General features: G+C 37.9%; 3 protein-coding genes across 5 annotated transcripts in view; 2 read left to right on the top strand and 1 right to left on the bottom strand.

Annotated features, from left to right (window-relative positions):
* Positions 1-32808, bottom strand: part of LOC145998812 (trehalose transporter 1-like protein) — a 48457-nt gene extending 15649 nt beyond the window's left edge. The window contains exons 1-2 of one of the 3 annotated variants that reach the window (XM_083135451.1): positions 32725-32808; positions 12383-12506 (exon numbers count right to left, since the gene is read on the bottom strand). In XM_083135451.1, the coding sequence (XP_082991577.1) occupies positions 12383-12484 (102 nt within the window). In that variant the 5' untranslated portion in view covers positions 12485-12506; positions 32725-32808. Of the gene's footprint in view, positions 1-12382; positions 12507-13206; positions 13328-22270; positions 22386-32724 lie in introns of those variants that run through there. The other 2 variants (XM_083135450.1, XM_083135449.1) reach the window with 2 other exon arrangements.
* A 5837-nt stretch (positions 32809-38645) lies between these two features.
* LOC145998492 (60S ribosome subunit biogenesis protein NIP7 homolog) lies at positions 38646-68154 on the top strand. The gene is made up of 4 exons (XM_083134911.1): positions 38646-38801; positions 57026-57251; positions 62614-62754; positions 67490-68154. Exons 1-4 carry the CDS (start codon positions 38746-38748, stop codon positions 67607-67609), a joined length of 543 nt encoding a protein of 180 aa, XP_082991037.1. The 5' UTR covers positions 38646-38745; the 3' UTR covers positions 67610-68154.
* Positions 67682-68101, top strand: LOC145998339 (transmembrane protein 107-like). The gene has a single exon (XM_083134743.1). It carries the CDS (start codon positions 67682-67684, stop codon positions 68099-68101), a length of 420 nt encoding a protein of 139 aa, XP_082990869.1.
* Positions 68155-72089: the final 3935 nt, after the last annotated feature.

The raw sequence follows: 72089 nt of genomic DNA, 5'->3' as shown, positions 1-72089 counted from the left end.
TGCAGATTCCATACGAATACATATTGGAAATTATTCTTCAACTATTCAAGGGCCAGGCTGAGCATTGGTTTCGGGCAAACCCGTTAGAGTTCAAGTCCTATTCTGATTTCTGCAAACAATATGCTTCAGAAGAGGCCAATGAGAGGCAGCTGACAGCAGTGAGATATCGCCGATACTCAAAGCAGTCCAGTATGAGCATTGAAGAATATGCATGGTCTATTTACTCAGCCTACCGCAATCTGTCTGCCCGATATATAGCACCTGAGATTGTGAATTTAATCATCTCCCAGCTTCCATATAGAGCTCGGAGTCTAAGTCTAGCTAATTCTCCTCAAACTGTACGACAGCTAGCCGATTTTCTAAAAAGGTTCGAGGTGCTTGAGGAGCAGGACACTTGGAAGCCAGTGTGGAATAGAGAATGTGCTGACCAGGGAAATGCTCCTACACAAAATAGAATTGGAAACCAACAACCCAGGGTCAGACAAGTTTTGCAGAATCATAGAAATGGATATCCCAATTATGACAGGCGACGTAATCCTCCGAGAAGGGATGGCAGGAACAACTACGCACGTAGGCCGCGTCGTTACAGATCTGATCCAGAAAGCCATTCTGGCGCCTCCGTTTGAACCTTCTGCTTCACGTTTGACGAACGAGCAACGGCAAAGCGTCGACATAACAAGAGACTTTTGTTGGGCACCATCGACTAGTGTTAATCCAAGTGGTATGAAGTCGGATTTAGCCAGTCACCCAACGTGAATTCTTCGTTCCCGATCGGGCTAAAATCTTGGATTTCTCTGGGAACAGATGACAGCGTTATGAATAGTGAAGGTAATCATCTTTTTGTTGTGTTGACTCTCAATAAAGAAGAACAAAGTTTAGATAGAGCACTACAACAGACAGATAGAAAGGAAAATTTACCCAGGGCTCCGTTAATTAAAGCCACTGTAACAGGCGTCGATTTTATTTGTAATCTCATGAGCTACGCCATTTGGAAGAAGATTAAAGAGAAGCTACCGTTACAACCATGTGCAGATGTTAGGCTGACTGATTTCATTGGGAGAAACAAAACCAGAGTTGTGGGATGTAGCCAAGTATATCTGGATATTGCTGTAAGAAATTTATTGGAGGACATGTTTGTCTTGAAAGGTCTCGAAGCTAACTTTATTTTGGGCTACCCATTCCTCAGGAAATATGAAGCAGGGATTAACCTACAGCGCGAGAAGTTATCCCTCACCGTAGACGGAGTTCCGGTAGAGCAGGACCTCGTGAATAATGGATCTTCGACAGGGACGTGTATAAGAAAAGTCCGTGAAGATTACCATGTCGATCAGTGGACGGCTAGTCCTGACGACATTCTTCAGAAGGTCAATGCGAATGAGATTTTATGCGAAAGGGGTAGAAGCCAATTGAAGGAAGTCTTACTGAAGCAAAAAGATGTATTTTCCGAGAGATCACGTACTATTAAAAACTTCCAGTGTGAGATTGAACTCACCACCACAGAACCTGTGTATCGATCTCCATATCCCATACCGATCGCAAAAAGGAAACTGAACTGATAAAGTGGAAACAATGAGATGTTTCTGTGCCTTGATATTCATCTTGTATGAGCACCTTAATTTTTGATAAGCCTGTTGGTACCATATGCCTCCAGTCGTTTTGCTGATTAATTATTCTATTTCTGGGACTACTGGATATTCGCCTGCTGAACAATTCTTCAATCATCCTATACCCAGAGAGATCCTAACACATTTCAATTGGGCCGAACGGGAAGAAACTCAACCGGATTGAAGTCCAAATTATTCTTAGCCCAAGTCAGGGAGAAGAAGAAGCTGTCGAAGAATATAAAACAGAAGGGAAACGCAAAGACAATGACAGTTGGAGACTTCGTGATGGTTAAAAACCATTCCTTAAGCTCCTCACTAGATAAGACTATTCAAAAGTTGTTTATGTTGTGGGTAGGACCTTATCTAGTAGACAAAGTGCAAAATAATGTTGTGACATTCCTAATTCCAAGGACTAAAGAATTACGCGTATATGGTAAGGTTAACTTGGATAACCTAAAATTGGTGCGTTTTTCGGAGGATAAAAAGAAAGAACTCAACTCAACTAAGATTTATTGGACTTACAGCTTACAGGTGGCTGTTTATGCCCAGCATACATTATAAGTACATAAGATACATTTTTAATATAAATTTTACACACAAAGTTCATAAACGCTCTTAAATACAATTTTATATAACTACATTAACTCATTCAGTAACAAAAATATATTATAATTTTATATCAGCTTTTCTCAAAAAAGCAAGTATAACATATCCAATTCTAATATCTGGAGCATACAACATTGAAGTCTTATTAATAGGGAATGGAACATTAATTTTTGACAATGTTTTGTATAAAGTCTTTCTTCTCTCTGAGTGAATTGGACATTCCAAAATAATATGATGAGCATCACCCCTTAAATCACCACAGTCACAATTCGGAGATTTTAAAATGTGTATTTTAAATAAATGATGATATGTTCTCGCGTGACCACTTCTTAGTCTATTTATTAAAACAATTGCATTTCTTGAACCTTTACAATTATAAAACCAAGGTCTTTTCCTAGTGTAATCAACATAAGGACGATAACTTTCACCAACGCTTTCTAATGCATTATTACACCATAAATTCCATTCTTCAAAAATTTTCTTCTTAACCCTCGGCAGAAGATCTGTGTAATGCAATGGTAACTGGATTGTTTCATTCATCTGAGCAGCTTGTTTTGCATATCTGTCTGCTTGTTCATTTCCGTAAATATTAATGTGTGATTTTACCCACACATAATGAACTACCTTTCCATTGCTAATTAAGCTATTAGTTGCACGAATACAATTGATGACATATGGTGAAATTTTAAATACATTTTTATAATTAGATTGTATTGCTTGTAAAACACTTTGCGAATCAACCAGTATTAGAAATTTCTGTTCAGGAACTGTACCAATATAAATCAAAGCTTGATATACCGCATATATTTCTGCTGTAAATATGGATGCCTCCTCTGGTAACCTAAACATTTTTGATATATTTCTTTCAGTATCATAAAGAGCTGCTCCTACTCCACTTTCAGTTTTAGACCCATCTGTATATATATGATAAAAGTCTTCCCAAGATTCTCTAAACTCAGCTGAATGGTTATATTTCGGGAAATATATATTTTGAATTGGTTGTGTGGGAAATTCTAACGAGTATACTGGCAATGTTCTTGCTATGAGTACTTGACTACATTCATGATGATATTTACTAAATAGTTGTACCCAAAGCGTAGCTGATTTATCATTGGTTATTCCTGAATCATGCAGCTCTAAAAGATTTAATAAAACATCATTGAAAGAATGCCATGGTGAATGTTGAATTTTAAATAACATTTTTATAGCAATTAACTTTATCCTCACAGAAACCGAACATTCTACTGACTCCATATATACCACTACATTAGGAGTACTGTTCATTAATCCCAAACATCTTTTTAGAATTTTTCGTTGCTGGACTTCTAGTGGAGAAAGTTTTGTTACTGGAAGATTACACAAGACCATTAATCCATAATCTAATACTGCTCGATAATAATTCTTATAAAACATAAGCATGCTGGTAGGATGTGCTCCCCATTTGGTATTCGCCATAGCTTTAAATAAATGAAATATTTTATCGGATCTATTTTTCATCATATTTATTTGATACTGCCATGATAATGAAGCATCAAAGTATACACTTAGATATTTTACTTGTGAAACAATTGGAATTTGTAATCTCCTAGGAATAATGTTGAAAATATTTTGAAGACCCTTATGCTTAAATACTACTATTTTGGACTTTTCTAAAGATATTGATAATTTTTTCTGCTTTAACCATTCGTTAAATTCTATTAATTTATATTCAAACATTGAAAAATCTTTTAAGTGATTGTTTGAGTCTAAATATATACATACATCATCAGCATATTGTAGAAACTGAAATGGGGAATCTATTATTGTTTTAATATCTGATAAATAAACATTAAATAATAATGGGCTAAGAGGACTTCCCTGTGGTAGTCCTTGTCCAATATATATTGGACCTACCATTTCTGAACCAAAATGAAAATAAAGTTGTATTTTAGATAACAATTTCCATGTCATTATGAGTATACAATGTGGCACTTTTAGTAATTGTAGTTGTCTCAATAGAACAGTAATATCTACGTTGTCATATGCACTTTGAATATCAATAAAGGCTGAAAGTACTGATTGGTTTCTTTTAATAACGCTATAAATATGGGAAGATAATGTTACTAATGCATCCTGGGTTCCATAACCTTTACGAAATCCCATTTGTCTGGGAGAAAATACCTTTTGACCTTCCATAAACCACTCTAATCTTTTTAATAAAAGCTTCTCGAAAATTTTTGCCAGTACGGAACTTAGAGCTATTGGGCGATATGACTGACCCAACGAAGGGTTTTTCCCTGGTTTTAGAATTGGTATAATAATTTGAGAGGTCCATGCAACGGGAATTTTGCCCGATAGGAATATTTGATTGAAAATTTTACATAACATGCTTAGTGCATTCTGTGGAAGATTTCGTACCATAGAATACGTAATTCCATCAATGCCAGGAGCAGAATCTTTAGACCCTTGAAGAATTTCATGAATTTCATTTACAGTGATAGAGGATGTGAACCCCTTTGAGTATTTTGATGTAGATGAGAACGTGTAGAATATATTAGGAGGTTCACAGGCTGATGTAAAGGGTTTAGGAATGACTTTATTAATAAAATCGGTTTTCCATTCAGTGGACAAAGGTAAAGTCCGACTTACATGTGCTTTTCTAAGTGATCTGAACTTGCGCCATATGACGTCTAATTTTGTGTTAGGGTTTATTTCTTCGCAATATTTTTGCCATGAAAATCTCTTAGCCTTTATATATACTACTTTTCTAGATTTTGCAGTAGCTCGTTTCAAATTTATCAAAGTTGCAGGTGAAGGAGCACTTACAAATTGTTTCAATGCTTGTATTCGCTTCCTTTTTGCTTGGAAACATTCTTCATTCCACCAATCTATTTTAGGAAAATTTCGATCATATTGCGGTTTTAGTCGGGGACAGGCATAATCCATAACTTGAGTTATTATATCCACAAATTTTTCATATTGTACAGTATATTGGTTTTGATATTCTTTAGCTGAAAATTTTAAGTCTAAAACTGAATTATATTTCATCCAATCTGCCCTCTTTACGCTCCACTTACGAATTGTTTTTTGTTGTATTAATTTTGGAAATTTTTGAGATAATGTTAGCGTGATGAAACATGGAAAATGATCACTAGTTCGTAAATCAAAGTCTATTTCCCACACAAAATCAAAACACTGATTATCAGATATTAAAGTTAGATCAATAGAGGACATATTATTTCCATTTGGTGGAACATGTGTTGGAGATCCATCATTTATAACTGTCAAGTTATTATAATCCATCCAATCTTCAACTGTCTTTCCCAAAGTATCAATTCTATGATCACCCCACAATGTATTATGACAATTAAAATCTCCTGTTATGATAAAGGGATGTTGAAAGCCAGATATAAGAGAATTTAGATGAGAGCTCTGTATTTGTTGCGAAGTATAATGAGATGGAATATACAAGCTAATAATATTATAAAGTAAGTTGTTTAACTGAATTTGTATACCGACCACTTCTACATTATATTTGGAAAATAAATCATGTGTTGAATTAAACTGAATTTGTTGAAATGGTACACTTTCATGAACAAAGATTCCCACACTCTTATTTCGCACATTATAATCATTTAATATACTATGATAGTGAGCAATATGAATATTTTCTGATTTTAAACCCCATACCTCACTAACGCAAATAATTAACGGGTGACACTCATCTATTAATTTAATTAATTGAAGTTTCCTTGCAGAGAAGGATCTTAAATTCCATTGTATTATTAATGGCAAGAATTTTCTTTGCTGGTAACACATTGTTGTTTTAAATTAAGGGGTGTCCCCGAAATCTTGTAAGTCTTGAATTAGTTTTAAAATTTGTACAGAAATTTCATTACATTTTAAGATTATTTTCCTAATATATAATAAATCATCACTCACTGAAATTGTTGTGGTAAGTTCAGCTATTAGATGTAGCAGATTTACTAGCGATTCTTTCTGAGAAGGACTCTCCGCTGTTGTCCGGCGTCCAATCGAATCAGATTTTCTATCCTGTTCCTTAGAGGAACACGTCGTGCTCACAGGTTCACTTGTATTAGCCACTGCTGATGATGTTGACGCAATTTGTGGATCCTTGTGTTTATTTTTGTCCTTTATCAAAACAGGTTTAATTGTTTTCCTCAATTCTGAAGCAGAATGCAGTCTAAAATTTTCCCCGTGTTGTTTTTTAAAACTTTCATAAGACCGGTCAGATTCTGGTGGCACTTTCTTCCAACAGAGGTTACTCAGATATGTGTCATTTCTTCTATTTTCCCAATCTGTAACAGAATTTAATCTGATCGTAGTAGGACTTTCTGATGTGCAAGGGCTTTCCTTGTTTATTGATTCCTTTCTTATCTCTAGCAATTTAGGAAAGTCTTTAGCAGAGGTCGCATATGTTCGCTGTTCATTTCGTGGATCAATTCCAAAAAGTACTTGTTTCCTTGCATCTTGATAGGAGATGTTGTTATAAGCAATCAGCCTTTGTATTTCTCTCTCTTGCTCCCATCTTACACATGACTTATCGGTAGATAAGTGGTTTCCTTTGCAATTAATACATTTAGGACTGGCATTGCAGATTCCATGTTCCGCTTGACCGCATCTATAACACACGGGAGAGGATTTACACTGTGTTTGTGTGTGTGAGAAACGGAAACATTTCTTGCATAAAATCACAGATCTTACTTTTGGCTTCACTTCAAATATTTGTCTCCACAACTTCACTTCTTTTGGTAACTGTTGAGATTGAAATGTTACACTAATCAGTTTAGTAGGTTCTTGCCTTACTTCCCCCTCTTCATTGAAAAAGGTTTTCTTCATCCTTATTACATCTATTATTGGAACTTCAGCTCTAATGTCTTCGATTATCTCGTCTACTGGGATGTCGGTAGGTACACCATATATTAATCCTTCTCTCACTAACAGACCTTTAGGAATTCTGGCTTCTAAATGGTATTTTTCCTTGATGAATTCATTTTTAGCAAATTTATTTGCATCATATGCTGTGCGAAATGTCAATTTTGCCTGCTTCAAACCACTTTGTTTAACGAATTCAACATCAACCTTCTCCTTACACAAATTATAACCTAATTTTACCATATTCAGACTCTGTGATCCAGGTAATGTACTGTCCACCAACACGATATATGGGCCTTGATGTCCCTCATAATATAAAGACATATCATATGCCTCATTTCTATATTTAGCAACACCAACCTTTGTACTTGCACTTACTTTCGGATTTTTTTGGTTTTTCTCCACTTCAGGTTCCGTGCATTCTTCATTAGATCGACCTCTTTTGAAAGAAGTCTTATCACTAACTTCCATTTCCGCTAACTGTTCAGGTACAATCACATTCATATCACTCTGGATTGCTTGCATTAAATTTTCCTCATTAATCTTCACATCCTGAGCCATCTTGGGAAATCCAAGCGTTTTTATTTCGCTTTTCTCTTTCACATATCAAATGTAAAATGTATAGAGAGATTTAATCTTGTAACTCTAGAACTATTATTCTCAAATCAAACTTCAATTAATTAGATCTCAAACTAAAAAACAAACAATTCAACACGCTATTCACACAGAATCCAAACGATACCACCATGAAAAATCGCTCAAGCTTGGAAAAAAAAAAAAAAAGAGTTTGTACTTTAAAACTAAGTTTCCTCCAGGTAGATAACTTCCTTCCTGAAACTTAGTTTCCGAAAGGAAGGGGCAGATGATACCGGGTGTTTCAACAGAAACGCCGTGATTTCAAATAGCATTTTAAAATATTTATGATAACTACTAAAAAAAATAATTACATAATCTGATAGAGAAAACGCAAAAGTTTAATGGAAAACATGTTCGAAATGTCCACCTTGACGATTTATCACTTCTTGTACCTGGTTGCACATGTTGTCAAATATCTGACCAAGGGTTGCACGACTAACTTGTGCAGTACAGTGTTCGATGTTTGCTTTCAAATCATCTAGTAATCGCAGTCCTCGTTTGAAAACTCCCTGCTTTAGGAAACTCCACAAGAAAGAATCTTACGGGTTTAAATCAGGGCTAGTTGGAGGCCACTCTAAACCATTTTGAAATAAATGTGTGTAGCGATTGTCAGGACAGGTTCAGTTGTATGCGGCCTAGTTCCGTCTTGCTGGAACCATTGCTGACGAATTGGACAACGTTTCCGTCGAAGACCAGGAATGAAGTACAGTATTCCTGCAGCACTTGCAAATAATTTTCTGATGTGACATAGCCATCAAAAAAGAAACGTCCAATCAAGCCACGTTTCGATACACCACCATACCAAAACCTTTTGTGCGTACAGAGGTGTCTCCTTTGTTCATGTGGATTATAGGTTGCCAAAAATTAAATTTTAGACTTTTCTCAATCATAACATATACAAATTATTACTGTGAATATACTAAATATTTTATTAGGGTCATTTGAAATCACGGCGTTTCTGCTGAAACACCCGGTACGATCCATATTTTTATGTGACGTCACCGGTAGAAAATATGTCACTAATATATTCATTTTTGTGGTAAAAAAAACATAATTTCCTTGTTATTATATGTAATATTGCACCTTGTTTGTAATATATATATATTTTGTTTAATATTTATTGTATTTTATGCTCTATTATGAGTAGTTTCATGTATCTTCATGTTTGGGAGAGTGCACTATACGAATTTGTATTTCTAAACATGTATAGATGTCAGTTTTGTTGGTAGCATATTTTTGTAAATAGTGAGTGATTCATCTGTACTTGAATCTGTGTTCTCGAAATAGCATAAAAGCGAGGCTATCGCGTAAGAAATATCACACTTTCGTCACGGATCGACGAAGCTTTTAAACCTAAAGAGAACTCCTCGGTGTTGTGCATACATCTTGGTACGGTAGTTCGGGGCGCAAGCTAGGCCTATGCGATTGATCATAGGTATGTCGATGGCCATGCATTGATGCTATGCACAATACTGCAACCATTATTCGTTAAGAAATAAAGCTAACCTAATGATTAATGTGGACTAAAAGGCTAAAAAGCAAATATTGGCTCGGTTATTATTGCATATATCTTGGTGTGGTAGTTCGGGGCGCAAGCTAGGTCTATGTGACCATAGGCATGCCGATAGCCACGCATTGAGTTCATGCGTTTTAGTTGAGTCAATTCATCGACAAAGCGAAATCCTCGCCTTGGTCTCAAGTATATTCGCATTATAATTGTCATAAATAAAGAATAAAACTTTTTAGTTTATCTATTGCAGTAATGTGGTTTCATTTCTCTGTGCTGTGAATATTGTCTTTGCGTAACACTATCCCTGTACCTGAGAGGAGTCTGTGTACTTCACCGAGTCTCATCGTTCACCGCTGAGTATTATTAAGTCATTATTAATAAATATACGTTTACGTTTAATAGTATAATAATACAGGCTTGAACATTTCACCACTATGCCATAGGTAAAGCCCTAAGAATCAGTATTTGCCACTTAATTTATCTCAGATTTGAGCTAAAATGTTAGTAATTAAAGATACTCATTTGAAATAGTGATTTTACATTTTGTTCTTTATATTATTATTAATTCTCTTTCGTTTATTACGTCAATTTTCTTCATTGTGATTTATCGCGACGGTGAGGATGAAGGAGATGCTGGGAGAATATAATGATGGGTTCATACTTCGACCAGGATTCGAACATGAGTGGGTCACGTTAACCACTCGCCAGAGACATGATATTATTATTATTATTATTATTATTATTATTATTATTATTATTATTATTATTATTATTATTATTATTACAGTGATATAGCTGCATAAGCTAAAAGATCCCCTGTAAACTTTAGTTCCAGTCCCAATTATCCGATATACCAGTTTAAGAAATCTTGCAAAAAGGCAAGAATTATGTTATGTCGACAACAGGAAACAACTAATCGTGATCAACGATTCCACAAGGATGAGATGGTGGGAGACGTATCAAGACAAAAATGCCTTGACAATCTTCATGTGTAAGATGTGAAAGATTACTGAGAAACAAGAGGAGAGGAAGAAGAATCGTATCCCCTATCCCCTTCCAGTCTCCATTGAGCATGATCTCTGATTTCCGCGGTTATAACTCACCAAAAAAAATCCGATATGCTATTTTTATCCAAGGATAATGTACATATTATCCGAAGGTAAAATGTCAATATTTATAAAATAACTTAGAAAGGAAGCTGGAAAGAGTACATCCAGCAGCCGTTTGCCCACTGTTTCTTACACATTCCACAAGGCGGGCCTCCCCCATGGCGCAGTGGTAGCGTCGTCGCCTTGTAGTCAAGAGGCTCGATACCCGGTGGAGGCACATAGTGGTTCGGATCCCACTTTAAACTGTAGGTCCAGTCCAAATTAGCCTTACTGTGCATAAAATGGACTTGAAACACCAACTCAAACCAAACCTATTTCTACATTTGGAAGGTATCCTCCCTTCCGAGAACATATTTCCTACCATAGTAATGTATTATTATTATTCACATTTTAAGTTGATTTAATTTTAACGAGAGACAGCGATAGTTATACTACTGACATGATAAGTCTTTGTGGAAAATAATTGAATTCCTGTAACTTAATGATGATATCGAGATGAAGCTTGGCAGTGTCTCGGTCTCGTCTGGACTTCTGAGTATGTCTCGTTCTCGTCAAGGTCTCGAAGGTCAAATCTAGGTCTCGTCTCGAAATTATAATGTAAACAGCATTATGCACGTACAGTGTGTCACAGCACAAACTTTCAAGATGTTCTTCATTAACATCATTTATTCATTGTTCATCCTCATTGTCACGATTAGTCAAAATTATGAGAAAAGCGATGCAAAGATAAGAAGAAATGCAAATTAATTAAAATACACACACACACACAAAACAAAAACCATCCTAAATTGTGCTGAATATATTCCCAGTGAAAATTGATATTTTTGCTCATCAAAGTTCCCTCGCAGTGAATGTTCTAGGTACTAATTAAATACATACTTTTTCTATTGTAGTGATGAAACTTTTTATCACAACATTTCCACACGATATCACATGTATCTTTTTTTAAAGAGCTCCTTACTTTTTGGAGGTTTATAATCATTTATCACTAATCAATCTATACATAAACTTAAAAAATCGAATCTGAGTTTCTTCAGTGACTAATTTATGATTTCCATACACAATTTAAAAAGAATTACAATTTGTTACATCCTTCGAGAACAATTCTCTTATATTTTTACTTCACATCTTCTGGCGAGGCTATATTATACCCCTGTTGTACCCTTCGTCGTATAGAAATGGAAGGAAGGTAAAGATGTTATGAAGTGGACTTTGTTTCTTACCAAATCTCGATAATTTATTTCTCGTTAAATTTCTAATAAAGGACAATAATAGCAGATGCAATATTATTTGATATTGTGCACAGCACAGTGGGATATTTTTTTAAAATCATAATCTTGCCAAATGGTTATTCAAACGAACATGTTCAGTTCGAATTCTTAAGAATACTAAACTTATAGTTTATCTTGGCAATCATAGACTCTGCCGTCAGGATTCACAGCAAGTAATAATCCATTACCAGGCTCGTGTTGTATCGTCCATATATGCTTGTGATTGTCCCTTCATTCGCTTCTTTATGCAGCACTTTCTACAAGGTGCAGTTCGACCTACTTTATTCAATTATTTGAAGTAAATTGTTTCTACTTCGTGAAACTATTCTTTATTTCTTCTTACAGAAAGTGAAAATATTCTAATTAATTTTTAAAACCCTAACAACAATTGCGTTGCACAAATTAGAAAGTACCGCTAAAGTCGTTGACTGCACCATTTGTAAGTTGTGGATTTACTTAAATTTCGTACACATCAATCATTCAATTCCTTTTAAATTTGTATTTCACCCTTAAAGGCAGTCGAAAAAAGTAAGAAGAGACTAAACTATTAACTACTAATAATCACATTTTTAAAATTTCAATTAGCAATAAACGGTCAAGAACTTTTACGTTGTCACATTTGAATTTACATTTAAATCACCGAAAACTAAAATCACATTTAATATCATCTTTTGTGGGATGAAGTGCTATGAATGTGATTACGTGGAAACTCTGCAAGGATTTAAATTACTACAAACTATCCCGAGGAAAAATAAAAGAACAGCCTCTCACCTGGTGTAGGATGCCCCTCCTGGTGGCTGGCGATGGTAACGCGTCTACATGCTCTTCGCTCGCTGCTTTGCTCGCAAGGTTGAGAGTCGTCAGGTGGCCCATGGTTTCCTTGTCTGTTCCTTTGCTGGAAATAAACAGTGTCTTTAGTCAGTTGACTTAACGGAATTCTAGGAACTCGAACATGTATCGAATGTAGAATGCAGAAAATTAATTCTCAGGTTTCTCTTGTCACATTTGGCAAGGATTGTTACTCTTGGAAAACGTCAAGTTCGAGTAGTACCCTTATTTTCAGAAAACTATCCACTAAATCGTGGAGTCCTGTTCGGTTTGTGTTTAAAAGAACAACAATTATTTTATTTGGTTTATTTTACTTAGCTTTTCCGGAACTTTGGACTAATCGCGACGATGGAGATTAATAGTGATGAGATGGATGAATGAAAAATCACAAGACATGTGACGGCACACACGCAATCCTCGGGGATTTTTCCTGGCCGTAGGTCTAGAGACGCCAGAGCTTCGTCAGCCTGCAAACATTCAGTCCAGGGTACACTACGTGGAAGAGAGGTCACCGCTTACACACCTAATGTTAATGTAGGTTAGGGTATACTCGCGGCTTGGTGTGGTACCATACAGAAAATGGCGCCTCCCAATTGTGATCTTTATATGCATCAGTGTAAAATAACAATATAAATAAACGTATTATTAATTTTCTTGTACGGCTACGGTTCAATGCTTTGAAAGGATTGTACCCACAGACTTGAAAGAGATAAGGGAAATTGCATTCCCTACATCTTCCTTGGTGTACGTCAAATTGTAAGGCTTACCTTTCTCCCAGCTGTGCTTCCCCTACCATGTCTTCGGCGACCACAACGCCTGGCATGGTCACCCGGAATGCCTACACTTTCCTTCCCAGATAAAAATGGTTCCGCGCGTCACTATTTCTACATTGCCACTGCAGACGATTGATAATTTGCCCATAAAGATCCTTGTTGTTTCGCGCGTTGTAAGTCGTTACGCAGAGTCAATTTCGTAATATGTGCGTTTTAAAGACAAAATTGACTTCATTTTAAACGAACTAAGGCCATTTGACGTTGCCCGCGCTGCTTTGGCATGATAACACTACAAGGATGTTCCGATTTGAACCAATTCGCACTTTCCTCTTTTTTTACCCGCTACATAAAATTGCGCGATAAAAAAGAAAATAACTGGATGTTGCGTTCTTGTGTGGGCCTGTTGTTATATATTGAGCGAAACATCTTTTCTGCGTCTAGAGTTCGGTTTTGAGTTAAATGAGTGGTTATAGTGACGAACTCGTGCTCGGAACGTCGCTGTGAATTTATATATCTTCGGTATTTTCCTCAGTCACTTGAGAGAAATGCTGGGACAGTGCCTTTAATGTAGCCACGGATCATTTCCTTTGATACACTCGTGGTTGACCTATTGGCGTTTTTCCAGTACCGACCACCCATTGGTCTTCCAATACCAACCAAAAGGAATGGAGTACAAGATATGAAATGGTAGCTACGTTTAGGCCCATTCTATCTCTTTTCAGGTTTTGTTGACGATATTTCTTCTACACAAGAAAGCTCTAGAGATTTTGACAAACACGAGGAAGCAACAAACTGAGTGTAAAGTTTGAGCACAAACCGATTCACATATCAGGACAAGCATTGGTTGGGAACTCTGTCTAAACATGGCTACATACAAATCAACGTCTAAAAGTTTTAAATCTCTCCTTTGCTTGAATAAACATCTTACCACTAAGTTATCAATCATTTAACACGTTCAATCTCATAAAGAAGCGACTCGTCGGTACTAGGCAACAATTTTCTATACCCTGGAAATTGGAGGTCTTATCAATAACTTTATGAGATATCATAACCTGTCGGTAATAAAGCATAAATCCTTGCTGTAGATTACGGTTTTCACATTTGCGTTTTGTTCACACTAAGCGCATTAATGGCAACACAATTTACGGTTGGTACTGTACGACCTCCCCTTTCTACCTATTTCTTTGTTGTTACCATGTGCACGATCAGTAATATAGTGATGATCATAACTAATTTGAGTTTTGTTTTAAGTTCACTTTATGAACAGGTTAATCGTGAGTGGACCTATAGTTTGAATTGGGATCTGATCCGATGTGACTCCATCGTGATCTTGGGATACCTCGATTACAAAGCGTCGACATTACTACTACGTCATCATGAAGGCCTGATCGTAACTAATGTTACATGTTGTGCATATATATATATATATATATATATATATATATATATATATATATATATGTATATATACACTCCTTTTTTTGTTCTTGTTTTCTTTTCTCATTCGTGTCTTCTTTCTAATTATTCGACTTCAATATTCGCATAAAATTTATTTCTGCAAACATCAAGCAATAAGAAAACACTGCTATTTTTTGCTAATTGTAATTTCATTTCCCGGACTTTGACTTAAAGCAACCACTTACTTTGGCTGCCTCTGCTTATTGTGTTCAAAGTCTTGCTTCGCGACAGATAACATTGTAGCCCCAAGCACATGATAATATACGCCTTATCAGTTCCTGCATATTAAATAATGCAACATTTCACGTGCGAGTCACTGGGTATTTTCTGCATAAGTAACGTCTAGCGCTTGAAAGAGAAAAGCACAGACTGTAAATCAGAATGGGTTCGCACTTTTCAAGGTAACAACATCTTACCTAATGTTGGTATCTGTGATGTTGCTTTTTAATGTTCCCCTTAATATTCCCGACGCTTAATATGGATGTTGAATTGATATAAGGGACGAGAGAGCGTTATCCTGGGATTCGAACCTACTGCCCACGGTTGCCTACAATAAATTTTCCAAGAAAAGGAGGCAGAGGGTAAAATTTGAATTTGTGTTCTTGCTTGGGATATTTTGGCATCGGTCAAAAACAGCAAGCAACACGTATCGCATGTCACTTGAAGACTGTACCAATCAGTGGCGTGCTTAGGAATTTTGAAAGGCGCGGGTTACGATATTTTTATTTAGTAGTCAGTCCTCATTTTGCCATCTTTTCCTACCTTTAACGTTATTTTCTCTTAGGAATGCTGGGTGGAAGAACCCATCAACCCACTCTTGGGCACGCCGTTGGCACCAATCGAATGCAGGCCTGTGCGTCTTGACACGACGGTACGGCGTGAACCGTTGCTGCTGATTGGTTCGTTCCTAATTGACAAGTGTTACGTGTCGCTTGCCACTTCGCCATGAAATCTCAAGTTGGAAACTCAGGGAGATAGAAAGAACTATGAAAGAAACGGTAGAGAGTGAGATAACATAAGAGAATTAAATATAAAGAAAAATATAAAAGAAAAGAAAAAGAAGAAAATTAAGAATCAAGAGGAAAGAAAGGTAAATGAACAAGCAAGACTGAGAGGGGGAGAATTGAAATTAAGAGAAATTAATATGAGAGAGAGAGAGAAAAGAAATAGTTAAACAACAGAGAGAGAGGGAAAGAAAGAAATAAAGAAGCAGCAGAGAGAGAATGAAAGATAAAGAAGCAAAAGAGGGAGAGAGAGAGAGTAAAGAAAAATAATATAGAAGCAAGACAGCCAGAGAGAGAGAGAGAGAGAGAGAGAGAGAGAGAGAGAGAGAGAAAGAAGAAAGAGAAATAACAGGGAGAGAAAGAATACGAAGAAATTGAGACTGAATATGAACAAGAGAAAATGACCACGAACTAAATGACACTAAACCTGAGAAAAGATGATCGACAAAAAAAAGAATAAGAGAAAAGTAAGACGAGAAAAAATGTTGACAAATTTTCCTTATTCGTGAGGGTCAAGTGATCCCTTAGAGCAGTGGCGGCTCGTGGTGAACCAAAGTGGAGGGGCGACAGCTCATAAATTTGCTCTACTTGTAATGTGAGTTTAATTGATTAATTTCGTATATAACAGCCAACATGATAAGAAATTGATATATTCGTCTTTACTGGATATCATGCTTTGCACGTTTGCACATATTATGATAAATTAATAATTATTTAACAGTGATGCGAAGATTACGAAAGATGGAAGAAGAAATAGAGTTCTAACAGATTTAGTTGTTTGTTTTTTAACTTAACAGAGGGGAAAATTGATAAGCACAATGACGAATATTTACGTGCATTGAACGTGAAAATTTCTAGTAAAAGTGCTACACAAAAAACGTTTCCTGTCCAACATAACTAATTGATATATGAAATAGGGCAGCGAAGTAAATATCTCACTGGAAAGGTGATATCTGCGTTACCAGAAGCTCAAGCTCTACAGTAAAAACTTCAAACTTACCAGAAATCTTCTTCAGACATGCTTGTTCTAGATTCAAATTCGGTCTAGGCCGGCCTAGGTTTTTTATGTTTATTTTATTCATCTAGACTTCTGGGAGAAAAACTTCGCACCAACAAGTTCTCCACATAGCTCATCGCAACAAACGCACAACTACAGCACACTACCGAAAAAGCTTCACTTTTCCATGGAAAACGAAGAAACAACAAGCAAAGAGAATCGAGTATTCTCTTTGCAACAAGTGTCAATGCTATCGTCTTCCCATGCAGTCATTTTATTGCCTCGGGGTTGCCAGACAATTTTGCCAAATTTTCAGAAATTCGTAATACACAGGTTCCTGTAGCGGCTCTTGGTGAGTTTAGATGACTAGTTTCTAATTTATTTAACAGCCGGCTTGAAAAGAAATTGTGAAACTTTGTCACACTATCAGGGTTTTTTCAAAACGTGCTCATCAAAACATGTAATTAAATCTAATTTTGTGAGTAACACGAAGCTGTAGCCGACTTCCGTGGCTATAAAAAGCCATGGATCCTGGGTTCGAATCCCGGCCTGGACATGGGTGTTCTTTGTGAGTGCCCTTCCATAATTGAAGTATCACTTATCCTCATCGTCGTGATTACCGAAAAGTAGCAGAAAGCGACGGTAAATAACAAATATCAAGCACCTGTCTGTACTTTTTCAGTTACCGATATTTTCTTTCCTCATTGGAAATTGCATTATTTATTGCTCTATGGAATACAGAATGATTTCTTTCGACGGTTGGTAATTTTCTTTCTTACGTTAACTTCATTGCTTCTGGCAACTCTTCATTGTTTACCGTTCTCCGGAGAGAGGGCCAGTTTCGCCTAGGGGGTTGGTTTCGGACGACAAACCCTCCGTCCTCCCAGCCCATTCCCAGCCACAGATCCCGCGCGTGTTATTCCGCCAGTTCCCTCGCCTCTTACCCCTCGCGGCAGCGCCTGAAAATGCTCTACGTCTCGTAAGGTGGGAGGACGCCGCCCTGCCAGATTTCTCTCGAAGTTCCGTATTCCCCCGCACGGTGGCCTGCAAACTTCGCAATTGTCGCGGAAGAATGAATACAGAACCGACTAACCAACGATCTATAAGCAACGGAATATTTGTAATTCAGACAATGTAAAATATAATATATAAATGTTAAAGTAATGTTTGTTTACTTGTGATTACACACGGCAGTGCGGCGTCCGTATCGTCCTTATGAGCGGCCGCCCCTGCCTTAGAGATTACCTAAGGGCATCACTGACATCTTCTTTACATGCGTCAACTCTAGGATTGGCGAATCTCTGTGTTGTTTCGCTGTGTAGAAACGGATATCTCCCCCTGGGTTGAATAAGAAATCGATATTCCTTTGTACTTGTTCCTTCATCTACTTCATTAAATTCTACAATTCATTAACGTAGTGACTGAAAGAAGCTCAAATAGAAATAAATATATACACTCAGGGACACACACTCAGGATTTTCTACAAGGGTTCAAAATCGATGTTACGCCCTGAGATAAGATACATTGAAGTCAGCATGCCACCTACAGTAAGGAGGCTAATGAAATGATTGAAACAAAGTTACAATATCACATTGTTTGGAATTTCCTGCACCAAATCATGGTAAACTCAAAAGCCTTTAAAATATACAAACAATAACATCATCTAATTTCTCTATGGCACGACTACAAAAAAATAGAGATAAATAACAAAAAGAAAAATATGTGTTGAGGAAAGCGAACAGAAAAGGAAAGAATATGCAAGAAACTATAAGGAAAGGGGTTAATGAACTGAAGAGGAGAAAATATATGAGGAAACTACAAAGAAGAAAGTGATTGAAGAAGAAATGCAAGGGTGTAAGGTAGAAAGACTGCGTTGGAAAGGAAAACAGACGACCTCCGTGGCGGAATGATTAGCACGCTAGGAATTCCGGGTTCGAATCCCAGCCTGGGCATGGATCTTCTTTGTGAGCATCGCTTCATCGATTTCATCATATCATCACTCATCCCCATCGTCACAATTAGCCAAAAGTGGCAGAAAAGCGATGGTAAATAACACAAAGGAAGAAAGGAAAAACCGAGTAGAGGAACAACATAACAGAATAAAAATAAAAGGAAGATTACAAGAAAAAGAAAATAATGTAAGTACAGATAAAAACATGAGAGGAAAAAATATAATTACTAATCTTTTGTTAGAAATGAGGTATTACGATGTTCCTTTTGCACACATGAGTTACCCACAGCAGATTGGGCACAGAAACCCAAGCACCGGAGTTCGAACAACCAAAAAAGAATAAAGAAAAATTAAGTAAATATTAACCTATTGCGTTAAGACAATACTGAACACATTACTGCACTAACAAATCATAACGGTGAGGATGGGCTCCTGCAATTCATTGCTTGTAGTGATTTGTTGTTCCACGTTCCTGCCTGCAAAACTTATGAAAGTGTATCGTACATTGGGAGATGTATGTCTCTCTCCATAGTCATATCATTGAATCTCTTAACCCAGTTGACATCCTGCTTTCGTCACGTTCGTTTTGCTTTCGTTCCTTCTCTGCATCGAACCTTGAAAGCAAGTGACAAACGACTCTACTTCGTCAGCCAAGTTTGTTGGTTGTTTATTTTAGATTCCTGTATCTGTTACTGCACTCGAATATCAGACATTCTTTCATGTTCTCCGTATCCGGCTGTGGCTTGTTAGTGAAAGTCACGCGACGAAACACGTGCACGTACTGTTACAGTCACGGACACTTCTCAGTTGCAACTGTCCCATTGAAACTCAATGAGATTGTTGCAACACAGAAGTGTCCGTGACTGTACGTAGTGCATTCAGAGAAAAGGACTCACATTAAAAGTAATTGTACGGTAGTTATGTTGCTGTGTATAGCAGAGTCGGACTGGCCCACCAGTAAGTCGGTAGTCTTCTAAAAACAAACATTTGTCCCTTCTTATTCCCAGGGCTGTGGTCGAGGGTATACGGTGGTATACTCCGTAAATCCTCCGATTAACCTTAAGCAATAGGATATAACTTCTGCTACAATGAGCTTACTTTCTACTTTCCTTTCGCTTATTACTTCTGTATGTAATTCGGATATTACTTCAGTGAGCTTACTACCACAGAAAAACGTATTTGAGTTTATCTGCGTTATTACTGTGAAATTCTTCTCGTTTCACGTGATCGAGAAGGTTTAGGCCAAGCATGGGTATATGATCATCATTAGTATTCTATCATCAATGGCATTTATTTTTGCGCAAGTTAAATGATTTCGTCCGTATATTTAATGGAAACATTTGTGTTTGTATTTTTGTTCTTTAGCTTCTCTTTTCAGGAACGATCCGGGACCCATGGTGTAAACACACATAAATTCTGGCTTTCTACCCACTTGATCTTCATATCAGATTAGAAACTTTCCTTGAAGTACACATAGCACTTTTATATTAACTGTAAAAAATTACAGATCATTTCCAGTCAAACTTTGCAAGAATAGAAGTCTTTGACCTAAAGACGGGAAGTTAACCTCTTTCGAAACTGTAAACTAATTCTTTGACCTTGAGATTAGATTTAGTGTCGCAAGAAGGTTATAAGATACCATAGTAACATCCCGTTTAAAAATATTGCGAAATGTTTTTGTTCTTTTTCACCTATCGGTTTCCACAGGCCAAGTAGCATGTGATATAGAATATATTTCTCAAGTAACTCGGATTTTGTGTTTATTTTTATAAGAAGTTAATTTTAACCGTGCTGGTGAATTTATGCCTTATTAACATTGATCCACATATACGCACAATACTCCCATGGACTTCGTTCTGCCGGTATACGAGTGTAACTTCCTGATGTTTAAATTTTTAAAGTAAATAAGACACTTCTTAACTGCATTGTATGCAAACAGGTATACAGTTACAAACCTTTAGGTTCGAACGCAATAAATTTAAATTAACGAGGCGTCAACCCTTCAAGGGTCAAGAACTTCCAAGGGCTTTTTTTTCTGGTCTCTCTGTTATGTAGCTTTGAATAGCAGTAGCGTCCCGATTCCTCGTTGACACAGAAAATCTGTATTTTAACCGGGAACCAAGTCCGGAAGGCGCTGTCACCAAGAATGAGAGCCTAACCATTACGCACATTCGAAACTTTTAGAATATACGCGACATCATATTTGAGGGAAATCACAAAAGTTGCAGCCGCGGTCCAGTCGGTAGGGTTCGAGTCCAGGGGTGATTTCATGTGGAAAAATTTCTCTTCATGTCACTGCATGTCTGGGGTTCACGCTGCTTCTCATGACCGAGAACGAGTATGCGTGCAGCCCTGCCTCCAAATCTCAATACGTTCCTTGATGGCAATGGGGAAAGTTTTGCCCTTTTTGCAACCCGTAAAAAGAGAAAAACAAAGAAATGAATGAAAGAAAAATATGTTGTACTGTACAATTAGCACAAACATGTATGAACTTCCAACTTTGAGTCAATCATTATAGAGTTTCTTGAGCCCTGGCGTCGGTAGCTGGGGGTGGGGAGGGGGTAGGTCATCACCCAATAATCCAGAAAAAATTATGCACACATACAATGATGCGTGTGTCTTTGAGCGTGAATGCTCAACCGCTGTGTATTCTATAGGTATTAATTAATAACCCACGATGAGAATGGAAGATGAATAGATAAAACTAATGAAGAGACGCTCACACCTGAGCCAGAACTCGAACCTGGAAACCTTCAGTGGCAATATTGCGAGTAGACTACACAACGCACTCGGCAATCGAGGCGCAAATAACTCACTTGAAAATGGGCACAAAGACATAAAAAAAAATTTCCATGCACCTTGAAAACAAAATTCTTGTCAGCCGCACAGAAAGGTGGACCTACGTACTTTTATTTGTATTGTATCTATCCGTTACTGTTCGTGAGATAGCGACAAATTATGGTTGTTAAGTATTGATCAGCATTAAGAAAGGTATGGTGTAAGGAGTGACCGTAAAGAAGATATCCAAATGTCAACCTCTCTTCCACGAGTACACTCTGGACTGCATTTTGCAGACTAACGAGGCTCTGGCGTCCGGACTCACAGCTAGTATAATCCTCTGTGGGGCTCATGTTGTGTTGTTCATGTGTGTTTTTGATTGTTCCTTCATCCATTTCATCTTATCACCATTTATCTTCATCTCCGCGATTAGCTAATAGTGGCAGAAAAAGTGAAGTAAAATAAAACAAATCAATCTATCACAAGGAAAGGTAAGAATGATTGCCATGAACGGACGAGCTCCCTCCATTGTCAATGTCGACTAAACATCTCCCTACCAATGGTCCTGGGTTCGAGTTTCGGCCTCAGAATGGGTGTTCATCTGTATCTTCATCAATTTAATCTATTCATCATTCATTCTGCCTTAACAGGCAGAAACCCGACATAAAAAAAATCGGAACATTGACATTGTACTTTCTCCGGCTATCTTGATCAGCGCCCTAAAATACACAATACGGACCAAAAATTAACATTTTTTTACAGCATGCTTCCACATTTTCCTCTTTCTGAACTTGACTAAAGCATGACATTGCTAGCCCCAAAGCGCGGCGTTGACAGCCGGTTGAGGCATGACAAAGAGTCGCAACATACCTGGCGTCTGCAGCCATCTTCCTCCCGTTGTTGGGACGGGAGAGTGTTGCCAGGAAGCTCCTGTGCCCAGAGACCCAGCATCCGAGCCGCGACCAGTCAAAGTGCCAAAGATTCTGGTAGGACGCCAAGATAAGCGGCTGCAACGAACACGCGACAGGGCCCAAGGCTACGGCGATGTATGGGTGATAAGAGATGATGCACGTGCTTTGTTCTTCAGGAATCTTTGTCTCTCATTCAAGCTCCACTCTCCATGTTGTGCATTCGCTTTCAGTTCGTTTTAGCTTTCCGCAAAGACTCAATCGCATCCCCCCCTCTTTTGAAAACTGGCAAAGTTTACGTTTTTAGTTCACTTTGTCAGCATACCATGGCCGTCGGGAGAGGGGGGTCGTAGACCCCTCCTGGAAATTAGCATAGTTTATTTCAAGTTCCAAAAAAAGGAGACAAATTCTTAATTCTTATTATTGATAATAGAAATAAAGTTAAATTAGTTTGTATTCTAGGAGAATGACCAAATTAAAACATAACCAGGCTATGTTTTTGGTTTTAATCAAAAGAATAAGCGGTTCCACAATTTCCAAAATTCCAAAAATTAGAGTTTTATGTGAGAGATCAAACAACATAAACTTTATGACTAAAATTTGCCTCTAACTTTTAAAGCTTTTCCTTCAACGAAATATTTAAAGTTATTAAAACAAACATAATAACTATTCGGCATTTCACCAACTGTATGCAATGTAAAACGATAATGAAAAATAGTTGAGTTTGATATTCACTCATCTAGTGGATCGACTAGAAAAGTTTCTCCTAAGATATAATAATAATAATAAATTTGGAATGAAATTGGTTTATTTTTATTAGATTGTTACTACTGTTTAAATATTATTATTAAATTATACGTTAAATAGTAGACTAATTATTGGACAATAATAACCATAACCATGATAATAATAATAATTATTATGATTAAAATTTTACAAATGCCCCCCCCCCCCACACGCACACACAAATTTTCTGGCCACACCCATGGCGCATACAGTCTAGACTGAACTGGATCTACAATTGCCTTCAACGGTTTCATCGTTCGAGCCCTGGCCTGGACATAGGTGTTTCCTTGTCCCTGTCCATCATATAATTACCATGCCATCCTCATCGTAATGATTATCCAAAAAACAGGAAAAAATCGACGTAAAATAGGAATAGTTAAATGCATGAGTTAACTGTATATTTTAATGAAGTTTTAAAAAGTTGTGTAAAGTAAAATATGACCGCAAGGGTCATACCTTGTTCTACAATAGCAAGTACTATATTTGCCCCTCGTGTAGCATTATGGTATCAGAAGCAGCGGCGTATACTGAGTCCGAGATCTGGGCTATCTCACCATGTCACGTGGTAGGCTATGCATAGAAGTAAGTTTACAAACTCCTAAGAAATGAGTTTGCCAACTCATAAGAAACCAGGTTGCCAACTCATAAGAAAACAGATTGCCAACTCATAGAAAATCAGGTTGCCAACTCATAGGAAATCAGGTTACCAACTCATAATAAATCAGGTTGCCAACTCCATAATCACAATCATCATCTCACTGATATGAATAATTGTATTTACAATTTCTGATCGATTTCTCTCCTGTATTTTATTCTCTAGACTTCAGGCTTCGCGGATAGCCTAGCTAGCCTAGAATATACGCTCCTGATCAGAATGGGATAATGTAGTTACTGCTTTTTTGGGGAGGCAGTGCATTTTGCATAACAAAAAAATATTTATTTCCAAATTTAATGAATTCTTGCATTGGGAAATTAAAGTGTGGTCTGTGAGGTGTTTGTGCAAGTCCAGGTAAGTAAAATAAAAGAAGCCATAGACAAACACCTAGAGCAAAGAGAAGATGAGAAATGTTTGAGTGAGAGAGAAACAGAGAGCGTAAAAGGAATAAAGAAGAAGACGGCCAGAGCAATAGAGAGGGAGAGAGAGAGAGAGTAATAAATAAGGCAGACAGAGAGTGAGGAATAAAGAAGACATGCATAGAGAGAGAGAGATAAAAAAGAAACAGGTAGAGAGAGAGAGAGGAAGAAATAGGAATAAAGAAGACAGAGAGAAGGTGTAAGAGGGAAAGGGAAAGATGGAAAATAAAGATGCAGAAAACGCACAGAGAGAGGTGTGAAAAAGGAATTGTATCGGTAACAGTAAATGTGTAACTATAACTGAGTTACTTTTCGAGCGACGTAACAACAATTGTACAGTCACCGGCAATACAAGTGGGACAGTTAGATCCTGAAATATTCACTTCCCTGCAAAGTGTTATGTGTGTTGCCTAACTCTACGGCAATGAGTGGATTTCAATAGCAAATTTTCAATGGCATCTTCTACTAACGCCGTAGTTAGGCAACACACACAACGTTTTGCGGAGAAGTGAATATTTCAGGCTCTAGGTGTTCCCTTTTTATTGTACTGTACTGTAACTTGGATACTTTCAAAGAACTCCAGTTTAGCCGAATGGTTAACTCTCTTGCCTTTGGTGTGAGCGGTTTCGAATTCTATCCGCTGCGAGAGCTGCAAAATTTCGGTGTCGACCCAACATTGGCTATACTTGAATGCAACAGTAAGCGTCTCTGGTAACAAAAACCAGAAAACAGCGACGATGGGACTCAGACTGACCACGTGCGCAATGAAAAGCAGCTTGACAGGCTACAAAGAGCTGTTGGGCCAGAGAGATTAGATTATTTTAGACTTTCCAAAGAACCAGTGAGGTGATCGAAGGGGGCTGGTGGGGAAACCTCACTTTGACCAGTAGTTCTAAAAAAAACAACGTCGAAGTCAGAAAAAGATGGCAAAATTAGGACTGGCTACTAAAAAAGTATATGTAACCCCTTCTCTTTTCGAAAATTCTGGGCACACCACTGGTCACAGCTAAACGAGGATTGTTGGGTCACCTTAACACTGGCCTCTCTATAGAATAAAAATAGACTGACGGTGTGGTGTGTCTTCTTGAACGTAACGTAACAAGAAGAGTGGCATTCCTGTCTTCCTCAATACCAAAATCAATGAACACGTAGGTCGTGTTCCACTTGGGCCTCCGAAAATCAATGTTACTTTCTACACGGTGTTCGTGTCTTCGGTGAAACACGTGGCTTCTTCCCAACATTCAGGTAGAGCGGTAAACCAGGCAGTAAATCGCCATGGGATGGAGTTCGTGTGGAATCGCCAAGTTCGCAATGGTGCTTTGAAAATTTTAGTAAGTAAAAGATGCAACGGCGACAGGTTCTCGAAAACCGGGACAAAAGTTGAAAAGAACGCCCTCTAAGTTTGAACCTGGACCTCAAACACTTCCGATTAATGTTATCTTATACCCCTATCAAGATTTGATTGGTTATTCCAAAATGAAGGAAGACCTCCCCGATCGTCGCCTTGCAATCAAGGGGTCCCGAGTTCGATTCCCGGTGGAGGCACATAGTGGTTCGGATCCCACTTTAAACTATAGGTCCAGTCCCGATTAGCCTTATTGTGCATAAAGTGGACTTAAAACAACAACTCAATCAATCAATCCAAAATGAAATGCTTATCCTCTAATGGGTATACATACGCTACATCTGGATGGGTGTTCGCCGTGGCGCAGGAACATTTTTGATTTGAGAGGGTGCAAAATTAACTTTAAAAAAGAAATCTCGTATGAGCTTTCAGGGCTAATCAGGGTTGGATCTACAGTTTTTTATTGATTCATTTGGCTTATTTTACTTCGTTATTTTGCTACTTTATTGATAATCGCGAAGATGAGGATGAATGATGATAAGATGAAACGGGTGAAGGGACAATCAAAACATAGATGGACAGCTCACAACATAAATGTTCCAGCTGTGAGTACAGACGCCAGATGCTCGTTGGCTTGCAAGACTGCAGTTACCGGGGTGGGGTGTGCTACGGGGTGACATTTAAGTGCCTTCAGAAGGTCATCCCTTTTATTTCTGTACCTACAGTTTAAATTGGCATCCGGACCATGTGCCTCCACCGGATGTCGAAACCTACTTTACCACTACGCCATCGAGAAGTAATTTAGAAAAATCTCGTGTATGTGAGAGACGGTGAGAAGGAAGAAAAATTACACGGTATTTTAATCAAATTTCCGAAATCTGTGTACTTTAACTACTCGTAAACTGTGCATTTGTAGTTAATGTGGGCGAAAACATCTTTCATATTACTAATTCTAGTTCTACGAAAAACAACTAATTGCACTTCTCAAATAAATGTACAAGGAGTAGTATATGTATTGTATCCCCTCCTAATCTTTGTTCCTGGGCCACTGGGCGTATGTGTGTGTTATACGTACAGTCTGTCAAGATGGCCTCGCTTCTTTTTTTAGATGACACGCGGACTAACATCTGAAACTATTAAGGTGTGTCAATCTTCACCCTGATAAGATGCATGAACGTGGAGGATAGTTGCGGTAAAATCAGGAACGTCGTTAGGGAGGTAGGGGACATAGGCCCCTTCGAAACTTCCGCGTACCGCACAAAATTTTATAAAACTTACTTTAATATTACAATATCCTATAAATTATTTGTTTAGAAAACTTTACTTGTAGATCACAATGTGTTTTACCTTTGTAATGAATGAATTTATTTTACTTCGCCTGTCTTTACCCTTTTAACTATTTTACCACACACACACACACACACATATATATATATATACAGGGCTCGAAAAATCCCGGTCGCCAGGTCGCCATGGCGACTGTGATCTTATGCTGTAATATGTACGAAATTTTGATGATTCTAAGTTCAAATTGCAGTAGAGCGTAAGTTAGCAAATTATTATTTTTTATCAACGTTGTGAACATTCCATAGAGTCAGTAACAATTGCTTTCCCTTTGTCCCCCAACACCCCATTTCCTGCTTTCTCAAATAATTTAGCGACGTTTTGAATACCGTGATGCTCAGCATCTTATACAGAGTGTTTCAAAAATCGCACAACCCAAACTTTGGAAATGTATATCGTGAAAACCCGAAGTTATATTTACACCGGGTTTTCTGCATTATAAAGCCTCATCCATTGAGATATTTTTCAACGCTTAAAATTATCAGTTCACTCCATACAGAAAATTATATAAATTAATAACTGACGGAAAGCAACATTCTAATTTTTCCAGAAATGAACAGTGCGTGTGCATTGCTGAAGATTATTTTACTACTCATTCTTACACTCATGTGCAAGAGGTTTTCCAATAAAAATGCCCTGCTTCTGCTGTACCTCACAAAGCAATTGTTCTAAAACCAGTCAAACACCAACATATGATCCCACAATTTTTTAAGAGTTGGTATTTTTTTGTTGAAAATCAGTTCTCATATGTTTCCAGCAAATTAACAATGTTTTTTTTTAAATAATGTAATTGCCTTTATTTAGTTAAAGGTTAACATACATTTATGAACCCAGTGATAGCCTACAAAATTAGTTTAGTGCAGAAAACGCTGTGTAAATATCTCTTACGATTTTCATGATATACATTTTCAAAGTTTGGATTGCGCGACTTTTGAAACATACTGTAGTATGCACAATTGGTAATAGGTGGTTTCCTGGCGCCTAATATTCAGAGCTGGCGCCTAAGCTTTGAAGAAAATTTTTTACAGTGTGTGTATATATATATATATAATATATATATACAGTGTGTACAAAAAGAATATCCTAGTTTTAAATTGTTATAACTTCTTGTAGAATACGTGAACAGTGTTCATTCAGTGTTCATTCATGACTTGAATGTTTGAAATTTTGTTGGTGTTTATTAGTTCTCCGTTTTCCAGGTTGGCGGCGCTGGCGTAGCAAAGGAATAGAATAGGCGAGATGGCGAGCCCAGAGCAGAAGCCCTTCTGTGTTCTGAAACTTTGCGAAATATGAATCAGTGATATCTGTGCAGCGTGCTTTCCGTGCGAAGTTCCATGTTGAAGCTCCACTTGCGAAGAACATAAGACGTTGGTATAAGACGAATACGAACAGTTGTAACCTCAATCACTACAGACATGCTTGTTAGAGTGTGGGAAGAGCTGTCTTATCGTTTGGATGTATACCGGGTCACAAAAGGGTCACACATTGAACATTTGTTAACCAAAAAAACTGTGAGTGTTACTCTTTCGTTTAATATATATATATATATATATATATATATATATATATATATATATATCATTGTTGTACGCCAAATATGTATGAAATAACAAAGGTTCAAAACTAGGACATTCTTTTTTGTACACCCGGTGTATATATATACGTACATATACATTTAAATGGCACATACATTATGTATGTATTATGTAAAGAATATTATGAATACATAGAAAACAGTATATAATTTATAACATACATAAGATTTGATTTGTTTGTTTTAAGATACAGATAAGCTAATGGAGACTGGAACCACAGTTCAAAGTGGAATCAGACCCACTATATGTCTCAACGAGGTATCGAACTCGGGACTCCTTGATTATAAAGCGACAACGTTACCACTTCGTCATCGGTGTGTACAAACACACACATAGTGCTAATTTTCTAGTGGTACGAAACGGTACGCCATAGCGCCACCTTTTCAAAGATGAATTTAAATTGATATATCACTTTAACGAAAGGAGTGTGTGTATGTGTCAACATCCCCCTTCCCCCCCATCCCAGCCTCAAATACATAATCCTAGCTACGTCCCTGGTGAAGCCATAAGCGTTTCGAGACTAGCAAGGGGGTCAGGCTTGATCCGGTATACGTTAAGTCGCTGCTGTACTTGTGCATGCGTCACTCGTACTTGTCGTAATTTTCTCGTGCATCATAAGGACCCCCGAATGCAACAGAAGACGTCACGGTCGCTCGTTCGGATTCGTCGGGCGCCTCGGATTTCCAATTGAAGTGGCGGAAATGTCAGTCAGGGAAGGAGGCCCTTAATCATATCTCCTGAAAAGATTGAGATTCTCTTGAAGGAACACGTGGACGGATATCCATTCGCTTTATCAGTACTGCACGTGTGTCGAAATTGGGTTACTTATACCTTACCGGTGAATTTACAGCCTTTGTTAAGTTACTTTGCTCAAGTTGCAGTTACTCTTTCTGAAATTTAATTTGGTTACAGTTAACAATAAGTTATCTTTCTTTATTCTATATTACCTCTAATTTGAGTTTGAGTTCGTTTTAAGTCCACTTTATACACATGTAGGCTAATCGGGACTGGACCTATCGAAGCTGGGCCCTCTTGATTACAAGGGGATGACGTTACCTGTATGCTGTCGGCGGGAAACGTGTTGCATGTATGAACTGCAAGAGTTGGATACCCGGTGGAGGCACATGGCACAGTGGTTCAGATCCCCCTTTAAACTATAGGTCCAGCCTTCCTGTGCATAAAGTGGACTTAAAACAACAAATCAATCAATCAATCTGTTAAATTTCCTGTTTTCACAAACTACTTATTCCACCCAATCGCGGTTCCTTTCTAGAGGATGCCAAGGAGCCTTCAATTAAAAAAATACATACTTCTTTAAAATTAGACATTTTCACATTAACATTTAACAATCGATACTGAGCTCATTTTCTGAAGACACTAATGTCAACGCAACGTTGTTATAACTACATCAATCAATGCATATTAACAAAAGCCTGTCGACTGGAGTCCGAGTAGTTACCGTACTGGTTACCTTTATCGTACTGTAATTACAGAGTACTGGGTTCGATACCGAGTGGTGGCACATACCGGTGGATAATAAAGCATTATAAACTCTAAGCCTATACGCTATAATACGCATAAATCGGGGTTAAAAAACTTTCCCTAATTTTGTAATTATATCTGTGGTGAAACCTCCCATAATAAAGTTCCAATTTACATGAGGCTATAGGCATGGCAATTTGCTTTAGTTCAAGGGTTTTAGTAGTGTGTGGTGAGCCTTATTTCTGTTATGAGTTTACGCCACTCAACAATTTTCAGCGACTTGTTAGAGTTCGTATCGCTAAAGAAAATCGCCTTTTGAGGACAGTTTTCCTCACCCTTGTAAAGGATGTGTTTTCTTCACCCTAACGAAGGGTGTGCTTTTCCTCCCTTTTGAGATAGAGGTACGAGTATCCTCACCCTACTTTGAGGAGTTCTATACCAATCGTGTTGATGTACCAGTGGAATTTTAAAAGACGGTGTATCTTTCATAATTCAAATGTTGCAAGAGTCACAACTTGTCAATCAGCAGAACACTTGCATACACAGCCTTGGTTACTGGGCAATTGTATCAAGCGGAATTCTTGTTTACTTCATGTGACATTACATTTTATCAGAGTGACGTTTTTTGTGTCATTAGAATGTATTTGCATCATAGCGGAGAAAGATTATCGTTTCTTTTAGGAAGATGTGCGCAACAACAACTAAATAGAACTGTTGCCTAACATAACGTTAGTGCCAAGTTAATTACTGCAGATTCAGTGCCCTCTGCTCTCATATGTTTCAAGTAGATATTGCCTAGATTTGGGATGAAACCCTGGTATAATTAGACTACTGCCATGGGAACTGATCAAAAAATTGAAGCTTCTTTTCAATCATGCACCTAGTATGTTGGGTTAAGGCAAAAATAAGAACAAACTTATTATAGCATTAGGGGCGTTCGGATTGATGCTTTTTGTTATGTAAATTGTTTATCCCAATTTCTTCATTTCTATATTCATTCCCGACTTGAGGTAGAAAAGTCGCCCCACTCATTTTTATTTTTGTTATTTAACGCCGCATTTCTGTCACTTTGGGTATTCGCAACGATGAGGATGGGTGATGCTAAGATTAAATTAATGTAGGGACACTCATCCATGTCCACGCCGAGACTCGACCCTGGGAACTTAAGAGTCGACTTAAAGAGCTGGGTCACCGAGCCGACCAATTCTGCATAATTCTGCAAAGGGTACACTTGTTCTCTACCATCGTTATTGCCTTTTCATTATCAAGCATTTGCATGTGAGAGCGATATTAGGTACTAGCAGCTATAACTGCGAGGGTTTTTTTTTGCCAAGAAATGAGCTAAAACTGCTATTATTTTTGCAAAGGAAAATTTGAATTTACTTCTATCAAATTTATTTTAAAAATATTGAAATGCAAGTAATAGTAATAATAATAAAGCTCTGGTAGAATGGATTCCGAAATGACTAGAGGAATTCCTCAGGCTCTGTCATTTTGCTTTATACAATGCGATGTTCAAAAGTTGAAACAAAACAGCAAAACATTTAACAACTTCTGCACCATCATTGTAATCCTATTTCTTAAAAGTAAATTGTAAGCGAAAATGCATGAAAAAGTGTTGAACAATTTGCCTGGGCACGGCTTCTCGTTAATGTAGTATCTAACGCTGCGGTAAAAAGGAAGTTCCGTGTTCGATTCCCGGCAGAGCCACATAGCACAGTGAAGTTCCGGTCAACCTTAAACTGAACTACATCCAGTTCCGATTAACCTTTATGAGCATAATAAGTGGAGTTTTTAAAAAAATGTTTGCTCAAGTGTATGCATTCCTCTCTTCTACATTCGCGAAAATAATTTAAATGGATGGGTGTCTTTCATTAGACTTAGGAAATAACTGGGCCCATACTTTGTAAAACCGTGCTCGTCACAGATACAAAATATTTTGTTTAAAATTATTTATCCATAGTAAACGTGAATTACGAATGCAAGCTATCGAATAGTGCCTTTTTCGACTGCACTTTGCTCGACCAAGTTTCATATTCCGAGTACCACTCCCCCACAGAGGCGACACACTAAATAACGTGAACTCTGATATTACAGAAGCACATTAAACCATAGTAAAGTTAATCGTAATCATGGATGTCCGAAAGGGGGAGCAAGGGAGGCAAGCTCCCCACTGGAAAATGAATGTCAAACTAAAATTACATATTTCACATATATAATTTGATTTCAGTCATCAATTGGGCGTTGTAGGAACATGATAACTTCAAAATGAATGAGTGTTTATGGAGGAGGCAACATTATTATGGTAGAAAATATACCTCATCCCCCTGGAAAAATTGCCTTGCTCGCCGCTCCCTGGAAAAAAAAAACCTGCTTTGTAATGAGTTTAATAGCATGTGAGTGTGTCTCACTGAATATGTGAGTGAAGAGTGTCCAACTCCGATAGTATTGTCATACTCCCCGCTTGAATTATTGTGAGAAATCTTAACCGATCTCCGTGTCAGAGTGGTTAGCACAGCGCGCGTTTACGTGTTCGATTCCCGGCCTAGGCACGGGCGTTCTTTGTAAGTGTCCCTTCATCAATTTCATCATATCATCCTCGTCGTCGCAATTAGCGAAAAGTGGTATAAAAGCGACGCTAAATAAAAAAAATCAAACATTGTGAAAAATTTTGTGCATCATAAAAGTATACACGTCTCGCTCGAAAGAGCGCGGTAAAAGGATCAGGCTTGTGAAATAAATGTTATTTAAAAAGCGGTTGCTAACGTCTGATAAGCTCTAGTACCTTACCCCTGTCCTAGTTTATCGATGCGGCCCGAGTATGCGAGTGAAGAGTGTCCAACGTCGTCCACTAGGTGTCGCGTCCGCTGCCCACAGCCCTCATCACAATACTGCCGAACTTGAGCGCTGGAATAAAGTTACCCTGAGTAAGATCGATAAAATAAAACTGGGTCATCTCGAAGTTAACCGAGTCAATCACCTAAGCAGTGACATGAAAAAAATACAATAACCTTGCACCTAGTGAACCGTGTTCGATTTTGGCTATCTTTAGACGCGTGAAAGAAAATGTGTCTGTCGGGCTTTCCGGTTTTATGGCTTAATTTTCTTACAGATGAGAAAGGTTAGGTTTCAGACTCATAATCATGGGCACTCCGATTCTAAGGAGAGGGGCCTGAGGGGTTGCTCCCCCCTACCCCGTTCACAGTTTTAGATACACAATTATTTTAAATATTACCATTTCCGCATTCTGTATTAAGAACTGAATTTCCGAGAAACAATTGCACAGCAATTTTTCTAAACCTTTATTTGGAATTGTAAGGAAACTTTCGGACATGAAGATAAAAATATTATTATGTTATTTTAGGTTTGAACAGACTGTAAATATCAATTTCTCCCCATTCGTCCAACTAAATACAAAAGTTGACTGTCGGTACCGACTTGCTTCTTACTTCTATGTTTGACCCCCCCTTGCTTTCCGTCCAATGTTGGGGGGGGGGGCGTTGCTCCAGTGATTCACGTTCCAGTGAGTTCAGAAGCAGCATAACTTGAAAGGGTGAGATTCAAATTGCCACTTTAGCGTTGTTTTTCATAATTGATAATGAACAAAAAAGAAAACTACACAATAATGGAAAAACCGGCCTCCATGGCGGAGTGGTTAGCACAGTGCGTTACGACGCCATGGGTTCCGGGTTCGAATTCAGGCCTGGACATGGGTGTTTGTGAGTGTCCCTTCATCTATTTCATTGTATTATCGCTCATCCTCATCTTCGCGATTAACCAAAAGTGGAAGAAAAGCAAAGTAAAATAAACCAAATAAATACATCAATCAACAATGGAAAAACTGAACGTAAACGACGCATTTGCAGTCATGCTTGCGAATATGATAGAAAATCTGCACGTTTCCTTCGATCCTTTATTTTTTTTTCATATAATGTTATTTACCGTCGTTTTTCTTCCTCTTTTAACTAATCGCGATTATCCCTTGCCCGAGATTCTATCTTTTTGTTGCAGAAACGAGAATATTTATTTATTCACAATTGTTTGGCTAAGCAATCTGTATTAGACCACGTTTTATTGCAATTTGGTAATCTTGTGTCGTTTCTCTGCTTCTCACTTGAGAGCGTAATTGACAATTGGGCCTTCCCGATGTTGTAGCGGTATCGTCGTCGCCATTTAATGAAAGTGTTCCGGGTTCGATACCCGGTGGAAGCACATCGTGGTTGAAATCCCACTTTAAAATGTAGGTCCAGCCTACATGTGCATAAAAGTGGACTTAAAACAACAAAAACTCAAAGTAATTGACAATCATATTATATTCATTAGGGCATAGAAAAAGGATAAAATTTCGAAAAGGAAGGGGTCTTAATTGTTTCATTTAGATCAGGCTATGTCACCACAAAAAGCATTTTGCACTCAGATAATATGTATCTTCTGTTGACGTAAACTGGAATTAACCGGAAATAGGAAAAAAATCGACGATTTTCAGAGTTTTGTGTCATGCAGACGTGGCCTTCGAGGGTTTAGGCTCTAGGGTCACCATATTTTGTGTGTCCTAGTGAATAAGGAAAGCCCTCTGGTACCGTTCATCCAAAGAAACGAAGCCGTAGGGCCAAAAATCGCCCCAAAAAATGGAGAAATATGATGTTTCGAGTGTTGTGGGTTGCTTACATTAATTCATTACGCTGTTTATCCCCCAAACAGCTGCCGCACACATCCAAAGGGCCAGTGACACGTGTGGAGGGCATGAATATCCCAAACCAATCTTTGGTCTCACTTTGGCGATACTCTGAACCAGTGCTGCGAAAGGAGGAGTGTTCTTTTAGACCGAACGCCTGGATTATAAACATTTCCCTTCTCAATCCCGGCCCAACCAACCAAAAGTTTTCCGTTCCACCAAAGGTTCCACACACCCTAATTGCACACGACAAATGATATCAATTTTGTGGAACAAATTTCAACATTATAAATTTATATTTAAAATATCTTGAGTTTAATGACAGTGTTCAGTTCACTTATCATCTCTTGCTTCTTCTTGCCAATGTTGCAATTGATAAAAACCCAAGTCTGTAAAGTTACCTACTTTTTTTCCCATTTTACATCGCTTTTCTATCTCTTTCGATTAATCACGGCAATGAGGATGAACAAAATGAAGTTAAATTGATATTGTCCTCACCAGGGGCTCTATTATTCTTAAAGTTTCTGATTATTTGGTTAATTTCTCATACTGTGGGTTCATTAATAAACTGTTGGGGGCCAGAATATTGCTTACATTCTATGTCATTTCTACTTGCAGGTCTATTCAATAGTACTTTGAAATACCCTCTCCAGCGTTTCTTCTCCGTGCACCAAGTTCCCAGTTTTACCTCGACGTGCTACCATTCTAGGCTGATAACAACCCCTTTTTTTCTCTCCTTATTCCTTCATAAAATTTCCTACTATCATTTCTGAGATACATTCTCTTCAAATATATTTTTCTTCATTCGTAAAATCCAGTGACGTGCACTGAGGAGTAGCTAGCCTAGCAGAGATAGATCAATCAATCTCACATCTCTAATTATTTTCAAATCACAATATTTATTGTCTTGTTATAGCCACAGTTCATATGCAACACTTTTTTTCACGCGCTTTTCATCCCAATGTGCGATCCGCTCTTCCTCCGCCTCATCAGATCCAGGTAGAAACGCCAACCCGAAGGAAAAGGGAAGATTTCTGCCTTACCTCCCTTGCCCCTCGCACACCGCTGCAATGGTTGAAAGCCCGTGCTTTCAAATCCCCCAGTCTATCTCCTATAGGACAGATTGGGGATCGGTTTCCCTTCGATTCCTTTGTAAATCCTCTAAAGAACTTAGCGGGAAATTTTCTGCAGTACTTATGTTCTCTGTATTTACACCACAACTTTTTACACGTTGCACAATATGTATGCATAATATGGGATGTGGTTTTATTATTTATGAAATGGGAACGTGTTATGTGCAGACAATACTGTTATGCTTTCTTTCTTTTCTTTTTCAAATATGGAATATAATGATTAAATTTACTACAAATATTTGCTCAGGCTCTCTCTCGCTCTCGTTTTAGTAGTGTTTTTATTTAAATACACTAATCTCTTGTCTTCTAACGGATGTATTTATTTGGGCAAATGAACGCGCATTTCATATTGTTGTTGGTTTGATTTATTTCACTTCGATTTTCTGCCACATTTGGTTATCGCGAAAATGAGGATGAGTGATGATATGATGAAATTGATGAAGGGACCTCGAACAATCCAGGCCGGAATTCGAACCCATGATGAGCGCGCATTCTTGTTCCTATGTGCTGTACTCTGCAGTGAATAATGAAATAATTTAGAATGAAAAATGTATCTCAGAACTCAAAAAGCCAAATGAATATTATTAAAGAAACTACAAAAAAATGTCCTTTGTTACCTGTTTTGTTTATGTGCATAAAGTTGACTTAAAACACCAAATCAACCAACCGTGGGGAGTGGTTATCAGAGCTACGACACCAGGGGTTCCGGGTTCGAACCCCGACCTGGGCATGAGTGTTCTTTCTGTTTGTCAATTCATTAATAACCAAATATGACAAAAAAGCGACGCTAAATAACAAAAATCAAATCAAATCATTGATTGATTGCTTGATTTCGTTCATTTTACTTCGCTTTTCAGCCACTTTTAGCTAATCGTGAAGATGATATGATAAAATTGATGAAGGGACACACACAAAGAATACTCATGGCTAAGCCGAGATTCTAACCCAGGATCTCTGGCTTAGTAGTCAAATCAAATCGTTTTTTTTTATTTTCGAATATGGGGTGGGGTGTATTTTTCTTAGTACTCATTCATGATTATGCAATCTTATCCTTTTATTGACATTCTATTTTTTTAGGAATACTGGGCCCTAAAGGGTTGAAGGGTATGACCCACACAAATCCCCCTTTGAGCTACTGATTGCTACCCCAAGTGTCGACTTCACCGCACGTCACTGGTAAAATCTTACAGATTCTTTTCAGAGCTAGTTAATTGTATTTACAATTTTTGAAAGGTTTTTTCTCAAATGTATCCCTACTACTGAAAATACTCCCCCCCACAAAACGGGAAAGTCTCTGTTTATGCCTCCCCCCAATTTCGGAAGAAATCGGCGCCGCCACTGGTTCTCGTTATTTGTTGGATATTGTTATCGTTTATTGCTGTAGCTTACAGACTGTAAATCACAGAAAACAATATTGCTTGTAATAAAGTATCGACATAATTTCACCATTCGAATTACATGAATTGTTTCCAGATATATCGGGGGGAGGGTAAAGTATTGATTAATTTAGTTTATATGTTTTGGAAACTTTGTTAGACAATTTGCAATCTTACGAAAAATACCAAAATGGCAATTACAAAACAAATAGAAAATACGCATGACTTCAATGGAATATTATCAGTGGGGCTGTTCATTGCCAAACTTTCTCGGTGGTGGCGCAACCCCTGTTGTGTCCCTAAATAATTTCGTTCGTCATTTGGTTGTCCTAAGCTTTACATTGGAGCGCGATCGGATGGCTATTCAAACGTTACTTTCAATGAAGGTAAGAATTTCTCGAGTAAATCGATAAAAAAAAAATGGGTTTAGCAAAGCTTTAAGATTATGTAGCCAATCATAAGTTTCCGAAAATTACATTTTCCTGAACCTATGAATTAATATATTAAAGCGCAACGGAATGGTTGCGAAAACGAGCTAAATATAGTAAGTTTGTGCTCAAAGAACACTAAACTTGACGTCATTTGGTTCGTCTTTAACTGCCATGGGTCGAAAATACTAAAATTTAGATTTTTACACTATACTTTGCTTTTTTTCTGGTTCCGATCACGTGTAATTCAACGACGGGTAGGAATCGAAGAAACTCCCAAAATTATATAGAAAAATGTATTAAGTGCGTAAACGCATGATATATATTATTATACACTATGACTGACATTATGCCCTATCCGATAATTTAATATTAACGTATGTTTTCATTGTATTAAGCAGATATTCTCCCCTCGTATTTTCGTCCTTTTTCTTAGTAACAACAATTCTAAAATTATAATTCCTGTAAATAAGATAGCCCTAGAAGTTGCGAGACATGAAACAGAAGAAAAAAATATTTTTTGTAATAACTATTTTTGACCATAAATGTTTGTATATAAAACATAGGACCATATTCACTGGCTACGTGGAAAAGTATGATATCATGTGAGAAAAGGTCAGTTATTAAAAACAACTATAAAAATATAAATACAGTCGCGCGGAATTATTATGAATTATTCTTTACCGGATTCTCAACGATAGATCACTTAAATTATGAAAATTGCAAGTGACGTAAAAAAGCTGTGGAAATGTTAAGGCTTTTTTGAGTTCCGATATCTTTTCTGTTGTTGACAATCGTCTTTTCAAAAGTCTTACTTTTACAGCACTAATTATTCAACTATCGTGTTCAGACATCATTTCTGAGGTTAAGATGATATTAAACTTGCAATTTAATGTAACAGCACGTTCGGCCATAGAATATGGTTCGGCATCAAATTTCCATGTATTTAAATGGGAGAACAATTGCCGATCAAAAGCGACACAACAGGGCTGCTGTGCTATTCGGTTACAAAGATGTTGTATAAAGAAACGAAATACCACGGTAGTCCGAAAGACAGCGAATGAAAATATCTAAAACATTATTACTGTTACCATCGGACGCCACCTCCACCTGCTCTGTTTGAAGTTAATTTTTTTACATGTGGTCATCGTATTAATTTAGCTTACTGTCGCATATAAATGTAAATAATCGTAGAAGATATGAAGACTCTGTCTGAAGAAAGAACAAAACTTGTGTTCAAAAAGCTGATGAAATAGTAAGAAAAAATATATGTATTGTAATTTGAGATATCGTTACTTGTGTAGTAGAAACGTGCTGGAAATTTATGTAATTCGATTTTTGTAAACTTTATACTATAAAAATAGTGGAATAAATTTGAGATTTAAAGTAGAAATTTCAATCCGCATGAAAATCGTGTTAAATTGTAGGGCATGTGTGTATTCATATTATGGCTCAAGTTCAGATTGTTTAATTCTGAATTTATCATGATGCACAACCATATATGATATAGTTCGATTTGTAATTATGTCTGTTGACATATAGTTCGGAGTCTCAGTGATTGCTTTCTGCTCGTTTTATTTTCCTTTCCGTATACTCACATATGATTCTTTGCTTGCGAGCAGCCATCGTCTTGGATACGGACTGCTGCTGCCATCTACTACACATGTGGAGGGGTGCAAGGGGTATTTCGTTGCTAAGTGCTTTGGTCGTCAGGTTTAGGGCTCTTTGAATTTACTATTTCCAAGATTTATCGAAACGTATGCGAACTTTTTCACAAATTATCATGTGTTTTGGACCTTCTTTGTGTAATTATGATAAAATTTTGGTAACAGTTCGTTATATCGGAGACACATTTAAATCGGATATTTTGTGTTGTGCATGGTTAGTACTTACCAATTGTGTATTGCGGAACATAGTTCAAGGTTCCGTTATGCTTTTTACACTAAAACAAACACAGTATTTCACGGATAGCCCCACGAACCATTTCCATAAGGTTAGGTTTGGTTGGGTTAGGCAAGCATAGTAAAAAAAAAAGTTTGAAGCACTAACAGTGGGTTACGTTATTGAACGTGCGGAGCATGCAGTTCACGTATGGGAAGCATGGCAATTGTGCATCGGTGAGATATTTCTCTTGAAAAATATATGGTTTCCCTGTCAAATAGATTCCACAATCAAAGAAAATACCTCCACGATCGTTGGAAAGCTTGGAGAAACTTATTTCCGTAAGTAGTTTCTTCTGTAAAAATGAAGAAATGTCTCTCCGATATAACGAATTCCATTATTGCTGTTTATATTATTCCATTTATCTAACGCTTGAAAAATCTGCCACATATTTGTAAAAAACGGTACTACTTTACTATACCTGAGACACCTGGGAATCATATCTTTCGCACTCTTTTACATTGCTAACGTACTATTCTGCATTCCGGAACACTTATTTAGGTGAAATAATTGAATTTGTTAGGAAAGTAATGTATATTTCTTACATTTACGAGTACTTACTGTTCTTGTTTATTTCCACACACAACATGGCGATAGCTTACCGTTGATCGTTCCTTGAGCCAGAAAAACCATTGACGTTAGCCCAAAAATTCTCGATAGCCCCACAAACCATCACGGGGACGAGGTATGCGTACTAGGTTAGGTTAGGCCTGTTAGGTTTGGTTCCATTAGCACTCCTTTCGTTCAATTTAGCATATACGGACAATACGAGAGCGTATTGTGCTCTCATGCAGGAAGCAAATGGCAGCAACTGCAATAGCGCGTCGGAAATAGATTTTCGTACAAAACCACATGCATTCGCATTAAAATGAATCAAAATTACATTCCCGAATACTTTCTCCTGTAAATTTGAAGAAATCTGTCTCATGTATAGTAAAGTGTTACCTAAAAAACTTTATAAATATATTGTCCAGAAGCATGTAACCGGTGTTACCGCAGGTAACAGCAAAATGTAAAAAATTAAGGTAAGAGTCTAGTTTACATCCTTTTCATAAGGAATACGTTTCATATATCGTTGGAAAGGTTATTGTATAAGGAATTCAACAACTAAATCCCAAGGCGAGGAAAAATTTCCTCGAGGAGAAAATCGAGAGAAACCGATGTTGTCTGGATATGCTTGATTGAACGTACTGAGGATATTTTTCGATGATAAAGCACATATTTAGGGGTGAAATGAGCGCTAATGGAACCTAACCTAACCTCGTAGGCATACCTCGTTCCCGTGAATAGTTAGTGACAGAAAGTGTAAAAAGAAAAACTTACTTATCCTACGGATGCCGGAGCGCCAGCTGTCTGCTAGCACAGTTTTGTAAACTGGCAAGAAGGAGTGCGCAAGAAAGACATAAATGGGCAAGAAGGACGTAAACTAGACTCTAGCCAAAATTAAAAAGTTTTTTTTTCAATAGAATAAGAACATTGTTAAATACGTTAACCGAAAGCGTTGCAGTCGAGTGTATATTGCAGAGGACATTTTTTCTGCAGCCGACAAAAGCAAAGAGGAAGGCCGTTCTGCTACCCTCAAGAGGTAACAAGAGGAGAGGGAGCCAATTCAAGGGAACAGCGGGAAAAGACCTAAAGGAAAGGGGGGGGGGTATTCATATGCATGTTTAGGGGCCGAGTTACCAGTGCAGTCTACCGGATCAGCAAGTGTTGTCACATTGGATTTTCAGAAAAGAGCTAAATCCTGCCTAAAACTGAAATACTATTTCTCTGAAGCAACAAGAGGTAGACTTCAAAGTCAAAGCTGGGTTTAATTACAACTGAGACCATTTACATAATAGACTAAAAGATAAGTACTGCAGTTCGTGATTTGGACAAACCTTGCTCCAAAGAAATTTAAGTAGGCAACAGTAGTAGGTACACTCGAAATCGAATGAAATGCCCCCCCCCCCCTTACGGTTATGCAACCCGGAATTTTATATCATCTATTTTCGCCAGGAATAGCAGCTCGCGAGAAGCGTAGTGTTTCCAACTCTTGAATCTAGCCACAGATTCACGCGACCGGGTGGAGATCTTGCTTTCCTCTGATTTGATTTTAACGGACAAGAAGTTTATTTTGAGAATGTCTCTGGTAATAATAACAAGTGTTATTAACATTTATGCTTGAGTTTTTTATTATTCTTTTACCACTTCCGAACGAATATGTGAGGATTTTTTTTTTTTTCATTTTGCAATAACGCTTTCGGCATTTTTCCTTCAGAGTTATTCTTTTTGTTTTTAAATTTTTGGCGACATCTGATTGGAAAAAGTTCCACGAAGTTTGTTTTAAGTGTAAATGCATCTGGACATACAGTGTAGAGTGGGATTCGAACAACAAATATGAGCTTCCGTCGCGAATCGAACCAGCGCTCCTTTCATTATGTTTTCTTTCCACGTTTATTAAAATTTGCTTCCTTCAGCCTACTTCCGATTGTCGTATATTTCAATTCGTATTCCCGTTTGTTTTTTTTTCATTTGCATTGTTCGAGCCATGATAACTTTCTCTCTTAATCTGGTTATTCGAATAATTTTATACTTAATTTTTTTTTTTCCTTTTCTCGATTTTCCCTTCGCACTCATTACAGATTTCGGTATCGCGCTATTCCATATTTTCAGTAATTTAATTCTTTGACTATTTTTAATTTGCCCTTAGTCCGAATTAAGAAAATATGTTAGGAAATGTTTCCCGTGTAAATCTTATTGTATGGTGGTGTAAAATTGATGCCAGCTTTTTCTTGCGATAAGGGTTTTGAAAGTGCAAGGGTCTCATTTATTAACCATGGTGGGAAGGGGGGGGGGCGGAGGGGTGCCAGAAACCTTCCAGTCGGAATATGCCTGAAACGAAAAGTATAGATCGACCTCAACGAAAAAAATCCTTGGGACGAAAAGTACCCGCGCAGATCTCCCTTCTTCCCTTCAGCTCGGGCCATAAGGAAGCATGGTCCACTCTCCCCCGCCCCTCCTCGCGGGAGTATGGTGCACAGGAGTCGCGGGTCTGTGCAGATTGTTTTGCTTGTGGTTCCACTCTTCCATCAGCATGTGGGTGCTGAGAAGGCTATGCTATCTGCGAGTGAGGGAGAGGGGGTGACGAGCAACACTGCCACAGCGAGTCGCTGTAAATGATTTCATTGTCTGTGCTGGGTGAAACCGGTTCTTGGTGCTCCTACACTTTTCCGATACATTTCTGCCAGCCTTTCTAGCGAAGCGAGGTCATATGTTCCAGATTCGAACTCTGGTCAGGCATGAATGTATCACTGAGTTTGTCCCGTCACAATTTTATAAATTGATAATTCATCCGTATTATCGCGATTAACTCAAGAGGCAGAAGAGTGATGTAAAATAACCGAAATAGAAATTGATGCATTTGTGCCTGGTGCTAGTGTAACAACGAAGTTAACTCTTTATAAATGATGAAATAGGTAGCCCTTGCGCTCAAATACACTTACACCTTGGCACACACAAAAAAATCTAACTTATCGCTGATCTCTTACTACATTTGGAATACAACCAAGAGCGATGTAAAGCAATGCAATTACATTGTGAATGTTTCACATCCTATAGTCTTTCTTTTTCTCGTAGCGGGGGCGGGGGTTCATTCATTACAAATATCTAGGAATGGATTTAGAAGCAATCCGTGATATACTTAAATATCATAACATGCTACGTAACCAGGGTTCTTGGGTCCTAGCCTCTGATAATGAGTTTTTCTTTTTCGTTGTTTCTTCAATCTTCATCAATTTCCCTGAAGCATCATTCATCCTCTGTCGCCATTGGCTATATGTAAAAGTTGACATAAAATTAGTAAATTTTGAAAAGAAAACACAAGGATCTGCTTTTCTCATAGCTCGCCAAACATGCACATTTCTGTATTTTATGCTTTCAGCGCTATCATTATTCTTGGCAGGCAATGGAATTGAAGCAACTCTCACAACTAACGTAAACTACATATCACTCAGGCATGACAATTCTCGCGGGCAAAGTGGATTTTTTTGGCACATGGTAGCGCAATAACTATCTTCTGGCCTAGATTTAAATCCGTACTTTTTATTCCAGTTTAGTGATTGACTCACAATTTTGCCATTGAAGGTTTGGGTTGTATTTGGGTTATACGTATTGTTTTTGGTGCGCTAGGAAAAAGCAATCCCAAAGGTTCGCACTGAACAGAAAATTGTGTGCTTTTCCTCTCTCTCTCTCTCTCTCTTCCAACTCCGTCCCTCTCTCTCACCCCAAGTCCCCACTATTTAGGTAAACTGTTGTTAGAAACATATTTTCCGAAGAATATCCACATTGAAATTAATATTCCCCAATTGTTTTGATAGGGCATTTCTATTGCTCCGAACGAATTATCTCCGTAAGAGGACTAGGGCCTCCCCTATGGCGCAATCGTAGAGTCGTCACCTTTAATCAAGGGGACCCGGGTTCGATACCCGGTGGAGGAACATAGTGGTTCGGAACCAACTATAAACTGTAGGTCCAGTCCCAATTAGCCTTTCTGTGCACAAGTGAACTTAAAAAACAACAATTCAATTCAATTCAATTGAATCATCTTATCAATATTTTTAAATCTGCATGCACCTGCTTAATTTAATAGATTATACATTTATATTCATTGTGGGCAGAAATGTGCGAGAAAACAATGCATTTTTTTAATGGAATGCATGAGTCAATAATAATGTATATTTTACGGTATATACTCTTTTATATTGCATTGATTCAATAGTATCCTTATTTCCTAAAGCAAGCGTGAGTTCCTTTGCACACACCACACAGGCCCTGCTTGACGTAAATCTCAGATGCAGTAACTTCACGGTTGCCTTTGCCACCACGCTTTGGCTTTAATTCGAGCCCCGGTAGGTGCTTCGTTCGAGATCCTGCAGCAGTTTTACTCGTAACTATGCCTTGAGCATGTCACTTGCAACGGAACCAATAAAATGAAACTTTCTGCACCGGAATGGGCGTGAAACTCTACATGCACCAATGATAAGCTGTTTTCAAGAGGCATGTGCCACGTGCAGCATGTCCCTTCGGTCCGAATGTTCCTTTACGATATCATTTCATCATGCCTTACACTTCGGAATTTCCAAGAGAGGAGATAGTCCGCATGTTCTTGTGCGGCGGATCTGCTTTCAAGAGTAGATTGGCCAGCGAAGTCTTCCAATCGAAAACATTTGGGCGTTGATGGTGAGAGAGTGGGAACCTAGACAACTGAGAACAACGGAAGCTCTACTGGCTCACGTGTTTGATGTTTCGGAGAGTTTAAGGAGAAGACCAAACATTTGCTCGTGGAATCCTTGCCTCGTCAACTATATGATGTGCTTGAATCCAACGGCGGGTGAACACAGTATTCAAACTCCGCACTGTTTAACCGATGTTCTTTGCTACATCCCAGAACAAAACTAATAATTACACACATCTCCATATGCAACTTATCTTTCCAATTCTTTCTTATTGATACCTTGGTGCTCTTGGTTACTTTTTCGCACACCTGAACCATTATATTATATTCTATAATATTAATATTCACATTATTGACAGATTTGATTCACATGAAATTCAAATGCGCAGCACACATGCACCCATTCCTAACACTTAACTGTTAGTTACATTACACCTATCACGTTGCCACAGTTCTAAATCAGGGGTGTCCAGGGGGAGGGGCGTTGTGGCGCAGACTGTGATGGAAATTTGACTGAGTAAACAGGGCACAAGTTGAATTACGTCATCAATTAGCTATTGCTGTTATACAAATAGTCATTTGTAGATTGTCAGGGGAATTGTTACGGGTAATAAGTAATATTGGTGGGGGGGGCGATATCCAACTCTTACATATTAGGCCATAGATTGATAGGGAAATTATGGTGGGCGATTAATGAAGTTAGTGAGATTTTAAGGTAGCGGGATTGATAATTATTTGGGGGGGCAGGGAATCCCAAGTCTTGTGTATTACTATTACGTCTTAGATTGCTTTTTTGGAGGGAGCAATATCAGCAGGAAGTCTAAAATTGGCATGGAAATTTTGTTGGGAAGATTGAGTATTAAATTTGAGGTGGAGGGGAGGGGAATGAAGTTTTGATAAAATGGTATGTCTTAGATTGTGAAGGGATTTCTGACGATTAAGAAATTGACAAAGATCCGGGCGGGACTCGAACCCGAAACATTCGGTGTCTGGATCGTTAGTCCACCACTAACCCCGCTTGGCTGCAGAGCCGGTTCTCTTTGGTGGCCAAGCGCGTTAAGTGGTCCACTTCCGATACCACGAAATTTCCGGGTTTGAGCCACGGCTTCAGTATTGGTATCATGGCATCAATTTAATCTAATCGTCACTCATCCTCATTAGTCGAAAGTGGCAGAAGAGCGACTTAAAATAACAAAAGGTACAAAAACAACTTTAACACTCTAGTAATTTCTGATGTATAGATGCGTATTAGCTTTGATTGTTGACTCTTGAATGATAAGCTTACGATTATTATTGTTAATATAAATTGCCATCCATCAACAGAAGGACGAACCAATCGATCATTTAATTCATGACGTTTTTTTGGTATTTGTTGTCCCTTCGGATCAGCTTCGAAACCTAAGGAAATTATTAGATGTTTGTCTGAAGTTAGTGACAATGGTTCTTTAAATTCCTGTAGCTCTTTCAGCCGACGCGGGAACCACCTTTATGGCATTGATCCTCTGTTGCCGCGTTTACCTACGAAGAAACTCGTGGTCAATCAACCAATTAGGCCTACTGCTTGGGCAAGAAACGATAACTTCACAAAGCCCTCTTCTCCGAAGCAGCCAGCAGGGAAACAGGATTTTTTCACAATAACCCTTTTGCTCTGTGAATGAACACCGGTTCTAACAACGTTTCTACTTAATTGGACATTATCAATTGTTTTTCCTTTTGATTGAACATATATTCTATCTATATATTTGGAGACATTTCAAGAGATCACCTCTTCTCTCATCTTCAGGCGAACAATTTTTGCTATGTCTGTAGTGTGATTGGAACTATGACAGTCCATGATTTTGCTCCAAATCCGGTCCGCTAAGCAACCAGTCTTAGATGCCCATTCGAAATCGACAGCTATAAAGCAAAATATGTTTGAAGTGAAGATCTTATTGAATGAAACATAGCTCGACTCACCCTCACATTTGCATTTTTTTAGATAACTTGCATGCACTTCGTATAGAAGACTGAAAATTCACACTATTTGGCATGGCAAATAGACCTTATTCCAGCTTCGCTGAAAGTTCGATGTATGTAATAATTGTCAGTCATGACGTTCAACGCCCTCTGCGCGTGTGTTGTGATGGGTTACAGTGTTTTAATTCCATTTCATGCTCAGAAAGGCTACCCGAAGTGGGACCTACAGTTGAAAGTGAGATCCGAACCACTAGGCAGTTGTGTCTCCACCAGGAATCGAACCTGGGACTCCGTGATTATAGGGGGTTAACGAGTTCATGGCTTTACAGTTTCGTGAATTGAAGGAAGCCAAGGTGAGAAAAATGTGAAGAAATGTCTTCTACACGGAACTAACTATGTGTGTGTATGTATGTAAAACTTTCTAGCACATCCATTTTCCTACCTTCATTTTATCATCATTACGTTGAATTTTGCACCAGTGATTTTTCACTACGTTCTAGGTCACGTCACTTTGAGACGTAAAGTATTGTCTGTAATTCAGTTTTAGTATAGTTTTTAGCCTCTCGCCCAAGAATTTTTAAGGTGGGAGAAGGGAGGTGGGACTCAACTTCTGGAAAAAATAGTGCGAGTTCAATTGAGAATACGAAAATGGAGCGGAATGATTATATTGCTAAAATATCTTCAGGAAAGTAAAGCGTAAAATTGAATTCTGCCTCTGAGTGAGTCAATGATATTGTTTATGTTTGAAGGTAATATATTAAACATGACTATCAGCATAACCGAACGCATATAATGAGATGATTTTTTAGTGTTACCAGGCTAAAGGTGTGGAGTGCGGCCTGTTGCCTCCTTCATTACGGAATTCCACATGTAAAAATTGATCAGCTCTTATTGCGAGTAACCATTATAGGCTTAGACCAAATTCTGGCGTTTATATTTCAATTCACTTCCTCAACAAATCCTTTCTCGATTGACTAGATTTTAAGCGGAGCGTCATTCAGTTGTCTGTCAGTGTTCTTTTTTGCAGAAGCAACAGCAGCTCGCTCGCACCCACAGTGCCCCGCCCACTCGACGAGACGCGTTGTCTGTGCAGTGCAGAACAGTGACAGTTTTGCCTCTCTATTCGATCTTTGTATTCTCCTTTGTCTGCCACTACACACACATTTCAGACAATTCTTCCCATACAACAAATGGAAAAGCAATCAGGCAACTGTTAAATGGCTCTTTTCTAGATCTTCTATTAACACTTTCCACGGTCAAGATATGTTAACTTGGTTCTGTTTCGTATTCCCACAATTTGGCTTCGTGCAGCAGGGGTTTATATTGCAAGCTTAAAAAAAAATGTAGGCAGGTATTTTAACATTTTAATTTTCATCAGTTGCATGATTGTATGAAAGAATATGGTGGAAAAATACACTACTTAAGACAATATCACTAATAATAATTGGCCGCCGCTGTGCCCGAGCGTGGTAAGCCGTCGGTTTTTGATCTCGCTGCCGAAATTCCCGGGTTGGAGTCCCGGCCTGGGTATGATTGTTTATGAGTGTTCCTTCATGCATTTTATCATACACTAATCCTCATCGTTGCGATTAGCCAAAAGTAAAGTAAAAAAAGAAAGATAATACTAGTAATAATAATAATATGAATCTAGCAGCCATGGTTTCTTTATGACTGTCCTCTTATCAATTTCATCGAGTCATCATTCATCCTCATTGTTGCGATTAGCCAATAAATGGTAGAGAAGCTGCGAAAAATAAGATGTAAAATAATAACAGAATTTTCTCCGCAGAAGGAAAAATAAATGCTCCAGAACACATGCAATACAGGAAAAGAGTGTCCTGTAATGTGAGTCTGTAAACCAAATGTAACTCACGAATGAAGAAGTTTACGTTAAGGTTTCGTCTACTACGAAGCAATACAGGCTTGGATGGCGCAATGGTATCGTCGTCGCCTTGTAATCAAGGAGTCCCGGTGGAGGCACAAAGGGGTTCGGATCCCACTTTAAACTGTAGGTCCAGTCCCGATTAGTCATACTGTGTATTGTGGACTTAAAACACCAAATCAACAACCAACCTACCAATACAGGGTTGGAAACACTACAGTTATAGGTTTGGAAACACTGCTCTTCTCGGGAACTACTCTACCAGGCGAAACTAGATGAAATAACATTACGGGTTGCATAACCGTAAGGGAGGGCGTTTCTTTCGAATTTGTGTGTACATCTGGACTTCCCTTCCACCACTGAAGGAGGGCTATTCTGTCTGCTTACTGCACAAACTTCAAACCGACCCAAGAAATGTGTGGTTCTTCTTCCCCTTTCCACCTCTTTGCAAAGAAACAGAGATGGTTGACAAGGCTCGACCATTATTCACTGGATTTTTGCGGTAACTCTCTCATGAGTGATAGTTCTTTCTAGGAGTGATTGTGGCTAAATCATGAGAATGATTTATCACGAAATGAACAAAAATCTAGATCAAAGGCATGTTTTTTTTTTTGGAGGGGGCGAGGTAGGGTGGAGATGATAACATCTAATGCCTGGTAACACTCTTGAAAAAGTCATACCATGCCACTTATATTGTCATATGACTAAGATACAAAAATGTTTTAGTTGGTCAATTATCACAGAACGTACATGCATTTATTCAAAGAGAAAAAATCAGATGAAAAAGAAATTTGCACAATGTCAAAATGAGGGGAGAAGCTTAATGATCGGAGTGATAGTCAGTGGAAATAAATGTTTCATTATCACTTTTATCAGAATCTAGATATAAAAATAAACTTCCCTTTCCAATATCTTCAATGTGGCAAGGACATTCCACTAAAAATTTGGATTACTACTTTCATCTAGTCAAAACACGTATAACTCATTTATTTCGTCCTTTTTAACATTGCTACTTACTTATTCTGCATTGCGGAACATTCTGTAAGGTGTAATTATGAATTTCTCATGAAAATAATTTCAATTTTTCATATTATGAGTAATTATTGTTGTTCCTTTTTTCGATTGCGTGACACATAATATGGCACGAGCATTCTGGATCATCGTGCATTGTGCTTGTGTTTTGTCGATTTGGAGTGGGTATGCAGTGTTTCCAACATTCTAAACTAAAAAATGGCCCAAGTTCCTTTGTTTTATTGCGATTTCATCATGCTGCGAATGCAATTTTTACATGGTTCGATTTTGATGTACGTCTGTAAGGTTAGGTTAGGCAAGCATAGTTAAAATTTGGGGTCACATCATCATCTTGAAAAAACACGGGGTGGTTGGAAACAGTGATAGGGGGTAACGTCATCAAGCTCACGGAACATCCGGTTCTCGTAGAGGAAGGGCATGGAAGCAACATCAATTGCGATATTTTTATACATATAAACATGAATTATCGCCAGAGGGCTGCATATCGGTCAGAATCGCTTACTAGACCCGCCTAACTGGTCGGGCGGGCAAGTAAAACTATATACCTGAGTTTTGACCCGTCAAGCATCGAAAGCCCATGGGTAACTGGAAGACCTTGCAAGACGAAGCTCGCTTATCTTCAGCGAACGCTCATTCCGGTTTTGCACCGTCTCCAGATACCTGAGTCACGCAGTCACCGTTGCCAACTTTTAGATTCTAAACTGTTCTAGGGGCACTTAAAATGTTCATCACTTTTATCAATTTGAAATTGCAGACATTTATTCCTTGGTAGAAAACATTTGTATCACTCAAACCCACTGGCGGCGATTGGGTTACAAAACTAAGGGACCAAGGTGCAAAAGTGGGGGGGGGGGGCAAGGACAGTTTAATTTCCCTTGATACATGAGGTTAGCGTGGTGCAAAAGTTTCAAAAAGTCGAGGGGGGAGGCAACTGCACTCTCTCTGCCCTGCCTCTAATTGCCGCCACTGCTGACACCTGTAAAGGAGTACGAACCAAGTTTCGCAAAAAGTGCCATCGTAAATATTTTGGAACTTTGTGTTACTGGTGGTTGTTCTACTTCATACTTTTTTGGGGGGTGGGGTGCTCCCCTATGGCGCAGTGGTAGTGTCGTCGTCTTGTAATCAAGGGGTACCGGGTTCGATACCCGGTTGAGGCTCATGGTGGTTCGGATCCCACTTTAAACTATAGGTCCAGTCCCGATTAGCCTTATTGTACATAAATTGACCAAATAAATGAATCAATCAATCAAACAGATTTTCTCTCTGGTGTAATTTTGCCAATTCAATATCCGAATTAGTTGCTCAAGATCTCCCTCCCCTTTAACACTAAGGCACGATGGTCCATAAAATGGAACATGAAATCATAATTTGCATTATAAAAGGTTTTTGAATATTGTCATCTCTTTCAACAAATCGTCGTTCGCTCATGTTGTTGTAACACCAGTAAGCCTTGTTTCCATGATATGAAAAACTCAATATGCTGACCAACGCAGAAATTTATTTTATTTTAAAACATAAACTAAACATAACGTTTCAACCTTCTAACAAGGTTTTCTTCAGACTCTGTACCCAGTACAAAAAAAAATGTTGTTGCTAGTTATCTAGTTCTACAGACCGCATTGATAGTAATACGATGCAAAATATAATTATTGTTAGCTTGTATCTTCATACGGGTGCAAATAGCAGGCAATGCTACTTACACATTTCAACAAACGAACAACGTAAAAATGAAACCGAGAGGAGATTTACGATTTCAAGACCAGAAAAGTGACATAAAATGAACAAGACACACAAACCTATTTGAAGACCTTCGAAACAAATTTGGAAAATGTGTGGTAGTTGGTTTGACATAATAATGAAACTAATTTGAGGAGTTACAAAATTCTTAGGTACAGTGGCGTAGCATCATATCGCGAGGCCCTGGGTGAGATTAGAATGCAAGGCTCCATCTGTTCTTTATGTTTGAAATATCAATGTGAATCGATATACAGTCATCAAGGAAACGTCAGCAAATTAATAATAGCCTATAATAATAATTAATTTCTGACGAAAAGTATATTTAATAGTACGCGACAGAGAAATTTACACTTGGCAGAGCTACATTAACACGCTGCTGGAATTTTCATTAACCAAGGCAGTAGTAATAGTACGTTTTTTAAGATGTTCTTTAGACAGTAAGACAACTGAAATATCCTTAAATAATAACCTTTAAATATAACCTATATATTATTTAATGAGTCGTTCTTTGTTTCCTCATTTCAAAATTTGTAGGATGTAAATGTGACAAACCATGGCTTAAGTAGAAAATATCGAAGGACGCACATAAAATGTCTGTGCTTGATAGAGCGGGGGGGAAGGGGCTGTGCTAAACCACAATCCTGTGTAGGGGCTCAAAGTATCTACCTTCAAGGTCTTCGACACAATCGGTTTCAACATCAACAAATCTTAAAACGATAGTCATTTGCACCATAAGTGTGAAATCTTTGGTGTAATCAATTGATACAGCTAATTTGACTTTTTTAATTAGCAATTTTGACTTTCTTGCACATTAATTGTACCAGTTTACTTTGAATTTTAGGGCTTAGATGATAATAATAATTGTGAATCTCATTTTGTTGTTACGTCTTAACGTTCTTGTAATATTAAATATTCAATCGTAAAGTACGCGTCCGCAAGAAACAAATTTGGGTCCCTCAAGTACAGTCAGATTATTCCAGGAAATGTATGTAATTACTTAGAATGGCTGGTTGTGGCTACACTTACATTAATAATTATACAAATCGATGCTCTACCTCTGCATTTTCACATATTATAACATATCTTTCTTTGACATTTATGTATTCAAAAGAAGAAAATACAAATACTTACTTATCCCCTTCCCCGCCCCTCTTAACAGCTGGGTGGATAAAAATAACGTTTTTTTATATTTTTTATTTAAATGGATCTTTTCTTTGGCATCGTACACATAGACATATTTTTTAAATAGAAAGGCTTTTTCTGATTAACGGCCCTGTAAAATATTTGAACAGTTTGATTAAAGCAAATAACAAATTACATGTAAATATGCATTTCTCTGTTTCTGGAACTGAACATAATGAACCTAATATGAAAATGTTTGTTAAGTGTGTTAATGAAACTATTATAATTTCAGTAACTTTTCTTACAGTGAAAATATAAATTCTGGACGTACTTTATAATTTTAACTTACAATAATATTTACAGTCTTTGTAGCCGAATTTTTGAGGTTTTAATGATAGCTAGCCAAATATCTGCTGCCACATTTATTTATAGTTTAATGAAAATGACACTATTTACGGTTTAACATGATTAGTATTTTGTATATTATTCTATTTAAAAAATGTGCTATTTTTGCTTATAAAAATTATTGAATTTTAAATCAAGGGAAATTTAAGTGTTTTTTTCAGATGACATATTACATTTATTTTCGTATGAGCTTCACCCCATCAGGACATATATTTTGTTTCCTTTATTTCCTTTCTTAGAGCATAATAAACACCATTAAATGAATATGAGATTAATATACTTTCACAAAAAGTGATTCTGATATCTACAAATTTCTTGTGTACATTATTCTGTAATTTTATTTTAAGTGATTTCAATAAGTGATTTTTTAAAATAGAATTCCCCAATTTAAATTTTGATTTAAATCAAACCACCTTGCTTAACAGAAAGCTGGCTTCTGGGCAGCGAATGATACTTTTACATTAGATCTTGCCCTTTCTCGTTCAAGAGTGAGATTACTGAGTCCGGTAAATTTTGGCTGAATCATACCATTCGACACTACCTTCCAGAAGTTTTTCCTAAGTTTCAATTTTGAGAAATATAGTTCTTTTTTCGTGGTTGTTACTTGAAGAGTAGGAAACAAACAGAAGGCGGTACAGGATACAGAGAACACTGGAAGCTAGTGTAGAGCTATCAAGGAGAAGAAACTTTCCCAAAGCACTTGATTTTAGATTTAAGCACATTCCTGAAACGTAAAACTTTATCAGGATATTCTGAAGATAAATCATCTTCGTGCCCGTTACAGAGGGCAATAGCTGCATCTGAAGTTGTAGGAACGAAGGAAGAACTGCTAATATTATCCATACCCTTCTTCAGTTTAAAACACTGGAAGCATTTAAATGCCCCATACTTTGCTCGGTGGCAGTTTGAGGTGCTTTATCATTAACATATTAAAATCGTGTAGGCTATGCAAGGTCACGAGACAGATGAAAAGCCAAGACAAAGCGCTTTCTATTCAAGAAAATAATAATTGGATAAAATTGTCCAAGCAATTTTTGCGTTAATGTTTCACATGAGAAATGAGAATTGTTTTGACTTTTTGGGGCCCCTTAGGCTTAGAGCTCCCGCCCGTCTGTGATTTGACGTATTCATTCAAATTATAACGTTAAACTTGAATATAAAGCCAGATAAAAAAAGTTTTAATTTTATTGCCCACAAAAATTAGCCTTTTCTATCTTTCTCACTTCCATTTATTACCGTTTTCGTATCAACCTCATGGGACGCGAGACCACTACATGCACGAGGCCAGGGTGGTCGCCCACTTCACCCACCCCTTGCTACGCCAATGGTTATACAACCTCAAGGCACCTGCGCCTAGCAGAAATTCAAATATTTCCATGCGTAGTGAAATATAATGGCCGTTGGCAACACTGACAGCAGTGCTCGCGTCTACTTGCAAGAACTACATCGAGTCTCACGGGTCTTCTTAAGACCCGGGTAATAGAAAAGCCTGGCAGGCATCGATGCCTGTGCACAACTGTGACGTGAAGCTCGCTTGCGCGATGTCGAACACCTGGGCTTGACGTGCGTGTTGCATATTATTGTAGGCGCGCCTCCTCGCAGACGGGTTTTTTCCGGGTCTTGTGCAGGTCTCTAATTATCGCTAAAAAAGATGACAGAAAATACATTCGGGAACTTCAACAATGCTACAGAAAGTGATTTGTGTAAGTAGTTTCTTCTGCAAAAATGAAGAAATCCGTTTTGACTAGATGAAAGTGTTACCGCTTCGGAGAATGAGAGTGTTGTTCTAGGCAGAAGGTTCCTAGTACCACGCCATGCCTGTTCCGGGTTAAGTTGCTCTACATGGGATATTTTCAACATGTTTGAATTGTCTTGAAATAAAATGTAAAATGCGCTGTCAATCAAAGTTTAAAAAAAAATGTCAGTCACAAATTCTATAGTCTTCTATTTTTCATGTATCATATTCTATTACATTGCCACTGTTAATTACAGTATTCATATATCAAAAGTGTATTCATTATGATGTGCTACTTGCAGGTAATCAACTAATATTAGGCTATATAATTTTTTTTCAATGTACAATATTTTATCTTATAACTTGGCACACACAGGAAGTGTACTACATGGAAGTTAGGTAATGTATTTGGTCTAGGAATTAATTCGTGCGGTTGTTACGCACACATTGAAGCTGTAGTTCAAACACAAAATACATAAATACCTTAAGAAAAATATTGTCCATCGCGAGCCACCACTTTCGCCCATCTGTCAGGCAAGTTACGGATTCCGTGGCGAAAGAAGTCCTCATCCTTTGAAGCGATCCAGTCAGAGACCCATTTTTCGGTATCTTCTGAAGAAGTGAACCGCTGTCCAATCAAATCGTTATTCAAGCAATCGAACAAGTAGTAGTCCGAAGGAGCAACGTCTGGTGAATACGGTGGGTGGGGTAAAACTTCCCATCCGACATTTTCTAAATAGGTTTTGACCGGTTTTGCAACATGTGGGCGAGCGTTATCATGTTGAAAAATAAGTTTATCGTGTCTGTTCTCCCATTCTGGTCGTTTCCTGGCCAGAGCTTGCTTCAAACGCATTAATTGTCGTTGATAACATTCTCCATTAATAGTTTCACCTGGTTGCAGCAGCTCATAGTACACCACACCTTTCATATCCCACCATATCCACAGCATAACCTTTGCACAGTGAATATCTCGTTTCGGTTGTGATGGACCTGGTTTACCTGGCTTCACCCAGGCCTTTTTTCATTTCGGGTTCTTGTAATGGATCCACTTCTCATCGCCAGTAACAATGCGATGCAAAAACCCCTTTCTTTTCTGTCTTTCAAGCAGCTATTCGCAAATGGTTTTTTGTCTTTCAACGTCTCTGTCTTTCAATTCATGTGGAACCCAATGTGACATCTTTTGAATCATTCCCATGGCTTTGAGGCATTTGGAAACTGTTGTTTGATCAACGCCTAATGCTTCTGCAAGTTCTTCCTGTGTTTGACACAAATCCTGATCGAGCAATGCTCTCAATTCTTCGTCTTCAAATTTTTTTGGCTGTCCAGGTCGCTCTTGGTCTTCCAGGCCGAAATCACCACTTCTAAACCGTGCAAACCACTTCTGACACGTTCGCTCAGCTAGCACATGGTCACCATACACTTCACCAAAATACGATGACTTTCGGTAGCACTTTTCTGCATGTTAAAGTAATGAAGCAGAACAACCCGCAAAAACACTTTATCTGGCATGAACTGCGCCATGTTCAGTTGACTACAAAATGCTGTTGACGCGTCAATCAACTGCCCTATACTACGAACGATGCACGCTGACAGGAGTTTTCAACGCATGTGTGGATACACGGAACTGTGGGACGATACGCTCGTTATGCCATCTCTTGTCCAGGCGCACGAATTAATTCCTAGACCAAATAATATTAGTTGTGCTTCCTTTCTGTCATCCTGGAACCCTAGATTCATATAGATTATTTGCATTATGCATTCCAAAGATATTTCCCATCTGTATCCATCTAGATTTTTTCTTTATTTCCTGCATGTATTTCACAAAAATGTTTACAGTTTAACCATGATGAGAATACCCCTGGCAACCTTGCAAACTACAGTGCACAATCACTTGGTTTCTCTTCCCACTTCCCGTTCTCCCGTGCATGTGAGCTGTGTGTTGCCACACTTGAAGGAAGAGGCATTGCCCTCTGCTGTGCATGCAAGTGTAACAAACATGTGCTTTATTTATTTGTACATATATCTGACCAGGGGTAGATAAATACAGGGTGCCAGAAAATTTTCAACTCGTTTACATAAAGTTTTAAAAAAAAGTGGCAGAAAAGCGATTCTAAATAACAAATATCGATGCTTCAGACCATCATTATCCTTATCATTGCAATTAACAGAAACGGGTAGAACACCTAGATGGATATGGATGGGAAATACAGATACATATAGAGATAAGTTATACAGCAATGCCAAGTATTTTTTGATGCCCAAAACATAATCCAAGCACACCAATAGACTCCCACATATGTCAACATTGTGTAAGCATTGCCTACCATAATGTTTTACACATACATCACCATGTCTTAATTTTTATACAATTTGAGATAAAATGTTGTGCTGGTCATGTGACTTTATTTATTTGTTCATAAACACATGTTTAAAATATGCTCTTTCTTCCCACAGCATTGGTCCAAATGTAAAACTGTTGATTGAACGTCCAGATGGTGTGTATTGCTTTCGGGAGCAAAAAGACCGTGTCTACTACATGTCTGAACATATACTGAACCTGGCATCTAGTATTCATCCTGAGTCATTTGTCACTGCTGGAACTTGTTTTGGCAAATTTACGAAAAGTGGAAAGTTTATGCTTCACGTGACTGCATTACATTACTTAGCACCTTACGCTCAGGTAAAGTATAAATAATCATTCTAGCCGGGTATTTAGCCAACCTCCATGGTGGAGGGGTTAGCAAATTGTGCTAAGATTCCAGGGGTCCCTTCATCAATTTCGTTGTATCATGTCATTCTTTCTCATCTTCGCAATTAGCGAAAAGTGGCAGAAGAGCAAAGGAAATGAAACCAAATCAAATCAAACTATTGAGGTGCAGGGACTTTGAATGCATGTGACTTTTGTATAAAAAGCCTTGGGTAAATGTTTACTATACACAAACACATTTCTTCATTTTAACAGAAGAAACTACTTACAGAAACTAGTTCCTCTAGCATTGTTGAACATCTGGAAGGTGTTTTCTGCCATGTGGGAATGTGTCATAGCGGAAATTCATTATTTTTGTTGAAAATTAATTCTCCGATGCACAATGCGTACACCTTCGTAGATCATGGCGTTTCGTGATTGTGTTTTGTCGATGTTAATTGGGTATGCAGTGTTTCCAACCAAAAATACAAACATAGTTAAAATCCGTTGAACCATTCACGATAGCCCCAAGAAACATTATGTAAGGTTAGGTTAGGTTTACTTAGGTTAGGCAAACATAGTTAAATGAATTTTAACTATGTTTGCCTATCTTAACTAAACCTAACCTAACTAGTTACACAAATTTTAACTATGTTTGCCTAACCTAACTAAACCTAAATTAACCTTACGTAATGTGTCTTGGGGCTATCGTCAATGGTTCAACGCATTTTAACTATGTTTGTATTTTTTCAGTTAAGAAAGTTGGAAACGCTGCATACCCAATGAAAATCGATAAAACACAAGCACGACGTGCGATGATCTACAAAGGTGTACGCACCATATTGTGTCTTACGGAAGCGCAAAATCGAAAAGAAAGAAGTACTCTTAATGCGAAAAATTGAAGTTACTTTTATCAAAATAACGTGAATACACCTTAAAGAATATTCCGGGAAGCAGATACGTAAGTACGAATGTTAGAAATGACGAAACAAAGAAGTTACACTTGTTTGTGGGTAGTAAATTTTTACCAAACCTTGCACTGGGTATTAACTTTGTCCATGTGGATATTTGTTAAACATTAAACAAGGAATGATTCTCTACATGAATGTTCAGTGTGGGGGAAAAGATACAAATATGTAAACAAGTTTTTGTGTAAAGTAAAGAAAGACATGGATACAAGACAGCTATGGAGTCGCCTGCACAATGATTTGTATCAATGGTCTGTTGACATTTATCGGATTGATAAGAGAACAATAACTTTTTTCTCTTCTTATGCTTTACGGACAATTTATGGGGTTAATTATGGCATATTCATAAAATTATCAGTACAATATAAAAACAAAAAATCTTTTATAAAATACCTAAAAGTACTTATGTTGGTGAGTATATGATTTCCGTGAAACTACGTTTCGGGATGTAACTACTACCTTCATCAGGTAGATAGGTTATGCCAATTTAATTATACTGTACTGATAATTTATACTACGTTAGTAAGTCGCACCTGCATAAATATGAAATTCATAAAAACATAGATTTTTTTAAAAAATTATGAAGTGTACTGGCAAGTGGCAAAATTGGTTGTGTCAGAGGACAGTACCAGCTGTGCCCAACATCTGGCTATCTTATTCAGTCAAAGCCCAAATGAAATAACACGAGTTGAAATTTATCATACAAAAAGACTGGCATACCTAACCTACCTAACTTTTGTATGATAAATTTCAATAAATTTCATGTGAGCTTTGATTGAATAACATAGCCAGATGTCGGGCACACATGGTACTACCCTCTGACATGAGTAATGCTGCCAGTACACCTCATAATTTTGAAAAAAAAACTACGTTTTTATAAATATGTTATAATTAACCCCATAAATTGTCTGTAATGCATGAAAAGTAAAATTTTATGTTTTTTTTATCATTTCGATAAATACCCACAGAGACTATCGATACACATCAAAAATTATTGCAAGCAAATCCATAGCTTTCTTTTATCCATGTTTCTCTTTTACTACATACAATCTTTTATCCATGTTTCTCTTTTACTACATACAAAATCTTTCTTACTCCTTAGTAACTTTTTCCCCATACTGAACGTTCATGTAGAGAATAGTTTTCTTGTTTAATGTTTAAGGGCCAGTTTTTCAATGTCCTGTTAATCTTTGTTAACTAACTGCCAGTTGGAGATAACAGCCAGTTACCAGCACCGGGTTTTTCAATGTGAAAGTAACTGCCAGTTAACTAAACCATGGTTCGTTCTCCGAAACAGTGTGTTGGCAATTCTGAAGCACGGAAATTACAGGAAATCGATCTGCGCGCCATCTGTTTGTATAGTTTCAAACCGCGTCGACTGGCACACAGCCTGGCGTTTAAATATAGAACTACAAGCACACCGTGCTCGAAAGCACGTTATTGCATTGTGAAATGATAGGAACAATGGCTGCGCATCCATTTTGTATGCTTACGAAATAAATTAACGAAAGACAGCACTACAAATTTGGTTTTCTTCTAATAAAGGCCAATTCCACGTGGGGGAAATGATGTTATGAGGCGCAAGCGCAGATACTTTCTTGTAGAAGAAGCGTGAAGAACTCGAAAGTCGATACATTAATAATAACGGTTTATTGATATAAACACTATTATTATTATTAATATGTAAAATATTGTACATTTGACTGCATGCTTTGTACCTCTCTATGCGTGTGGTTGAGCGAAAAAACATGATGTTAATAGTAAGCATGCTTTCTAAACTTCTAAAAATATAAAGGTAGTGGTAATAATAATTTTAAAATTTACTCTAATATTTATCCGAGAAGATCATTCAACAATAAAGCATGAATTAAACGCAACACACGTAATAAATAATTGACAAGAAAAAAAAAATACCCTTGACCAGGACTCGAACTCGTATTACAACACACTCCGAAAGGTGGTGCTGCTCACCACTACACCAAATTACCGATTGGAGATTGTCCCGCCTAGTAGACCGGATATCCTGGCCACAAATTCTCTAACACAACCTTATCAAGCAAATTCTAGCAACTATGCTGCTTAATTTCCATATTTGCATGGACGTTGGTAACCTCTGCCAAACAAAACAAGTATTTTTCCGTACCAATTTAAAAGTTTTATGAATCATATCTTGTTTAATCTGACAGTGAAGTTGCGAGTGTGGGTCTCTGATAGCTGCATGGGGCAGCCATGTTGCTTCGCAACTTCCAGTTAGGCTGGTAACTGCAAGAAAAAGTACCAGTAAAGATAATCGCCACCAGAGTTCCAGTTACGAGCTAACTGTACATTGAAAAACCGAAATTTTCACTAACTTCCAGTTACGTGCTAACATGAACCTTAACTGGACATTGAAAAAACAACCGTTAAACAAATATCCACATAGACAAAGTTAACATCCTGTGCAATGTTAATGTCACTATGACTTTTAGACACCCTGTATTTGTTCCTGTAAGTGGTAGAAATTGTATTTTACACGAGGTATATTGGTGCCAATACAAGTATTAACTCTCCAGGACAAAAATTTGAAGCCCTGTTTACTGATTTTTAATATTTTACTGGGTCATAGATTTGTATCAATATTCATGCTAAAGGTTTGCATTACAATTGTATTTAGTGTAATAAGTTGTGGAAAGATCAGAGTACATGTGCGTGGCACTTGTCATTGTAATTCTTCTTTCCGTGTTTTGATCTTTCACGTGCTGCCCTTCAGGAAGTTCACAAGTGCAGGTTTAAAACATTGAGAACATTAGTAAAAGGCAAAAGCAAGTTAAATGTAAAAAAGGAGTCCCGATTTTCACCCTTCATTTACATGGTGCATTAACTGCTGTATATATGCTCGGTCAGTATGTGAGAGACCAAAATACTGTGTGTAAGTACTACGACCTTATTGTACTCCATTGGAGGAAAGGTATTTGTACTTTTCTTATTTTACATTGCATTCCTTTCCTCCTTTCATCTGCTTTCCTTTTCCTCCTTTCATCATCATCATCATCTTCAATAGCAGGTCGCAAGAAAAAAAAGTGTTCATTCTCCTGCACCTCAAGAGAAAGTCCATCCATCATTGTTTGTTCTCCTTGCATTTTATTTAGTTAAGGCTTTGAAGTAGCAAGATAATACTAATTTGTTAAATGCAGTGACCTAATAATTATATTCTCTCTGGGATTATAACAAAAATTCATCTTCACAGACCATTCACAAATATTTCAAGTACATTAATGAAATTGTGCTCATAGAATTATTACATTTTGGATTAGAGATTTTGAGTTGTATGCTTTGATTTACAGTCTTAAAAGTTCACACTTATATTATATGGCTTTTAACAAAAAAAAAAAAAAAAAAAAAAAAAAAATAGTGCTTTTTTCATGCTTATTTGTACAATATTCATTCCCTAGAAATCAAGGCTCTGCTTGTAAGAAATGTAATTGCTCTAACTAATTTGATCCTATGGGTGTCAATAACTTTAAAATATTTGAAAGAAGGTTTGTTTTAGAGGTTTTTTTATTATTATTTTTGGAATGTAAAGGGTGACCTTCCACATAGTACACCCAATTGTCAACCTCAGTTCCATGTAGTACACCCTGGACTCCTTTTGGCAGACTAACGAGGCTCTGGCGACTGGCCCTATGGCCAGTATAATTCTGTGTGTTGCCCTGTATTTTGTCCCTATGTGTGCCGAGTGCTCTTTTACAGCCTCAGCTTTTAACCTAAGTTTTTTTTTAGTTTTGCAACATTACAGCTATATTATTTGTTACGGTAAGGGGTTTGGCCCCGTATAACGTGACGGGTGCAAAATAGCCTAAATGCTGATGTACCCAAAATTTTAAGTTCAAATTCAAATTATTATTATTATTATTTTATGTATTTAAGTACAATTTTAGTGTACTGTACTGTTTTGAAAACCCATTAATGTTTGTGTTATATGTAGATATAAGCTTATGAAGCTACTACATCTAGCTGAGTTACTGTAGCTATCTTTTGTGGAAGACATTTAACATTAAATTACAATGCATAGTACTAATCAAAAATAATAGAGAATTTAATGCTAATTTATGTATTTAATTTTAGCATGTCATGTGAATTGAAAGATCTACCCATTTTTATCATACTATTATTCTCCTTCAATGAATTGGAGAGACTACAAACAGACAATAAGTATGTACATTGTGAAGTGATGCCAGCGAGTCTGGAAAATAAAGTATGTGAATGAAATTCCACATATAGAGACTTAATCAGATTTAGTTATTGATGGTTCTCAACCTTTATAACCATTGCAAAATTATCTCTGACTTTTGCAAAATAAATCGTTAAGAATATGCCAAAACTGTGATCATGCATGATTTTTTTCACAGTACAAGATCTGGTTAAAGCCTTCTGCAGAGCAACAGTTTCTCTATGGCCACAATGTTATGAAGTCTGGATTAGGAAGGATCACTGATAACACACCCAAGTATCAAGGAGTCCTTGTGCTTTCTATGAACGATCTTCCTTTGGTAAGTTTGCAAAACGTATATGTTGTATATTGGATGAAAGGGTCAGAAGGGTTAACATGAAAAATGTGAAGGAAATGGGGAAACACTCACCAGACACTGGACATCTTTAAATTTTTAGTCACATTTTCAGACATAGGTAAAAGATGGTAAGGTTACCAGGTTCAGGGTGAAAAAGTTTACACAGAGAAACATGGTTCTCTCGGCAATCTTTTCAAAATCTGAGTATGTGGGTGGGGGAGTAATGTGAAGGGAAGGAGGGAAGTGGGAATGAAGAGTAGAGATAGAATTAGGTTTGGAAAATGTCTGGCCAGGGGGTGTGGTTGCAGTCATGGCTGATATGTAGGCACACTCTCGAACATTTTCGTACTGAGCTGCTGGTGGATTGGGGTAAGGTGTAGAAGATCACTACCTCAAATCAGTATTGAAAGATGTATTGTGCTTTATTATCAACTTCATGCTGACTTTCTGAGGAGAACCTCTTGTTTGTATGTGTGTGTGGGAAAGGGGAGGGGGGTGTTTTATATTCTTTGGGTCTGAATTGTTCAGTGCATTCTTGATTTACACTTATTCAATGATTACTTAAGTGAAATTTAGAAATTTCGCACTTCCGCATTGCACAATTTAATGGTTAAATCCTATTAATTTCGAAGATCTTCATTAACTGAAGGGTATGGCGTCTGGAGTGGAGATGGTATCGCATCACTGCTTTGTTTGTTCCTGGGCAGTGATAGTTACAATTTCTTCCATTCGGCGGCGCTGGCGTGTGCATCCTGGTTTGCCTCCAGACAAGAGGACTAGCGATGGGCAACCCCCTTTCTGCACCCCTATCCAACATTGTACTACATGTGGCAGAGAAGTCAATACTCACCCAATCAGAGTTTGCACATATAAGATACAGAAAATAAGCCAATGACACCCTATCATTTACAAACAGGAAGAGGACTTAAACCATATCCTAACTGCCCAACATAAATTTCACCGTTGAAAGGGAAGAAAATGGCTGCCTCAACTTTCTCTACCTAAGAATCGAACGACACCAAGAAAAAAATTCATCACGTTCGTGTACAGGAAACCAGGTTCGGACACCCAGCACATCCATGCCAAATCCAACCACCCACCAAAACAGAAAGCTGGAGTATGGATGAACTTCTACAGAAGAGCCTTCGCACACAGCTGCACAGAAGATGACCTCCATGACGAAATAGCATGCGTAACTGAAATAGGACTAAACAACGGTTACACCGAATGCCAGCTATCCATGTGGTGTGCAAAAGCAGAAGCCCAGCTCAGACACCCACGAGATAGAGATAACCTGAACCAAATTCCCAAACCCAAATGGATCACTTTTCCATACCACCCCCCACATCAGGAAAATTTGCCAAGGCCCTCAATTTCAAGAGATACTACGAATCCAAACTTGCATCCCCTGGTGTCTACAAGGCCACATGCCAATGCCACAACACAACACCTACATTGGCAGAACCATCCGCACTGTCGAATAATGGATTAATGAACACGTAAAAGATGCCAAAAAAGACACACCAAAATCGGACCTTTTACAACACCACCACTCCACTAACCACACCATCTCCTCCATATCCATACTTCACCCAACCAGCTCGGTCATAGAAAACACTGTCAAAGAAACCCATGCTGTCATCCAACAGAAACCAGCACTGAACCTGGACAGTGGACAGGTGCACCCAACTTGGCTCCCCGACCTGAAAAAGAAAAAATGCGGTGCGCATACTCAACCCACCTCCAGCCACGCAGGGAACAGGAACTGCACCGCACCGAGCAGCATGGCAGTGCCACTGGACAACAGGAAGCAGACAACTCAAACCAGGATGCACACATCAGCGTGCTGCGGAATGGGAAAAATTGCAACTACCGCTGCCTGGGAACAAACAAAGCAGTGACGTGGTACAATCTCCGCTCCAGATGCCGTACCCTTCAGTGAATGAAGACAGTGGATCTTCGAAATTAATAGGATTTTACCATTAAATTGTGCAATGCGAAGTGCGAAATTTCTAAATTTCACATAAGTAATTTTAAAGCATATTTACCGCATCCATCATTTATTCAATGATGACAAAATATTTCATGAGAGGGGTCATATTAAATTCAATTTTCCTTTATTGAAGGGCGAGGTTCAGCCTGCGGCTGTTTACACACAAATCAAGCATTGGAATTTGTTCCTGTTAGTCTTTTTTATACATATATACACTGGGTGCTCACTAAATTGGAATCACGTACATAATATTTCGTTGGTCCAGCAGGTGCTGATATGTATCCACAGTGATACCTTATATCCCTGATAGCAGCACATAATGATCCATTGGAGTTTAGTACAGGATTCAAGGTTTGAAGGGCCCATTCCACATCATCCCATAGATCTCTATAGGATTCAAATCGTGGAAGTTAGGCAGCCAATAACTATGGTCCATCTTTTTGGAATGTTCCTCCAGCCAGTCAAGCACAATCCTTACTCTGTGGCATCATGCATTGTTCTCCTGTTGTTGCTGTTCCCATGTTGATAGAAGTGTTGCATCGTGAGGTGTATATGGTGCCATAACATTCCAGACACACTAGCAGTTCCAGTCCATGCCAACAGAAGCTTCTGCACCCATCAGCATGGTTTAGCAAATACCATCGGACCGATGCACCCTCTTCCAATCGCCATGCTGTGGTCCCAGATGAGACTTAGTCACCAGTGTCGCTTCATTAAGAGAGGAATAAGGAATGGGTTGTCTGCTGTAGAACTTCATACAGGGAAGGGGTGGAGAAAGGGAAAAATAATCTCTCCTTCCCTTAAGTCATTTCAGTTCTGCCTCTTCATGGTCATTGTCCCATTTTTCTTTCCATTTCCTGTACACCTTCACTACATTAGAACATGCACACCCAATCAGTGTCACTGTCTGGGTTATTGATATCCCTGATGCTTGGGCAACCACAAACATGCATGGCCATATTTAGAGGGTGGGTTCTAGGGTTCAACTCCCCCTTCCCCCGAAAATTCTCACATGTTGGATTAATGGAAGTTCAGAAACCAAAATCTATAACTCATTTTCAAAAATTTATTTCAAAGTTTCAAAGAAATACAACAAGGAGACAATTTTGAAACGATCCATCTAGAATTTTCATACATATGGAATTCTGAAACTTGAGTGAAACAGTATTTTTTCTCAGAATTGCAGCCCACCCACGCGACCCCTCCAATTTCACTTCTGCTGTCCTCTTTTCAGTATTATTTCTGGCTGGGTCAAACTGAAAATTCCCTAAGTTTTGAAAAAGAATAACTGGTTACATAGTTTTCAAAATTCCAAAAATTAAGTTTTAAGGTCAAACAACAAAAACTTCGTGACTAAAATTTCCATCTAACTTTTAAAGCTTTTTCTTGAAGGTGTTTAAAATTTAATAACAAAGTATAATAATTGTGCATTTCAGTACACACTGTATACTGTGTGGAATGTAAAAAAAAAATTAAGAAAAAACTTGTGCTGGATATTCACTCATCTGATCGACTAAGCCTCCTCAAGGAAATAACAACAGCCATAATAATAATATTTTGGAATAAGATTTGTTTATAATTATGATATTTTAATTATTATTATTATATAATTATTGTCATTATTTCTATTATTCAAATTTCTGGCGACAACCATGAGAACAATTATGAATGAACCCCACCGAAAATGTTTCCTGCCTACGGCCATGCAATCATGCTCTTTTGGAATGCATTAAATCCTTACCACTTTCCATTTCCACTGTTTGACTAACACGTAGTCTTGTGTTGATGCTTATTGCATTGCCTGTACTCAAGGTAGTCATGTGATAAGGTATAAATATGGTCAGCTGCGGGAGGTGCCCATTGTTGAAAGTGGTTGTCACAATTTAGTGAGCACTCAGTGTATATAGGAGGTGCGGTGATCTAGTCAGTGTATATAAGCAGTAGTGATTAAAATTTACCAAGAGGATAATTTTATTTTCTAAATAGGAAGTTGTCATTTATGTGAATCAGAAATATTATGAAGGGTGGGAGGAGTATATGCATGTTAGTGTGGATGTAGATTTGTAATAACATGCTTTGCCAGAGTAATACAAATCTTGATGTGGCACTCCTGCATTACAGAAAGATTACATTAAAATTAATAAAATATTTCACCATCTTCTTAGCCTAGCTTATTCTACTTTCAACCCATATATCTGCTATTACTGTATTATGTAATAAGAATGCACTGGAAAGTGTAGGATAAAATATATTGACAACCACATCTTGATATTGTATATAATAGTAATATCAATAACCCATGGTACAACAGCCCATTTAGGGCCCAGGCCTACCTCGCTCCCACCTGCTGAGGTGCAAGATCATCCTACCAGTTACAAGGTGATGTGTGGTCAGCACGACAAACCCCCAGTCGTCATTGTAGGATACCTTGTTATGCTACTTATTCATAGATCCCCAATTTCCTCACGATGGTGGTGACCACTGGTCCCATACACAGGCCGAAACCTCAGGAGAAAAGTTGTTATGCTTCCCCCAGGATACTCGAACCTGCACACGTCCCGTAGTCTGAGCCCAAAGCATGATACCTTAGACCGCACTGCCATGATGCGGGACTGATATTGTATGTAAATGTGTAAAATTTGATAGCTGCCTTTCTTTATAATTTTTGTAGATATATTTCATATTGATTGACCCTTATGTGCATTATTTTTCTAACAATTACAGGGTTTTGGTGTTTCAGCAAAGTCAACAGCAGAGTGCAAACGTACAGATCCACTTTCAGTTGTTTGTTTCCATGAAGCGGATATTGGTGAATACATAAGATCGGAAGACACTCTCATATAAGTTATTAGTAATTGTTTAAGGAGCGTGAACAAGTATTGTGATGTGTTCAGTTCACTTGTGAAATAATTGAACATGACTGTTTACGCAGAAGGACTTGTGCCTGCAAGATTTCTCACAATCATTGCGCATTTGACAATCTCTATCATAATTTTGTGGGACCGAGATGAAAACATCAAATCTTGCTTGCCTCTGGAGTACTCGGAAGACGATTACAGAAGAAAGGACACGGAAATGACTGTCGGGTTGAGTGTTGCAGTTGGTTTGCTTGGGCTAGAACTCCTGAGCTTTTTATCTGGATTGTCGATGTTCATGCCGACGGTTGGAATGGTGTCTGTGGCTGCACATGCAAGTGCATCTGTTTTGCTTGCTTACTTCTTGTTCGATGAGTGGGACTGCAATTTGTACTGGTGGGTGTTTGCCTTTTGCAGCTCCTTGCCTGCAATTGTTGAGTGCTTAGCACTGATTGCTGTGTTGGGGCTCCGCAGGATGTAGTAAAATGTCATTCACAGAATGTAATGTGGCTCTAAAAGAAAGGATATATGGAAGTAAGTTGTTGTTTTTTTTACAATTTCAAGGTCAGTCTGTCTGACCCTTACCTATTATTCCTTTCCTCTTCCACCCATTTAGCTTTGGTGCATTTCAGAGTAATTTTTTTGGGCCATTTCATAAGCATTGTAAGAGAAGCAGAAAGGAGGGAGGAGGTGAGGCAGGAGGCTTCATCAATCGTGCAGTGTTCAAGCAAGCTGCTTAAGCATGATAAATACAAATTGCATTTTTCTCCTTCTCTACTCAAAAAAATTAATGTTGATTATTGAAATGACGAGCTTAATGACAATTAAAGTTGTTTGCATTGATGTTCTGTGATGGTTTTGTCATGTGTCCCTTGTGAGTACATTACGGCACGTTTGGTTTAGCCTAAGCTCTGGAATGTGAAAAGCGGGAAAGGTTTGTCATCTGCAGAAGACTGCATGTGACTCATAGGAGCAGTGTTGCAATTCACGTAAGTTACAATTCTACCAGGCATGAAAATGGCAAAGGCTATTTGGGATACATGCTGTTGTCTCATTAAAATAAAAAATACTTACATTAGCAACTAATATTCCACAAACATGTTAATAATAACTTGCTTAAAGTTTGAAAACACACTTGTGAAATTTGTGCACGTCACTTTTAAATTTCTTTCTTCTGCGTATTTTGTTAGGTGTTACTAATCCCTTCCTAGTTACTTTGTTGCGATTATTTTCTTTCAAGATATGTTTTCTGATGCACCAGTATGCACATGTTTAACGTTCAACAAAGACCACAATCAGCTTCTTTCTTCATAAACTTATGCACGTTGAGAATAATTTCTCTACTCTAACTGTGTATCACTTTGCTTCCTCCAATCTTCTTTCCAGTTTTCACCTCATGTTGTTTCCATTGAATAAAAACATATAACACAGGTCAACAATCACCTTCCTTGCGGTAACACAATCTGCCACGCGAGAGGAGAGGAAGGGTTAAACGAATGCTCTACCTTTTTCCTTTAACTATCACTGTTGTGTTTGGTTGTTTGTGTGGGCTCCATTAATTTTGATTTTTTTTTTTTAACTAAATTCAGACACCAATAAATCCCCTCACACCCTACGAATAAGCTCTAAAGTCAGATTATGGATATATGTAATTGTTAAAGCAGTTGGCAACTCTGATCTCTCTGGAACTCTCACACTGAGGGGCAGGCTTATGCTCAGCTGAAGGCCAAAGCTCAGGCTAAACCGAATGTGCAATAAGTATGCAATTTTGTATATATCAAGTGTAGTGAGTGTTGGCCCATTTCTTTTAGTTTAGATATACATACTTTTCCCTCTCCCCTTTTCTTTTTGTGCGTACATGTATAAAATGATGAGTGTTAAATGTAACCAAAATATTGGTCTGGGCATGGATATTTGTGAGTGTCCATTCATCAAATTTCATCATATCACTCATCCCCATCTTCGCAAATTAGCCAAAAGTGGCACAAAAATCGAAGTAAAATAAATCAAATCAAATCTTCCCTTCCAACAGGAGTTAGTCACAATCTAAGATGTTAATTTTGTCCAATATCAGATACTATACTTTACATCATTGCTACTTTTATAATGATAATGCTCTCCAGCTAGCACCTTCTTCAAAGCTGAGAAGTGGTGCAAGTTGTCGATGTTCAGGAATTCCAAGAAAAATTTGCCGGATGAGCTGTTGTTGCCCCCATATGGAAACCATGTTGTTTTTAAGAAGCAGAATATCAGAACTGATATGCCTGGTCGTATCTCCTCTGTGAAATTTGTGTTTGTGTGCTGTTCTTGGATGTTTATGATTAGCCAAAAATGGCAAAAGGGAACTAAAATGATTGAATTGAATCAATTCACTGCGGATATTTTTCTTCTGAGACTGGAGAACCAACTTGCTTCAGGTTTCTATTTGAGTTTATTGTACATTCCTCTTCTACCTCACAAAATGAGTGGCTGTGATGTTGGTGGGTGGTGAACTGATATACGTAGTTTTACACCAATCGCACAGAAAGTTGTATTGTTTATATTGCAGTTTTTGCTAAAATTCTTGCATTAATCTTTCTGCTAGTAAGTTGGACCTGGTCTTACATTGACATCTTGCTCTTTCACTCATAAGTCAGACCTCATCCATCAAACATTGCAACCAAGGCCTCCAAAGCTTGTTTTTGGTCCCGAGTCCATATCCAGGACTCTCAGTACTCAGTGAAACTAAATTTTGGAGAATTAGATATCATCACCAGCTAAGACCTGTAAACGATCAAAGTAACTGATAATCAATTAAAACCTAAAAGAATCATCAGAGCTGGTGAGTCAAATATGGAATTTCTATTCTGAGTTGAAAAGTTTAGCTGAAGATTAAAATATGGGGTGCTGATTGTCAAAACTAATGTAAGAAAAAGTTACTCTTGATTTTGGTTTTATAAATTTTACAGGATGACCTTTCTTCAGCAAAAATCACATTAGTATGTAATTTCAAATTCCTAATTTAGTATGCATGCAACTGAGAGGAATAGTTATAGAATTATACATTATATACAATAAATTCCAATTACAATAATTAAAAGAAAGTTGATGACGATTGCTTAAGACTTTTCTAAAATTGATTGTATAGACATGACCTGGGCATGGAACAAGCCTAATATATTTTTTAAATTATTTTCTATTTTTGTTATACATTTAAATAACACTAATGCTGTGTTATGTGGTTATTAATAGGGTAACCATAATATTCAATACTGTAGAAAGACACCTGACACATGCAAATAAATTGATCAAATGTTAGGATATAACATACTTGTTAAATTGTGATAGTAGTTCTTTGATTCTGTCTGTAATAGGAAAATTATTTTTGCTGTTGGATAAATGGAAACTAATTCTCAATTAGCAGCAGCTTCATCCATTAAATTTGTACTTAACTAAGGGGAGAGGATTATAAGTGGTGTGCCCAATAATTGACATTTCCAAAGTTATTCTGTTAATCTGTGTTGGGATTTTTTTTTTAAAAAAAAAAAGTGTACTGTACATTCAGCTTTTGGTTGCATGACCATGATGAAGTCAATGTGCCTCACCTCTTTCAGTCAGGTTCCGATACCTCTAGGACTATTGTACATTTAATCTCTCATATTAACATAAAATAACCTGTGTGTCTACAGCCCTGGAAGGTCCTTGACCTATCTTCCGACTGCCAGTCTTCCTCCCACAATCCTACCTAAGCCTTGCGTCAGGTCAAGTTTGCAGCAGGTTCTCGCATATGTAGAGCCAAACGTGTGCGCAGAATATAGTTCCGCTGAGACTGGTTCCATTCCGACACAACTGCACACTTGCAAGAAAACAGTTATTTAATTTGTAGTATGCAGACAAAATGATACATCCATTAGCAGGTATGGACTTGATCGGTTGCAATCACTGTGCAGACGAACTTGGATCTGCAGATTTCACCAACTGGAGTTTGTATTGCGCTGAAGATCAAGAGCGAGTCGGGCGAGACTGAATAGTTGCAGAGCACGTGGAATCCATGATACCAGTGTTGCACATCCCACTATTTTAACCCTATGTTTATCGTCATTCATAATCGTGCTATACAGCGGCGAGAATGGCTGAATCTAGGTCTCCTGTTCAGTGCTCTGCTTTGCCCGAGTGTTATTTTGAGCATCATCCGAAGGAAAAAGCTCTTCAGAATCAAACAAGATGTTTTAAATCCATATTACTCCTTAAGATAACAAGACCAAAATAAAACAGGGCATGAGGTGATTTGCCGTCAATGTGCGCACGAACTGTGTCTCGGATGTTGAATGATTTGCGGTTGAGTTTAGGAGTAGGAAACGATTGTTTGTTGTTTGACGACAAAAGTATCTCTGCGGTATTAAAAGATATCGCCGTGAAAAAAACATGTTAATTATTTGGACGAAGCATGCATCAATGTGGGACGTACAATGATTCGAGCGTGGGAGTGT

This window comes from Lepisma saccharinum, chromosome 14 (genome assembly GCF_977018435.1).
Source record: "Lepisma saccharinum chromosome 14, izLepSacc3.1, whole genome shotgun sequence".
In the NCBI taxonomy this organism is placed as follows: Eukaryota; Metazoa; Arthropoda; class Insecta; order Zygentoma; family Lepismatidae; genus Lepisma; species Lepisma saccharinum.
Note: the sequence above shows the minus strand (reverse complement) of the source record. Positions and strands in the feature narration are given on the sequence as shown.

Coding starts and splice junctions, on each gene's coding strand:
- LOC145998339 (XM_083134743.1), top strand. CDS start 67,682: ATGACTGTTTACGCAGAAGGACTTGTGCCTGCAAGATTTCTCACAATC.
- LOC145998492 (XM_083134911.1), top strand. CDS start 38,746: ATGAAGACTCTGTCTGAAGAAAGAACAAAACTTGTGTTCAAAAAGCTG. Junction 38,802..57,025: donor TTCAAAAAGCTGATGAAATA/GTAAGAAAAAAT, acceptor TTCTTCCCACAG/CATTGGTCCAAATGTAAAAC. Junction 62,755..67,489: donor CTATGAACGATCTTCCTTTG/GTAAGTTTGCAA, acceptor TAACAATTACAG/GGTTTTGGTGTTTCAGCAAA.